General features: G+C 43.3%; 1 protein-coding gene and 1 long non-coding RNA gene across 5 annotated transcripts; one reads left to right on the top strand and one right to left on the bottom strand.

Annotated features, from left to right (window-relative positions):
* Window positions 1-2,447: 2,447 nt before the first annotated feature.
* Window positions 2,448-13,025, top strand: LOC135548925 (cytotoxic and regulatory T-cell molecule-like). Of its 3 annotated transcripts, none has more exons than XM_064979021.1 (10): window positions 2,448-2,531; window positions 5,307-5,444; window positions 5,784-5,939; window positions 6,122-6,241; window positions 8,432-8,587; window positions 9,206-9,394; window positions 11,500-11,574; window positions 11,711-11,863; window positions 12,179-12,280; window positions 12,395-13,025. In XM_064979021.1, the coding sequence occupies exons 1-10, from the start codon at window positions 2,486-2,488 to the stop codon at window positions 12,556-12,558; spliced, it is 1,299 nt and encodes a 432-aa protein (XP_064835093.1). In that variant the 5' UTR covers window positions 2,448-2,485; the 3' UTR covers window positions 12,559-13,025. The 3 variants fall into 3 exon arrangements, with proteins under 3 accessions (XP_064835093.1, XP_064835094.1, XP_064835095.1); XM_064979022.1 differs by having other exon boundaries at window positions 12,194-12,280; XM_064979023.1 differs by having other exon boundaries at window positions 5,838-5,939.
* A 3,195-nt stretch (window positions 13,026-16,220) lies between these two features.
* Window positions 16,221-31,411, bottom strand: LOC135548020 (uncharacterized). Of its 2 annotated transcripts, none has more exons than XR_010456762.1 (4): window positions 31,371-31,411; window positions 30,097-30,188; window positions 29,315-29,400; window positions 16,221-16,822 (listed from the first exon to the last, which is right to left on the bottom strand). It is a non-coding gene; the product is annotated as an uncharacterized LOC135548020 (long non-coding RNA). The 2 variants fall into 2 exon arrangements; XR_010456761.1 differs by lacking the exon at window positions 31,371-31,411 and adding an exon at window positions 31,130-31,364.
* Between the last annotated feature and the right edge of the window lie 19,864 nt (window positions 31,412-51,275).

Here is a 51,275-nt window from a genome sequence, read left to right on the forward strand (position 1 = left end):
GTACCCCTGGCTAGCGTTACATAACCCACTACTCTCCTGACCCAGAGGATTGGGTGAGCTTGCTCTCCGAATAAGTAAGGTCTTTAAAACTTCTTGGTGATTGAGTAGCTTGGATGAATAAGGTGCCCAGAGTAAACTGCCTGCTACTCTGTCCCAGATGCTAATATATGCATATTATTAGTAGTATTGGATAGAAAACACTCTGAAGTTTCTAAAACTGTTTGAATGATGTCTGTGAGTATAACAGAACTCATATGGCAGGCGAAAACCTGAGAGAAATCCAACCCGGAAGTGGGAAATCTGAGGTTTGTAGTTTTTCAACTCTTTGCCATTCCAATATAGAGTGTAAATGGGGACATATTGCACTTCCTAAGGCTTCCACTAGATGTCAACAGTCTTTAGAACTTTGTTTGAGGCTTCTACTGTGAAGTGGGTTGAATGAGAGCTGATTGAGCCAGGTGTCTGGCAGGGTGCCAAAGGCTCTGAGGCACGGTCACGAGAGAGTTAGCTCTCGTTCCATTGCTTTTCTACTGACATTATTGAACAAATCAAACATTTATCGTGGAACTGGGATTCGTGGGAGTGCATTCTGATGAAGATCATCAAAGGTAAGTGAATATTTATAATGCTATTTCTGACTAATGTTGACTATACAATATGACGGATATATTTTTGGCTGCTTTGTTTTCTGAATGCTGTACTCTCATTATTGCATGGTTTACTTTTTCCGTGAAGTTTTTTTGAAATCTGACACAGCGGTTGCATTAAGGAGAAGTATATCTCTAATTCCATGTATAACACTTGTATTTATCAACATTTATGATTAGTATTTCTGTGAATTGATGTGGCTCTCTGCACAATCACCGCATGTTTTAGAACTACTGAACGTAACGGGCCAATGTAAAATTCGATTTTTTGATATAAATATGCATTTTATCGAACAAAACATACATGTATTGTGTAACATGAAGTCCTATGAGTGTCATCCGATGAAGATCATCAAAGGTTAGTGATTCATTTTATCTCTATTTGTGCTTTTTGTGACTCCTCTCTTTGGCTGGAAAAATGGCTGTGTTTTTCTGTGAGTTGGTGGTGACCTAACATAATCGTTTGTGGTGCTTTCACTGTAAAACATTTTTTGAAATCACGCACTGTGGCTGGATTAATGAGAATTTTATCTTTAAAAGTGTATAAAATACTTGTATGCTTGAGGACTTTTAATCATGAGATTTTTGTTGTTTTGAATTTGGTGCCCTGCACTTTCACTGGCTGTTGGCGAGGTGGGACGCTAATCAGGTCAACACTTGTAAGGCTGCGGACCCGAAGGTATTCCATGGAGCGTTCTCAGAGCATGCGCAGAACAGCTGGCAGTAATTTGGACATAAAGTAATTTGGACATAAAGTAATTTGGACATCACTGTAATTTTCAACCTCTCCTTGTCCCAGTCGGTAATCCCCACGTTTTAAGATAACCAACATCAATTCTGTTCCCAAGAACTCTTAAGCATTCATGCCACAATGACTAATGCCCTGTAGCACTTACATCTGTAATCATGAAGTGCTTTGAGAGGCTGGTTATAGCACACAAGTCCATGATCGCAGTCACCCCTAGACCTACTTTTCATACTGCCCCAACAGATCCATAAACGACGCAATCTCAATTGCACTCCATACTGCCCTCACCCACCAAGATAAAAGGAATACCTACATGAGAATGTTGTTTATTGACCACAGCTCAGCTTTCAACACCATTGTCCCCTCCAAGCTCATCACCAAGCTTAGGACCCCAGGATTGAACACCTCCCTCTGTAACTGGATCCTGGACTTCCTGACGGACTGACCCCAGGTGGTGAGTCAAGCCAGGCCATGCAGTCGTGAGTGAACAGGGAGTACAGGAGAGGACTGAGCACGCAATCCTGAGGGGCCCCCGTGTTGAGGATCAGCGTAGCGGCCGTGTTGTTACCCACCCTTACCCCCTGGGGGCGGCCCGTCAGGAAGTCCAGGGCATAGCGGGATTTCTTATAAGCTTCCGGGTTAGAATCCCGCTCCTTGAAAGAGGCAGCTCTACACTTTAGCTCAGTGCAGAATCATTTGTTCTTAACTGCTTGCCTAATTAAATAAAGGTTAAATAAAAGTAAATACAAAATAAAATAATAAACGGTTCCACCAGGCTACAACATTGGTGCATGGTGATGTCTTTCAAGAGAGATGTCATATTGAAAAGGAAATAGACATTCCTAAAATGTGTCAATTCATGATCCAATCAACATTGTATTATTTTTCTTCCCATGATATCAACAACCTATAGATATATGACCCGGGATGCCCTCGAAACTAAATGTATTCAGTGTTGCGTGGAAACCCCATGAATTGTGCTGTGATGTCACGGAAGGCCCCTTACTGTAGCCAGTGTAGTGTATGTAGCATATAAAGACACGAGAGGAAGTGGCTCTGAGAGTCCACATCTGAATCTGACAGAGTCAAGATGGCACTAATGCTGCAGCTTTGCTTCCTAGTCTTGTTTGTAAGGGGTGAGTAGGCTACTTCTCTGAAAGCAATTGTTTCTGAGACAATGAAGTACAAAGTACCCAGGCAGGGTACATGTATACAATACAGCTTGACAGAGTTATATGCCTGATCTGTTTTGATCACAACTTTGAAATTACATTCAATGTTTTCGTTGTTAAATATCACAAATCAATGTTTGCTGTATTCATATTTGTATATATGTTTTACATTTTATACGTTTCCTTACTAATTCTTTACATCTGTGTGTGATATCAATTAGAATGGAACTGCTTTTTTCTTGACGGATGCTGTGATGCATTTACAGTGGGGTCCGAAATGATTGACACCCTTGCTATACTGAGCTATATCGTATGCTCAATGGGTTACAAGTCCGGAGACTGAGATGGCCACTGTAAAATGTTGATTTTGTGGCCAATTAACCATTTCTTTGTGTTTTTTGATGAGTGCTTGGGGGTTATTGTCTTGCTGGAAGATCCACTTTCGGCCAAGTTTCCTCTTCCTGGCAAAGGCAACCAGGTTTTTGGCTAAAATGTCCTGGTACTGGGTAAAGTTCATAAGAATAGCCCTTTGCCGTGGTATATTGACTATATACCACACCCCCTGAGGTCTTATGGCTAAAATAACCATCTTGTAAACAGACTGAAAGTTATGACAACACAAAAATAATAGACATGATCAAATGCTCTGAGGATTGTATCACAGTGAAAATGTGTACTTATTGCTTTGTTGTGGTCTTGTTTAAATATGTTTGGCAGCGGACATTGAAATTATTGTCTTTGAATGACAAGACAAATGCTATCAATTTGAAAACCATCCTATTAGATTAAAAAGTCACCAAATTGTGACTTTTTAATCATATAGGATGGTTTTCAAATTGATAGCAATTGTCTAGTCATTCAGTTTATTCAGAATTGTCAAAAAAGGAAGACTCGGCATACTGCAATACATGCTCTAAGAGTGTTTATTATCACAACGTTTCAACCATTAGGTGGTCATCAGCTCTCATTGGGATTCAAATATCTAATTAAATAATTAACCTTGAATTCAATCATTGCAGACAAGTCTAAAAATCATTATGGTTAATTATAAAATACACTAATTCCATGGACCCCCATAGACCACCCACATGGAATTTATTTTGTTCAGTCAGTGCTATATACAGCATGACCCTATCATAAGGTGATATTCTGCTAGCCCACACAATGTATGAAAACAGTTAACCTTTAAAACATTACAAGCCCACCAACAACATCAGTGTAAATTTGCCCCCACAGTTAATGTTTCCAAATAAAGTAGGCCTATCACTAGTCATCATACCAGTAGCATAGGAAAAAGGAACACATGACGCTCACACAGACAGTGTGAAGAAAACCACAAACCCCTTGCTTTCTCTTTTACACCCCCCATGTTTTCGGTGACTGTCCACATTTGATTTCCTGTCAGTCGCAGTAGAGAAGGTTGACTGCATAATCTGTAGGTGTACGTGCAGCGGAAATGCACCCCCCTCAAGTTGTTGTTTGTCACACCTCCCATTACCTCAAGCCTGACAATGGCAGCTCGACCTCCTTCAGTTTCCCCTGTAGCCCCCAGTGGTAGAGTCTGAGACCAGGGGAAGACCGAGAAGTAGGACAGTGCTGTGAGTGAGAGCTATGAGAAATTAAGGGTCTGACTCAGGTCTTAACCATTTACACTGCCCACTTATTCATCTGTCTTCGACCCCTAAATCTCCTCTTTATGATTGCTTTTCAATACAGTCCATCCATGATCATATTATGTTCATGGCATACTGTGCATGTGTAAGAAAGAGGAAAAGGCTGTTGAAAGGTAAGGTGAACTTGAAATCATGTGTGGTGGTTAATTTTAGTATTATCAAATGAGGAGAGACAAACTTATCACACAAGTCAGAGTTATACTTAAACTAAATCTTTATTCACTTATTTATAAGGAAAGCATGTCACACCACACCCACAAGTGAATGATGTGAGTGCTCTACAATAACGATGGCTGGTCGACGAATCACTGTTAGATGATTCATTGAGAGCCCCGACACAAAGAATACAACAACTTTTTATAGCAAAGATACACCCCCTTAGTCTACATGACAAACAAAAGAAGTGTGGAATGGGTCACAAGGTTGGGATTCCTATGAAAGATAATAATAATTCACAGACAGCATCTGCTGTTAAGACTGTTCTCATTGTGGAGAAACCAGGGCCTGGCTCCCAAAACAAGGTTCCTCTCATAATTATCCATACTGGAGTCATCTCTACCCTGGTACCTCCCAGCACACAAACACCAACTCATGCTATGGAATTGTTTGCTTTGTTAGGTTTATCACCTAACGCATTGTACATATTTGGGGCGTCAGGGTAGCCTAGTGGTTAGAGCGTTGGACTAGTAACCGAAAGGTTGCAAGTTCAAACCCCCGAGCTGACAAGGTACAAATCTGTCGTTCTGCCCCTGAACAGGCAGTTAACCCACTGTTCCTAGGCTGTCATTGAAAATAAGAATTTGTTCTTAACTGACTTGCCTAGTAAAATAAAGGTAAAAATTAAAAAAATCTTCTGTCAGCATTAAGCCCCCAGAGGCCCAAACTCAGTTCACACAGACACAATAGAGTTCTAAGAACCCCCTATTCTGTTGCATAAAACAATCATTTGATGGAATAACAGTATTTATAACATAATCTTGTAATTTTGCTCTCACACATGTTGGAACCTTCCATCATGTCAATCAAAGTATGTCCTATACTAAATCCTTGGTATTTACCATTGCAGGATCCATTGCAGTGCAACATTTGACTGTGATGGAGGGTGAGACACTAACCATGAAGTGTCACATTAGAAATGCAGAAGGGAGCCACGTGGAATGGAAGAATCCTGATGGGCATGTTATGTTTTTTAATAACCAGAAGGGTGAGGATCTTATAATACCACCTATAGATATTTATTAAGATGTATTTTATATACTAAAACAAAGCAGTATCTTAATTTTAAAGTAGACTGGATGCCCAGTAAATTAGACATACAGGATTTTATTTTATTCATGTTGAAAGTTGATTAAAATTAAAATTAAATTGTATTTGTCACAACGGGTGTAGACTTTACCATGCAATGCTGTCTAGAATGATAATAGTTGTACATGATACAAGTAAATATGTTTGTTCCTACTCATATTGTAACATCTTTGTTCGGATCTTAAGTAGTTGAGTTATATTGTGACATGCCTCCTCTCTCCCCCATCTTCACTAACAGCCCTGAAGGACAAGCGCTACAAGATAATAAACTTGTCTGACTCCGTTTTTTCAGTCAGTGTGTCTGATGTCACCTTCAAAGATGGAGGCCTCTACACATGTTTACATTACATTCACAAAGTGCCTGTAGTGAAGTGGGTTAATGTGACAGTTTTGGGTAAGTGTAACATATCATAATAGCACTGTTTTATAGGGATTAAGAAAGCACACAGCCTTCCCCTTAATTTAGTAGAGTATTCATATTGGCACACAGGAGGTAGAGTGCTTGGCTTGTTCCCACTTCCAACAAATTAAGTTGAAACCAAAAATCATAACATCACTCTTTTTGTCATTGTCAAGGTAAGCCAAAATTGGAGATAACAGAACACAATGGAAAGACTGCCATAAAATGTTCTGCAGTGGGAAATAGCCATCCTCCCAAAATCTCATGGCTGTTGGAGAGTGGGTTAGAAATGTATGGTAAGTGTCCTTCATTCTAGATTTATTTCATAGATTTTATGACGCCAAAATTAATGTGAAACGGTGTTGAATGCATGTGCTCCAGGAGACGGCAAACTTAAAGTTCAGGGCCAGCTCTGTCTTGACTCCTTGCTCGGCCAGGCCAAGTGATTTATGTAAACAAAAACGGTGCATGACCAACAAATAATTGTATACACAAAAAACAAAACAAAACATGGCATGCCGAAAACATAAAGACTCAAACCAAAGGTTCACATGGGCACTAAACTCCAGCAGCCTCATGGCTCTGCCAGCTGCCACACCTTCTTCTTTGGTGGAGTTTAACGATAGCTGGCATCCAATATGTTGCATTACCGACTAGAGGTCGACCGATTATGAGTAACAGCTGGTCAACCTGCCACGCAGTCTGAAGTCAAATCACGCAGCCCCAAGTACTTCTCTGCATCTGCCACCACAACATCTATTATCTGTGACTTACGTTCCATCTCTGCGGTACAGTTGATAACCATGGTTATGAACGCTAAGAAGCCAACCTTACTGAAACATAGATCACTCATTGGCCTATCCCTTGTCTTTATCATCACCATGTCTTACAACACCTTCTACCCCTTCCATTTTTTCCTCCAGAACTCAAAACTGGCATCTGGCTCACTGTTTGATCTTGACACAAATCTTCCTCAACATACCCTCTCCCTTGTTATTGCTAGCTTCAACAAATAGAAACCTATCCTCTTGTCACGACTTCCGCCGAAGTTGGCTCCCCTGCCTGTTCGGGCGGTGCTCGGCGGTCGTCGTCACCGTCCTACTAGCCACTAGCGATCCCATTTTCGTTTGTCTGTTGGTTTTGTCTTATTAGTTTCACCTGTGTGTATTTTAGTGTAATTAGCGTCCTTATATATAGGAGGTTGTCCCGCCCCATTGTTTTTTGTTACTCTGTTGTATGGTGGTTTTCGTGTGTTTATTCTCCAGACTATTTTGGTCCTGTGTTTTGGGCTGGTCAGTTGTATGCGCCCTGTGTGTTGGCGTGACCGTTTTTTGTGCGCCGGAGAATAAATTGACAATCTACTGAACCCTGCTCTCTGCGCCTGATTCCACCCACCACTCCTAGTAAAACGTGACACCTCTGCCTCCCTCAGTTTTTTCAACCTCCTCTCTTTCCCTCCAAATCCTCCTCCCTTAACCAATTACCGACTTCTTCTGAAAATATTAAACTTTTCCAATCCGAAACCTCTTTTTAGCTTACTTGAGAGACCTGCTAAACCCTGCACTCCCTCCACTTTAAACTCGAACTATCGCTAGTTCATAAAAAATCTATGCAGCTATCAGATTGTTTAGAATCGATTACTGTGCACACCTGTGCACAACCAACACTTAAGACTTCCTATCAGAGCACACCCCCTGACCAAGTTGCTACTGCCACCTGGGGATGAAGTGTGGAAGGGGTAGTGTAGTGTCTAATTGTGCTCCTAAGAACTAAACTACCTAACCTATTCCATAACAATTAGGAAAAGTGAAGAGTCAAACTGAATTGTGTAGTCCCATATTAATATTGTGGCGATCCTAGCTATATGAGTCACGTTTCCCTACATTGGTGTCAGAAGTGCAATGACGGCTGTGAGGCTATCGTAACACACGGCCGGACGTATGAAGGGTTAGCGGTAGGTTGAAACACAAAGATGTGCCTTTCCGTTCAGAGGGGGCAGAGTAGCAATCCTTGCTATATGAGCCACATTACAATTTTCCCACCAAGTGGATTAACCATATTGGCACAAAGTGTAGGGTGTTTGCCTCTCATGCCACTAACCTGGGTTCGCTTCCCTGCCCTGTCATTCACTACTGTATTTGACAAATTATAACAGCCATTGTTGTGGCTTGTGTGAATTATAAATATAAAACAAGTGAAAAATAGAATAGGAAAAGACTTGGAGTAGGAGACTGAGAATTGTGTGATGAGATATAGAAAATGTAAAAAATGAAATGCCTTAAAATGGTTTAGACTTCCCCTGTGAAACCAAATCCCACACACATTCCCCTTTATCTCTTCCAAAATAAAGAGACGTGAAATGTCTGTATTTTCCCTGTAAAGTGCAGGTCAGCTATTATAAGGATGATGGTTGTTGATGTTCTTTTACATATTCAATTTTTACACTCTCAGTCAAAGGTTAATTGAACCTCTCTGCTGTTATTTAGCTCAGCCTCAGTATCTGTTGGACAAAAACACATATTCCTCCCTGGATATCTTGCATGTTCAGTCCTACAAGAGGAGAGTCACATTGAAATGCATTGTTCGCCATCCAGCCTTACACAATTCATCGCTGATGAATTTTGTGAAAATTGGACCGAATCGTAAGTACTACATTTTTTTTGTTCCCACTTTTGACCTTTTATTTGATTAGTTGTCGAGACGGCATCCACACGATGGGAGGGTGAATTTATAAGGGTACAATCAATGACAATACATAAAGCTCAGATTACCTCTTTGAGAGTAAGGTGGAAATATCCAACAAAGAATAAAAAGCAAGTCTACCTTATTTTTAAATGTAGTTCTGCTTGCAATGGTCTATTTGAGGAACATTGAAAGGAAAGTGTTTACTTTTGTGGTTTCAGTGCACAGTCACACTGTTGGTACTTTCCTCACTTTAAAATATGCCATGAGAACGCCACACTAGGGTATCTTGACAACACAAACATCATGTGATTTACTCTCTCTGTAGGAAGGAATACACTGGCATCCCAAAGTCACATTTCTACAAAAATATTCAGATAGATCGTATTATTCACTTCAAGTTATTTGAACTGCACTATATATATATATATATATATATATATATATATATATATATATATATATATATATATATATATATATATATAATAGCGACCAAAAGTCTTAGCAAGATACAATTGTCATTTGTGAACATGGTTTGAATTGTACAACAACTGAAATTCCCTTTTATCTTACAGCCACTGAGGAATCACACTCCACTACGAGAGCCTCTCATTGGCTCAGTACAGGTCGAACAGAGGTAACAACAGTCTCCCGTTGGCATAGTACACAGGTGTCAACAGAAACACCAACAGCTACAGCCTTAAATTGGCCCAATACAGAAGGATCACCAGCATCAACCCCTGACTTACAACTCAGCACTCACAGTAAGTAAAAAATATTAATATTCATTATTAAAAACAAACTATATGACTTACTGATTGTTTTGACATGACAAGACAGACAATGCATATACGGAAGAACAGAACAGCTATGGTGCCTTGAGGTTGAATCTACACATGTTTTGTGAACACTGGTTAGGTGCAAAGCCACAGCAGTCTGTTTCCTGAAACGGGAGTCAATAGCAATATTAACAATATACAGTCCATTTGGAAAGTATTCAGACTTCTTCCATATTTTGTTATGTTATATCCTTATTCTAAAATTGATTAAATCGCTTTTTTCCCTTATCAATGTACACACAATACCCCATAATGACAAAGCAAAAACAGGTTATAAGAAATTGTTGCTAATTTATACAAAATTAACTGATATTATATTTACATGCAGTACCAGTCAAAATTCCAGGGTTTTTATTTATTTTTACTATTTTCTAAATTGTAGAATAATAGTGAAGACATCAAAACTATGAAATAACACATATGGAATCATGTAGTAACAAAAAAAGGGTTTAACAAATCAAAATATATTTTATATCTTAGATTCTTCAAAGTAGCCACCCTTTGCCTTGATGACAGCTTTGCACACTCTTAGCATTCTATCAACCAGCTTCATGAGGGGCAGCATTGGCAAGGAAAACCCAGTTACCTCTGCTGCAGAGGATAAGTTCATTAGAGTTACCAGCCTCAGATTGCAGCCCAAATAATTGCTTCAAAGTTCAAGTAACAGACACATCTGAACATCAACTGTTCAGAGGAGACTTCATGAATCAGGCTTTCATGGTCAAATTGCTGCAAAGAAACCACTACTAAAGGACACCAATATGAAGAAGAGACTTGCTTGAGCCAAGAAACAAGAGCAATTGACATTAGACGGAGGAAATCTGTCCTTTGGCCTGATGAAGGTTCTCCCATCTCCACAGAGGAACTCTAGAGCTCTGTCAGAGTGACCATCGGGTTCTTGGTGGTTCCAAACTTCTTCCATTTAAGAATGATGGAGGCCACTGTGTTCTTGGGGACATTCAATTCTGCAAAAATTGTTTGGTTCACCTCCCCAGATCTGTGCCTCGACAAAATCCTGTCTCAGAGCTCTACGGACAATTCCTTCGACCTCATGGCTTGGTTTTTGCTCTGACGTGCACTGTCAACTGTAGGACCTTCAACTGTGGGAGCTTATATAGGCAGGTGTGTGCCTTTCCAAATAATGTCCAATCAATTGAATTTACCACAGGTAGACTCCAATCAAGTTGAAGAAACATCTCAAGGATGATCAATGGAACAAGGATGCACCTGAGCTCAATTTCAAGTCTCATAACAAAGGGTCTTATGTATATTACCTTTTACTTATGTAAATAAGATTATTCTGTTTTGACAGGTTTTATACATTTGCAATAATGTATAAAAACCTGTTTTCACTTTGTCATTATGGGGTATTGTGTTCAGATAGATGAGGGGAAAATATTTAAATCAATTTTAGAACAAAACTTTAATGTAACAAAATGTGGAAAAGGTCAAGGGGTCTGAATACTTTCCGAATGCACTGTAGGTCCTCAATAGTGAATCTCAGTAAAAGTTTCAGGCAGAACTTCGGCTTGTGCTTTTATTTGTAGTTAATTTAAGGTTGTTGTTATACATATTGACTTGAATTAGAACATTTTCATCTGTGGTACAATCAGTGAGTGAAAATGAAATACACTGTAATGGGGCGGCATGTAAAATGTACAATAAATATATTTCCTCATTCAGGTCAGCCAGTGTTCAAAGCTACAGGGTACACACTTGCTAATGACAGCAGCGGCAGCAGCAACACTGCTGCTAAGAACAGGACAAATCATAGCTAGCATTGTATGGGAATTAATTTAAGTATCCTCGCCAGCTAGGCTTAATAGTTACTCAGTAGGCTGCTTCTCCACCTAGTGGTGACTCTATCACTACAGATGGGCATCATACCAGCATCCAATAGTATTTTATTAGTTCCAATTCAATTCAATTGAATCACACATTTTATCCACAAATACACTCCATATCCTCCCAAATAAAGTGACTGTACTGTCTAGATCAGCTGCCATTAATTCCCCTGCAATTCCCTGTAGATTGGTTGTCAGTGTCCCAGACAACAGAGAACACACCTCATAATGGCACAGGACACAACTCCAGCAATGCTAAAGGTAAGACAGTCTTACTATTTTTCTAAGTGCATACAGATCCGGTTAAGTGAGTCATGTTCAGGTGCTGTATAAGCCAGACATGGATGTAAGGCTACAGTAGAAGAGGCTAAAGTTGCACTGATGGTCTCATTCACAGGAAGCTTCTTCAATGATACGGAGACGCAGAAAGGAACTGGAGGAAGTGCGCTGTTGCTCATCTTCCTTGTGACAGGCCTCATCCTTGGTCTGCTCGTGGTTGTTTCGCTCTTCGTGATCAAGCTGAGGAGGGCTCACATACTCTGGAAGAAAGGTAACTGGAGACCAGGACACCTCACTGTTTAGGATCTCCTCATGACTTATCATGCTTGGTCATCTTTACCTATCATCTTTGGTTTATGGCAGGTGTGCATAACTCTAGTCCTCAATTGGAATTTTGCTCCTGTTGGTTGTCCTTTCTCCCTGGCACTTGGATCAGTTGATATTAACCAAACACATAGACCTGCTGCCCTCAAGGACTTGAGTTGTGCGCCCCTGATTTATGGTTTATATGTATGCCTGCCACTAAATCTTAAACTTTGAATTATTCTTAATCTTAAACTAAGTAATTATTCTGAATTTATCATAGTTTTGATCATTACAGAAAATGACGACTCGGATCAATCTGTGGAAAGCAACAGATCAAAATCAAGCAATGAAGAGAAACAATCTCGAGGAAGAAGGGGCAACGGTAATAATTTGCATCATACAATGTGTGATTTCTTGGACATGCCTATGTCTAATATGTGCTCAAATGGTAGGACATTGTATATGTTCCACATTGTAAAAATGCCTGTTTTTCTAGGACTGTTTAACATCAGATTCACAAAGTATGTCGTTGAGGAACCCATGGCAACAGAGACGATGACAACAACAAACATCAAAACAGAAGAGGATCCTGAAATTCAAGTCAACCCACAGAAAAATGGAGCAACCCAAAGCCCTCAGATCAAGGAGAGGGAACTGTAACATTTTACAGTGTTATCATATAGAGAATTCACATTGAATTCTAAGTCATCATAAGCACAAAGATGTTCACCATATTTTGGGAAGGAATGTTGTTTTAAAACATGTACTTTGATATGGTGGATTATTATGTATGATTTCATTGTTTTATCAAACTTTATTTTTATACTGAAAAACAATGAAGAATATACAACATAAGGATATGGATTTTTCTCTGGAAATATTGTATAAATGTATTGTATTTACACACTATCTTATCACAAACTGTCTTTGTTTTGGTGATTTCTCTATTGGGCCACATTGCTTTGAATAACAAATACCATGAACTGTCTCCTGCCAGTTGAATGCTCGGCTAGAACAAAACATGCACCCTCCTGGGGGACCCCTAAAAATGAGTTCAAGAGAAATACTGTTGTAAGCTACCGAGGGAAACCGTTTTGTACTTCACAAATAAATTGACTGGAAAAATGGTGCGCTACACTGTGGTGGTATGTGTAACAAATAGTCAACTTGTTGGAACAATAGTCACAGAATGACAACACAAGCTATTTCAACTGTTTGCAACTGATCCATTTCATGCAAAATCAAAGATTGTTGTATTTATTGTATCGATCCCACAATAGTATATGCATTGGTTGAAGCTCAATGTTAAATTCAAATCTCCCTACTATCATAACTAAGTCAATTTGACACCAATGTCGATGAAAATGTGCAAATCAACTTGTCCAGAGGTACACAACACTCCCCTTTCTCTTGTCATGAGCTATCCAGCCGTTACCGGAACCAAATACCAGATTTTTAACAGGGTCGTTAGCATTAGGAAGAAAATACAATTTCTTGCCCCGACCTAGCTCAATATTAAGGATAAAAACAAGACTACAGCGTCCATAAAGTGACCATTAGAATTGCTATCTTTCGAGCTGAATAAGTTTGTAGGGGCAACAGTTTTGATTACATTTATAATTTATAACTCTCACGTGCTCATTCTGTCCATTGAGAACCAATTATGTGCTACCTATTTGTAGCATTTTTGACAATGTTGACATATTTTCAGCTGAATCTTAAGTTCTAAAACAAGAGCCACAGCACTAGTAGCAAGCGAACACCAGTCAGATGAGGCAAGTTACAAGCATATTTTGCTATGGAAAGTTTAGTAACACTTCATTTTAAGGGGTCATTAGTTACAGTAATTATATATGGAATTATAAAATTAATTATAAAACATGTCATATAGCAAATATGTATTGCATTATAGCAACCAATAGACACAATCATATAGCCAGGGCTAAACAATTAATAAGATTGTCATAATTTTTCTACCACAAATGATTGCCACGAAAGAAAAAAGGTGTTGTAGGTCAAAAACATCTGCAAATGAGAGAAAGTAAGATTTAGTCCAATATTGGGCTAGCTAGCCTAGTGTTGGCTAGACAGCTAACTGTAGCTGGCTAGCTAGCAAATGCTACCATCTAGGCTAGCGAGCTAGCTAGTTACTGTCTACAGACTATACTTTCTATGCAATCTGTTTAGCTACCAAGTTTGGTGGCAAACATGCTATGGTTGCTACTCGCTAGCTAACGTTAGCTGGGCTCGATGGTCTTATCTTCCCTGAATCTTGTTCTCAGGGTATCTGTTACCCAAGGGTATTACGTAGGACGCACCCAGCATGTTAACGTGAGCTAGCTAGCTACGAGTGTCAATACACTGAATAACGTAGTTCCTTTTCAATGTAGCTAAACACTTGCTAACTTAGTGTTAACAAGTACTATTAATGCTAGCTGGATAACACAACAACGAGCTACAGATTCCCACAAGGTCTCAGGATGGGAAATGCTTACAAGAAAGAAACATATGAACAAAGTCAGAGTTGTCAATTTCCCTTGTTACTTGTATTGTTAAAAGGGGAAGAAATAGACAATCCCATTTTACTAAATTAGCTATCTAGGCTAGTCCTACTATAGGCTACAGATTAGTCACCACTAGAATAGTTATTTTTGTGTTATTGAGTAGGCCTATATCTTTGTTTAATAAAATTAATGAATCTTAACAATAGAAATCGTTATTATTTTGCAAGAAATGTACTGTATTTTTACATGTTGCATCTTTTGTTTATAGGTATACTATTTCCGCTTGGTAATGGGTAATTATATAGAAATTGCTCATAGGTAACTATAAAGTTATACACTTCACTTTAAATAGCTAAATCCTGTGTAACAACTAGTGACAACTTTATGCAGATATTACAGATATATACTCTGGTGTATTAGTGCATTTATTTTCTCACTTGGATGTGTTGGATCCTGTGTTTTACATTATAGCCATTAGTATATATATGATTAAATATCATCTGATGTTGGTTGTGTGAGGTGTCTGCATTTGTGCACTGGAGCATCATTATGAGATTAAACAATTGCTTGCTACTTGCCTGTTTGTGTGTGACAAGAACTGAGTAACATGGTGAGACCTGGATGTTGCAAAACTGTAGATAACAGCCCAGCAGATGCTTTGTCCTTGTGTTTGTATGTAACAATATTGAGCACATGGTGTGACTTGCTGTATCTTACAAAGTTGTGATAGGGAGGGGTGGTCATCACGAGGTTTAACTGAGATGGAAAAATACTGAACAACACAATAGCAGGAACTGAGCAACTGTTCTAACTAGGCTGCGATACCAGAACAGTAAGGATCTATACATCGAGGAGGGAGAACTCCAAGAAGCGCCAATAGGCGGGGACCAGCCTGAGCGCCTGCAATAGGCTGGGCAAGTTTAAACCACGCCCAGTCTCTACTGTGATAGGCCAACAGACGTGTTGGAACTATGTCTATCACAGTATAAAGAATACTGTTTTACATACGTCTTGTCAGTTCTCTGTTCTGCCCTGCGTGGTATTACAGTGAGCCCGTATATACGAAGTTGCATTTGCCATTTATTACTTAGCTAATAAAAAATACATAGTATAAAATCGGTGACTCATTATTATATTTATCCTGATACCAGATTTGAATTTATGCAACCCCAACAGATGGTACTTTCAGAAGCTGACAATATCTCCCACATTCTTCCACAAAGCACAGCTAGCTAGCTAAGTAAAGTTCATAGTCAACACCAAACTTTGGGAAACGGCTACACTACTAATGTATAATACATGCATTGGGCATAGTTTATCTAACGTTACTCCATAAACTACTCAACCTGCTTAGCAATGTCGCTACCTAATGTTGCATCCCATTGATTCCTGTATAATAATACATATGATTTGTCACATTTGCCAAATTCAACTGGTGAAGACTTTACTGTGAAATGCTAAAATAGTAACACGAGGAATCAAATGAAATACACAAGAATTTAGCTATATACAGGGAGTACCTTTACCAGATCAATGTGCAGAGAGAGGTATGAGGTATTTGAGGTGGATATGTACATGAAGAAGGAGTAAAGTGGCTCGGCATCATCATAGATAATAATAATAACAATAATAAAATAAAGAATAGAGTAGCAGCAGCAAATTATGAGTGTGAAAGTGTGTGTGTAATGTGTATGTACAGTGTGTGTGTCAGGACCCGGTTTCGAACCTGGGTCTCCGGAGTGAGAAACAGTCACTTAACCAACTGAGCCACGAATAGACAGCAGAACCCAGAAGATGAGGCAGACACAGCAGTACTTAAGACGGTGAATTTAATAAAGAAAAACTCCTAAAATAAAAAATGGCAAATCCAAAAGGTGGTAGGTAAAACACAAAAAAAACCTAAAAGAAACTCACTAAAACTAAACAAAAACAAAAAACAGAATACTACAAGAACTTCACCCGGAATCGACAAGAGCACACAGAACACTAGGGCAGGGTGCCAACATACAAACACAGAGCACAGAACTGAGGGAAACAAAGGGTTTAAATACAATCAGGGGAAACGAGACACAGGTGCAAACAATAATGGGGATCAAGGGAAAAACACAGGGACAAAAAGCACAATGGGGACATCTACTGACAAAAACACGGAACAACCCTGGCCAAATCCTGACAGAATCCCCCCTAGGAACGGCTCCTGACGTTCCTACCAGCTCTCTCAGGGTGGAGGACCCTGAACTGACGAATGAGGTCAGGGTCCAGGATGTCTTTGGCAGGAACCCAGGAGCGCTCCTCAGGACCGTAGCCTTCCCAGTCCACCAGATACTGCCAGGACCGCTGCACCCGGCGGGAATCCAGTATCCGGTGGACGGTATAAGCCGGCTGGCCTCCAATGACACGAGGCGGAGGGGGAGGTCTGTCTGCCGGGACAAGGGGAGAAAAAACAACAGGTTTTAACAAAGACACATGAAATGTGGGATTAATCTTAAGGGATCTGGGTAAGTGTAGGCGATAAGAAACTGGGTTAACTCTCCTGGCAACCTTGAAGGGACCGATGTATTTTTGGGACAGCTTGCGAGACTCCACCCGTAGAGGTAAGTCTCTTGTGGAGAGCCAGACTCTCTGGCCGGGGTGCAGGGTAGGCCCGGGACGGCGACGTCTGTTGGCTTGTTGTTGATACCTCTGTGAGGAACGCATCAGATTAAGACGGGTCTTCCTCCACATAAGCCGACAGCGTCTGACGAATCTCAAGGCTGAAGGCACTCTGACTTCTGCCTCCTGGTCCGGGAACAATGGAGGAGCATAGCCAAACTGACACTCGTGCGGGGACATACCAGTGGAGGAGGAGCGCAAGGTGTTGTGCGCGTATTCGGCCCAAACAATAAAGGATGACCATGTGGACGGGTTGTCACGAGTCATACATCGGAGGGTGGTTTCCAGCTCTTGATTCATCCTCTCTGTTTGGCCGTTGGACTCCGGATGGTACCCTGAAGATAGACTGGCAGAAGCCCCCATGAGTTGGCAGAAGGCCTTCCAAAACCTTGAGGCGAACTGGGGACCTCTGTCAGAAACCACATCTTGAGGAATGCCGAAGACTCGGAACACATGATTAATTACCAACTCAGCCGTTTCCTTGGCAGAAGGTAACTTAGTCAGAGGGACGAACCTGGCCGCCTTTGAAAACCTGTCGATTATGACTAGGATAGTAGTATTGCCATGGGATGGAGGAAGTCCAGTAATAAAGTCCAATGATATATGGGACCAGGGTCTGTGGGGAACAGGTAAAGGGTGAAGGAGTCCTTGAGGGCGGAGGTGAGAAGATTTGCCCTGGCAGCACACGGGGCAGGCATTGACGAAAGTGGCAACGTCTTCTCTTATGGTAGGCCACCAGAACTTACGCTGGATGAACTCCAAGGTGCGACCTACGCCCGGATGACAGGTGAGGCGAGAGGAGTGCCCCCACAGAAGGACCTGAGTCCTCACTGCCTTGGGGACAAACAACCGATTGGCAGGACCTCCTTTAGGGTCCGGTTCGCTAGCTTGAGCACGTCTCACGGTATCCTCAACTTGCCACGAGATCGGAGCCACAATCTTAGCAGCAGGAAGGACAGGCATGTCCGTGTCATCTCGAATGGCAGGAGCGTAGACTCGGGACAGGGCATCCGGTTTGAGATTCTTCGACCCGGGCCGATAGGTGAGGATAAACTGGAATCGATTGAAGAAAAGAGACCATCTAGCTTGTCTAGAGTTCAATCGCTTCGCCTGCTGGATATACTCCAGATTCTTGTGGTCCGTAAGCACTTGAAACGGGTGAGAAGCCCCCTCGAGCCAGTGTCTCCATTCCTTCAATGCCATCTTAACCGCTAGGAGTTCACGATCCCCCACATCGTAGTTCCTCTCAGTCGGGGTAAGCCGGTGTGAGAAGAAAGCGCACGGATGAAGCTTCTTGTCTTCACCCCTCTGAGACAGGACAGCTCCAACACCAACCTCTGATGCGTCTACCTCCACCACAAATGGTTCATCCGTAGTCGGTAGTATCAGGATGGGAGCAGAGAGGATGCGCTGCTTGAGTCCTTGGAAGGCCGTCTCAGCTTCTCTTCCCCAAGAAAACCTTGCATTGCCACCTTTGGTTAAAGCTGAGAGAGGAGCTGCCACCAAACTGAAGTTCTTGATGAACTTGCGGTAAAAGTTTGTGAAGCCCAGGAAACGCTGAACATCCTTAACGGATTTGGGGGTGGGCCAATCCGCTACCGCCCCTACCTTCCTAGGGTCCATTTGGATTCGACCGGGTTCCACTACAAATCCCAGGAATTGTACTCGGGATGAATGGAATTCACATTTTTCCGGCTTAACGTACAGATGGCTGTCCAGGAGGCGTTTGAGTACTTGTCTGACATGCTTAGTGTGTTCTTGAAGGGAGCTCGAAAAGATGAGGATGTCATCCAAGTAAACGAACACAAATATGTTAAGCATATCCCTAAGCACATCGTTTATGAGCGCTTGGAACACCGCTGGGGCGTTGGTCAGGCCGAAGGGCATCACCAAGTATTCATAGTGACCAGTAGGCGTGTTGAAAGCGGTCTTCCACTCGTCACCAGGTCTGATCCGCACAAGATGGTATGCGTTCCGCAGGTCAAGCTTAGTGAAAACAACTGCTTCCTGGAGCAGCTCGAAGGCTGTGGCCATAAGGGGTAGCGGGTAACGGTTACGGACGGTTATGTCATTGAGTCCCCGGTAGTCGATGCAAGGACGTAACCCACCGTCTTTCTTGGCCACAAAGAAGAACCCTGCTCCCGCCGGGGAGGTGGATGGACGCATGAGGCCTGCTTCCAGAGAGTCCTTGATATAGGTATCCATAGCAGCTCGTTCGGGTGGAGATAGGGAAAAGATCCGACCCCTGGGGGGGCAAGTGCCCGGAAACAGGTCGATGGGGCAATCGTAAGATCTATGGGGTGGTAGCATGGTGGCCCTCTGTTTGCTAAACACCAGTTTGAGGTCATGGTAACACTCGGGAACTCGGGTCAGATCGATGGATTCTAAAGACTCGGGAGTAGAACTCGGGGAATTCTGGAAAATACAAGTAGCTTGGCACGTAGGACCCCACTGCTTGATAGTGCCCACAGACCAGTCGATGTGAGGGTTATGGCTGTGAAGCCAGGGGTATCCAAGGACGAGAGGGAACTCGGAACAGGAGATCAAATGAAAGTTCATCAATTCCTGGTGTTGTGAAACTGAAAGTCTCAAGGAGGTAGTGACATGAGTGACAAGTCCAGATCCCAAAGGGCTTCCATCCAATGTAGTAACCCTCATGGGGTCACTTAGAGGTTCAGAGGGAACGCCATTCTTCTTCGCCCAGACACCATCCATGAAGTTACCTGCGGCTCCAGAGTCTACCAAGGCTTGAAGGTGAAGCTTGTGGTTGTCCCAGGAGAGGGTGACTGGAATGAGCAGACGGGAGTTGGACGGATGGGAGGAGGTTATGTTTCCCGTTACAGTTCCCCCGGTCTGTACGGGACAGAGCGTTTCCCTGGAGCCTGGGACACGTGGAACGGAAATGGCCCGGTTTGCCGCAATATAGACAGCGTCGCTCCCTCATCCGGCGGTCTCTCTCAGCCTGGGAGATGCGTCCAATCTGCATGGGTTCCGGTGGAGCCAGTGATGATAAAGGTGGGGACTCGGAGCTGGGACTGATAGGGGCTAGAGGTCTACGGTTGAGTTCTCTCTCTCAGACGCTGGTCAATGCGTGAGGCCAACTTGATCAGGGACTCGAGATTGTCCGGTGGTTCCCGAGTGGCCAGTTCATCTTGGATAGTGTCGGAAAGGCCTTTCAGAAAGCACACCGTGAGCGCCTCGTTGTTCCAGCCACTCGCTGCTGCCACCGTGCGGAACTGGATGGCATAGTCCGTCACGCTGCGCCAACCTTGATGGAGAGTCAGGAGCTGTTTGGCTGAGTCAGAACCACTGCTTGGGCCTTGAAACACTCGTTTGAATTCCTCAGCAAAGGCAGAGTAGCTGGCACAGCAGGAACTATGGGCATCCCACACAGCAGTAGCCCAGGCCAGGGCTTTTTCCGACAGCAGGGTGATGATATATGCGATCTTAGACCGGTCGGTGGGAAATGACGAGGGTTGCAGCTCAAAGGAGAGAGAACATTGAGTGAGAAACCCTTTACAAGCACTTGGATCACCTGAGAACCGTTGGGGAGGTGGAAGACGAGGTTCAGCCAGGGGGTTAACTGCCATGGGTACGTGAACTTGAGGTACTGGGACGGGAACTGTTGCCGGGGTAAGTCGATCAGATACTTGCTTAATGGAAGTCAGCATCTCCGACAGAAGATGAGAATGTCTAGCCATTAAGGCCTCTTGCTGAACCAGGGCGGCTTCGTGGCGTTGGACAGTCTCCTGGTGGTGGGACAGCGTGGCAAAAAGGTCCTGGGAACTGGCTGCCTCTGGGTTCATTTTTGGCTCTGTGTTTCTGTCAGGACCCGGTTTCGAACCTGGGTCTCCGGAGTGAGAAACAGTCACTTAACCAACTGAGCCACGAATAGACAGCAGAACCCAGAAGATGAGGCAGACACAGCAGTACTTAAGACGGTGAATTTAATAAAGAAAAACTCCTAAAATAAAAAATGGCAAATCCAAAAGGTGGTAGGTAAAACACAAAAAAAAAACCTAAAAGAAACTCACTAAAACTAAACAAAAACAAAAAACAGAATACTACAAGAACTTCACCCGGAATCGACAAGAGCACACAGAACACTAGGGCAGGGTGCCAACATACAAACACAGAGCACAGAACTGAGGGAAACAAAGGGTTTAAATACAATCAGGGGAAACGAGACACAGGTGCAAACAATAATGGGGATCAAGGGAAAAACACAGGGACAAAAAGCACAATGGGGACATCTACTGACAAAAACACGGAACAACCCTGGCCAAATCCTGACAGTGTGTTTTGTCGATATGCTCGTGTGAGTTATGTGTGTGTGTATGTAGTGTTTTTGTGTGGGAGTGTCAATGTAGAGTGTGTGAGTGAGTGTGCATTGGGTCAGTGAAAGATATTTTTTATGTACATATTTTTATTCATTCCTTTACACTTGTGTATAAGGTAGTTGTTGTGAAATTGTTAGGTTATATTACTGGTTAGATATTACTGCATGGTCGGAACTATAAGCACAAACATTTCGCTACACTCGCATTAACATCTGCTAACCATGTGTATGTGACAAATAACATTTTATTTAGATTTGATTTAGATAGAATCAGTGCAGATAGTTTGGGTACCATAAATTGACTATTTAGCAATTTTATGGCTTGGGGGTATTAGCTGTCTCTGAGCCTGTTTTGCCCGCTTTGAGGACAATACAGTGCCACTGACACGGCCTGCAACGGAAACATGTGGTCTCTCATTCACTGCAGCCGAGGTGAGTAAAACATTTAAACGTGTTAACCCTCGCAAGGCTGCAGGCCCAGACGGCATCCCCAGCCGCGCCCTCAGAGCATGCGCAGACCAGCTGGCTGGTGTGTTTACGGACATATTCAATCAATCCCTATACCAGTCTGCTGTTCCCACATGCTTCAAGAGGGCCACCATTGTTCCTGTTCCCAAGAAAGCTAAGGTAACTGAGCTAAACGACTACCGCCCCGTAGCACTCACTTCCGTCATCATGAAGTGCTTTGAGAGACTAGTCAAGGACCATATCACCTCCACCCTACCTGACACACTAGACCCACTCCAATTTGCTTACCACCCAAATAGGTCCACAGACGATGCAATCTCAACCACACTGCACACTGCCCTAACCCATCTGGACAAGGGGAATACCTATGTGAGAATGCTGTTCATCGACTACAGCTCGGCATTTAACACCATAGTACCCTCCAAGCTCGTCATCAAGCTCGAGACCCTGGGTCTCGACCCCGCCCTGTGCAACTGGGTACTGGACTTCCTGACGGGCCGCCCCCAGGTGGTGAGGGTAGGCAACAACATCTCCACCCCGCTGATCCTCAACACTGGAGCCCCACAAGGGTGCGTTCTGAGCCCTCTCCTGTACTCCCTGTTCACCCACGACTGCGCGGCAACGCACGCCTCCAACTCAATCATCAAGTTTGCAGACGACACAACAGTGGTAGGCTTGATTACCAACAACGACGAGACGGCCTACAGGGAGGAGGTGAGGGCCCTCGGAGTGTGGTGTCAGGACAATAACCTCACACTCAACGTCAACAAAACTAAGGAGATGATTGTGGACTTCAGGAAACAGCAGAGGGAACACCCCCCTATCCACATCGATGGAACAGTAGTGGAGAGGGTAGTAAGTTTTAAGTTCCTCGGCATACACAACACAGACAAACTAAATTGGTCCACTCACACAGAGAGCATCGTGAAGAAGGCGCAGCAGCGCCTCTTCAACCTCAGGAGGCTGAAGAAGTTCGGCTTGTCACCAAAAACACTCACAAACTTCTACAGATGCACAATCGAGAGCATCCTGGCGGGATGTATCACCGCCTGGTACGGCAACTGCTCCGCCCACAACCGTAAGGCTCTCCAGAGGGTAGTGAGGTCTGCACAACGTATCACCGGGGGCAAACTACCTGCCCTCCAGGACACCTACACCACCCGATGTTACAGGAAGGCCATAAAGATCATTAAGGACAACACCCACCTGAGCCACTGCCTGTTCACCCCACTATCATCCAGAAGGCGAGGTCAGTACAGGTGCATCAAAGCTGGGACCGAGAGACTGAAAAACAGCTTCTATCTCAAGGCCATCAGACTGTTAAACAGCAACCACTAACATTGAGTGGCTGCTGCCAACACACTGACTCAACTCCAGCCACTTCAATAATGGGAATTGATAGGAAAGGATGTAAAATATATCACTAGCCACTTTAAACAATGCTACCTAATATAATGTTTACATACCCTACATTATTCATCTCATATGTATACGTACATACTGTACTCTATCATCTACTGCATCCTTATGTAATACATGTATCACTAGCCACTTTAACTATGCCACTTTGTTTACATACTCATCTCATATGTATATACTGTACTCGATATCATCTACTGTATCTTTCCTATGCTGCTCTGCACCATCACTCATTTATATCTTTATGTACATATTCTTTATCCCCTTACACTGTGTATAAGATATTAGTTTTGGAATTGTTAGTTAGATTACTTGTTGGTTATTACTGCATTGTCGGAACTGGAAGCACAAGCATTTCGCTACACTCGCATTAACATCTGCTAACCATGTGTATGTGACAAATAAAATTTGATTTGATTTGATTTCAAGAGCCTATGCTCCGGTACAGTTTGCCAGATGGCAGCAGAGTGAACAATATTTCAGGGCCTTCCTCTGACACCACCTGATATAGAGGTATTGGTTGGCAGAGAGCTCGGCACCAGTGATGTACTGGGCTGTCCGCACCACCCTCTTTATCGCTTTGCGGTGAAGGGCAGTGCATTTGCCATACCAAGCGGTGATGCAGCCAGTCAAGATGGTCTCGATGGTGCAGCTGTATAACGTTTTGAGGATCCAAGCGCCCATGCCAATTATTTTCAGTCTCCTGGGAGGGTAGAGGCGCTGCCGTGACCTCTTCACAACTGTGCGGGTGTGTGTGGACCATGCTATGTCCTTAGTGATGTGGACGTCAAGGAACTTGAAGCCCTCGACCCGCTCCACAACAGCCCCGTTGATGTTGATGGGGGACGTGCTCTCCCCTCTTTCTTCTGTAGTCCACGATCAGCTCCTTGGTCCTCCCTGTAGGCTGACTCATCGCCATCGGTGATTAGGCCTACCACCGTTATGACGTCAACAAACTTGATGATGGTGTTGGAGTTGTGCATGGCTGCCTATCCCACCCGGTGTCCTTCGCTAAAGCCTGCCGAACACCTGCCATCTCCATAGTTATCAGAACTGCGTGAAAACAGTGCCCGACAGGCGGGAGCGAAGGACACTGTCTACTGTTGTCCTAACTATCTAATGGTATCGTCAGCCCCGCCTCTTCTTCTGTGGGGTTTATCGACCATGTGGCAGCAGGTCAGCCACCAGGGGGAGACTCGTCGAGGCCTGATGACAGACGGAGTATACATCATGAGGCGATGGCTCCATCTGCTGGACGTGCCATTTCTCGACGGGCTCTCCGTCCAGGACTAATTGGGCTGATTGGGTGTTGGTGAGTAATCGAGGGCTGATTGCTCACCAGCTGTGCAAGGCCCATAAAGCTGCCAGAAGGGAAGCAGACGGGGAGAGTGGGGAAGATTGCAGAGGTATGAGGATGGAGTTCAGTTTTTGTGCCCAATAGTATACAGCAAAACCTGGAGCCCAGAAGACGGTATCCCGGAGAGGGTCTCATGGAGGAGACCTATACTTTTCTTTTTGATTTATTATTTAAATAAACACCCTTGAAACTGATCTGATCTGTGTAAACGTCTTGAGCAAACCCCCTGGTCTGCCACAACCATTAGCAACATTATGGTGCATTACTGCCCCCTACAGGCTCCCGTCTGTGTACCAGAATCCTAGATGAAAAAAATGTACCAATAGAAGTATAACGAGGGGTTCCTGCTGATGTTGGGAATGCCCATATACTTTCGCACGAATTGCAGGCTGCAATTTAACCCTTCTTAGTCTTGCTACTATGGAGGAGAGAACAGTGGAGACTGGAGAGATCAACGCTCAAGGAATGCCATTGCCCCCTACAGTACATCCCAGGGACACACTGCTTAATGGCAGGGTGGCGGATTGTGTTCCCTAAAATGCATACAGTCGGTGATTGACACCACGCCAGGCCCTCAAAATGTTTATCTTCTGGTACCACTGGAACATCCAGCTTCTCCGTTGCACAATATCAGAAGACCACCGTTGTGGAAGACCACCTCTAAATCCACACTTGTGCAGCACCAGTACCATGCCCTTGGTGTATCCTAAGTTGTTTTCATTGAAGTGGGTGACTAGGATGGAAAGGGGAAAAGTAGTACAGGCCCTCTGTTGTCGCAGAACACAGAGCAGTTTGTGCCACATCATGCCTTGCTCTCCGAGCCACCATATTGGACAGTCAATAATGTATGTAAATAGTTAATGGGTAGGCTACATGTTGACTATTTGTTTATCTCCCAGGAGCTTGCTTGATTGTCTTGTTAAAAGAGACCAGGGATTTTGTCCCCCCAGTTTACACCATATTGGCGTGACAGGGTTTTTTTATTTTTTATTTTTTTTATTTCACCTTTATTTAACCAGGTAGGCTAGTTGAGAACAAGTTCTCATTTACAACTGCGACCTGGCCAAGATAAAGCATAGCAGTGTGAACAGACAACACAGAGTTACACATGGAGTAAACAATTAACAAGTCAATAACACAGTAGAGAAAAAAAAGGGGAGTCTATATACAATGTGTGCAAAAGGCATGAGGAGGTAGGCGAATAATTACAATATTGCAGATTAACACTGGATTGATAAATGATCATGTACAGGTAGAGATATTGGTGTGCAAAAGAGCAGGAAAGTAAATAAATAAAAACTGTGGGGATGAGGTAGGTGAAAATGGGTGGGCTATTTACCAATAGATTATGTACAGCTGCAGCGATCGGTTAGCTGCTCAGATAGCTGATGTTTGAAGTTGGTGAGGGAGATAAAGGTCTCCAACTTCAGCGATTTTTGCAATTCGTTCCAGTCACAGGCAGCAGAGTACTGGAACGAAAGGCGGCCGAATGAGGTGTTGGCTTTAGGGATGATCAGTGAGATACACCTGCTGGAGCGCGTGCTACGGATGGGTGTTGCCATCGTGACCAGTGAACTGAGATAAGGCGGAGTTTTACCTAGCATGGCTTTGTAGACGACCTGGAGCCAGTGGGTCTTGCGACGAATATGTAGCGAGGGCCAGCCGACTAGAGCATACAAGTCGCAGTGGTGGGTAGTATAAGGTGCTTTAGTGACAAAACGGATGGCACTGTGATAAACTGCATCCAGTTTGCTGAGAAGAGTGTTGGAAGCAATTTTGTAGATGACATCGCCGAAGTCGAGGATCAGTAGGATAGTCAGTTTTACTAGGGTAAGCTTGGCAGCATGAGTGAAGGAGGCTTTGTTACAGAATAGAAAGCCAACTCTTGATTTGATTTTCGATTGGAGATGTTTGATATGGGTCTGGAAGGAGAGTTTGCAGTCTAACCAGACACCTAGGTACTTATAGGTGTCCACATATTCAAGGTCGGAACCATCCAGTGTGGTGATGCTAGTCGGGCAAGCGGGTGCAGGCAGCGATCGGTTGAAAAGCATGCATTTGGTTTTACTAGCGTTTAAGAGCAGTTGGAGGCCACGGAAGGAGTGTTGTATGGCATTGAAGCTCGTTTGGAGGTTAGATAGCACAGTGTCCAATGACGGGCCGAAAGTATATAGAATGGTGTCGTCTGCGTAGAGGTGGATCAGGGAATCGCCCGCAGCAAGAGCAACATCATTGATATATACAGAGAAAAGAGTCGGCCCGAGAATTGAACCCTGTGGCACCCCCATAGAGACTGCCAGAGGACCGGACAGCATGCCCTCCGATTTGACACACTGAACTCTGTCTGCAAAGTAATTGGTGAACCAGGCAAGGCAGTCATCCGAAAAACCGAGGCTACTGAGTCTGCCGATAAGAATATGGTGATTGACAGAGTCGAAAGCCTTGGCAAGGTCGATGAAGACGGCTGCACAGTACTGTCTTTTATCGATGGCGGTTATGATGTCGTTTAGTACCTTGAGTGTGGCTGAGGTGCACCCGTGACCGGCTCTGGTTTTTTGCTTCGCTCTGGAAAATCAGCTGTTAATATTAAATAAATACTAACTACATTATTTATGTTGCCATTTGTCATTATTGTGCATTTTTACTTGACTTGTATTGCACTGTTATGCTGTATTATGTTGTATAATAATGGTTAGTTATTATTCCCATTCCAGTGTAAAAACCACAGAAATTATGCATTAGGCTGTTTTGTGAAGGTCTGAATCCTAAACAACCAGAGAGCCAAGGCAGAGCCAAGGGCTGGTGACACGCAATTCACAGGATAGCGACCTGCATTCCATGGCTTCTCTACAGACAAAGGAATACTCCGGTTGAAACTATATTGAAGATTTATGATAAAGATTGACTCTATACTTAGTTTGAAATGTTTCTAAGACCTGTAATATAACTTTTTGAAGTTTTTGTCCAACGTTATGCTGGACCTGCACGAGCGTTTGGATTTGTATACCTAAGCCCTAACAAAAGTAGCTACTTGGACATAAATAATGGACATTATCGAACAAATCAAGCATTAATTGTGGAACTAGGATTCCTGAGAGTGCATTCTGATGAAGATCAAAGGTAAGGGAATATTTATAATGTTATTTCTGATTTCTGTTGACTCCAACATGGCGGATACATTTTTTTTATTTTCTGAGCACCGTCTCAGATTGTTGCAAGGTTAACCTTTTCTGTAAGTTTAAAAAGAATCTGACACAGGGGTTGCATTAAGGAGAGGTATATCTATAATTCCATGTGTATAACTTGTATTTTCATCTACCGTAATTGCTGGACTATTAAAGTGCACCTGAATATAAACCGCACCCACTGAATTATTAAAAAATATGTATTTTGTACATAAATAAGCCGTACATGTCTATAAGCCGCAGGTGCCTACCGGTACATTGAAACAAATTAACTTTACACAGCCTTTAAACGAAACACGGCTTGTAACAAAAATAAATAGGCTTTAACGAAACACGGCTTGTAACAAAAATAAATAGGCTTTAACGAAACACGGCTTGTAACAAAAATTAAAACAGTAGCTTACCAAGAAAGTCATTGGTCACTATCTTCCTCCTCCTGTGCACTGAAACCACTGAAGTCATCTCCTTCGGTGTCGGAGTTGAATAGCCTCAGAATTGCTTCATCCAATGTTGGATTGTTTTCATTGTCGCTCTCGTCACTTTCATCAGGAGGCAAATACCCCGCTGAGCTCATGCTGCCCCTTCAACACGCAGCAGTCCAGCCTTTCGAAACCCGTTGATGATAGTGGATTTTTTGACAATGCTCCACGCTGTCAGGACCCACTGGCAGACTTGACCATAAGATGCTATTCGCCTGCTGCCCGTTTTAGTGAAGGATTTCTCCCCACTTGTCATCCAAGCCTCCCACTGAACAAAGAGCGCCACCTTAAATGCACGATTTACACTGATGTCGAGTGGCTGCAAATACTTTGGGCCATCTGCTTTTCTTCCCTCTGAAAACTTTTGTTGTCTTTTTGCACTGAGTCAGTTCCTCACACTGTTGTTTCCAACGTCTTATCATCGACTCAATAAGGCCAAGCTCCCATGCAGCAGCTCTATTTCATTTTCCACCAGCCAGATCGATCGCCTTCAACTTGAAAGCTGCATCATATGCATTTCTCCGTGTCTTTGCCATGATGAGGGTGACAAAATTACTACCGTAATCAGAATGATGGGAAGTTTGAGCGCGCTCGATTTACGTCACATTATGTGACGGTGCTCAGTTTTTCAGCGGCATGAATCTTGTGAAAGCGGGAAAAATCCATAAATTAGCCACGTCATTGTATAAACTGCGAGGTTCAAAGTGTGGGAATAAAGTAGCGACTCATAGTCCGGAAATTACGGTAATCAATTTTAGAATAAGGCTGTAACATAACAAAATGTGGAAGAAGTCAAGGGGTCTGAATGATTTCCAAAGGCACTGTATGTTATCTGTAAATAGTTCACTAAAGTTATGTTTGTACTGGCCGCCTACTTGTTTAAGTTTTTGTTCTACACAAATACAGTATATTGGATGGGAATTGTGACCAGACTACATTATTGTAAGTTAAACACTTGTGCAACTAGAGAGATAACACATGCATACATTCACTATGTTAACCTTCTGAGCTACCTTTTGTGGAGAGGGTTGAAGGCTCACTTGTCTGTTTCGTTCACTTGGGTATTGAACTTGATCAGGAAGGCCGCAATATGCATGTGCTGTAGAGGAGACACAGAGGAGAGAAGTGACCGAGAAGAGAGGACAGAAAAGACAGGAGAGGAGTGACAGAGAGGAGAAGAGCGAGACACAGAGGACAAGATGTAACATCCTCATGACTTGCCCAAAGACTGATGACATCTATGCTAATACATATGTAGACTTTCAACTAGGTCCCTTTCATCACAGTATGGGTGATGTCAAATTAAATACATTTTTATTGGTCAGATGTTATTGCGGATGTAGCGAAATGCTTGTGTTATTTTATGTAATGGTTTTCTGTAAGGTTTTGTAAACTAAACAATGCATATGTAACAGTATAGCTTCCATCCCTCTCCTCGCCCCAAACTGGGCTTGAACCAGGGACCCTCTGCACACATCAACCACAGTCACTCACAAAGCATCGTTACCCATCGCCCCACAAAAGGCGCGGCCCTTGCAGAGCAAGGGGAACCACTACTTCAAGGTCTCAGAGCGAGTGACGTCACAGATCGAAACGCTATTAGCGTGCACCATCGCTAACTAGCTAGCCATTTCACATCGGTCACACATACAATGTCTTCTAAAGTCTGATGACAGCCAAGCTGTTACATAGGCCACAATGTCACAGCGTATGTTTTGTATGCATTGTCTATGTCAAAACCGTACAGCATGTAAAACGTCTTCAAAGGCCTGATGTAATCTTTGTAATGACTCACCCCGTATGAGGCTGAGTTGTGCAGGGAGATGAGGCCTCATTTTTTCCTGAGCATTGTCATCAGCCCCATGCTCCAAAGAAAGGCCTACATCCCTGGTGACAAATTAAACAGACAGTGCAATGGTTACCACTACAAGTACAGTGTCCCAATAACAAAATAATGACAAGACCGCAATCTGCTAGCGTAAGAGGTCCTTAATTGACAATAAAGGTGATAGCCTATTCTATACCCATTTGAAGAGAACCCCCCCCCCCCACCCCACGTCATTTGTGACCAAGTTTCATCTGATTTGTCTCAAATAACTTTGCTGTCAGGCAAATGGTGTTTACCTAGCCAGCTAAATGATTGTGAACAATAACGATATTTAGCTAATGCAAATTTGAAGCAGGCTACTCCTCAATAACTTGGTTAGCCCACAATCAATGTCAACGTTGGCTGCTGTAGCTACTGTACTGTATATCAAATCACAAGGCAAACGAACAGGAATGTAGCCAAAATCAACTTTATTTTCATGATGAAGTAGCTAGATAGTTATTACACAAAGTCATACATACAAATCGATCGCCAACGTACTTGAACTGTTAATGTAATGACATTATTTGGATCCATTTTCCAATCTCCACCCTATAAAGTCGATATAACCGAGAACAATCAGAAATCACGCGATATGAATCAGAGAGCGAGGCGCCGCATGCCCCGCTAGTTGGTCAGAAGGTTCAAATCAACGTTTCATATCGTAATTTCAGAGTAATCAAAAAGCATCAACCACGGCTGTTATTACACCCCGTATACATTGGTGACGGTAATTACTTTATTGTGCTGTTATTAAAACTAGAAGATGATCTTCTGACGTCCTTTCATTTCGTCAAAGGTACATAATCACATTATTTTTAAACTGTGATTTACAAAGCTAATGTAATGGATTTTTATGACCCATAATAGGGAAGAACATTTCTTGAGTGCAATTCGATCTGAATATATAATACATTTTAAAAGGATTTGCAATTTTGCATTAGCAGTCTTTTCGACTTACATTTCCCGGGAACCATAGCATGGTGATATTTCCTGATTTCGGTGCCAGGCTGCGTCTAATTTATTTGGTTGCGTATCTTGTCTCATTCCTTAAATCTACATATTTTTCCCGAAGTGTGCAATAGTACACTTTCTCGCATGGATTTAAACTCTCTCTAGCCAATGTTTACACCGTTCATATAACCAGGAACCAATATCCAAAGTGGGTACTTAGAAAGGCTAATTTCATATGATATACCTACATTTTAAAATGCATATGAGGGTAGGGTTGCGCCAACTTTCTCACTGCCAAATAAGGGACAAAAGGTGGCGCGCCAGTGCACGGTGCCACGGCGGTGTGGGCGTGTTGTGTGAATGAATATACAGTGTATATTCATATCCTTATTCAATTGGAAAGGCAAAACATTTGTATATTCCATTTAGTCTATAGCTTTACTAAAACGGTATCATTATGTAAACGTATTTGAATAAACCTAAAAAAAGATCAAAGAAATCACCATTTGGACCTTTACAGCAATAATTTAAAAAAATAAACATTTGAAATGCAAAAGAGGAAAAGAGGGGCATGAGTCACTCACCAAGTCTACTTATATTTTGCTGCTCTTGACTGATTCAAGCAGTCCTTTGTCCCTTTGAATAACCAGAGAGAAGTCATTACACGACAAGTCACAGTTCACAGATATTTGAAGTTCATTTTTGATCAGATGAGGACTGAGTACAAATGAGACAATCCTGAACATGTTGGTCAAGTTGGCTTTCCCTAGGATTTGGAAAACTGTCACCTACTTCTCACTGGTGGATTTTGTGGTATCCTGTCTGGCTTTCTGTATTTCCTCCAGGCTAGCACAAAACTCTTCATTAGAGTTGGTCCATACTGACTGTCATTTTGAGGGCAACTACCACCTGCTCCAGGTCAGTGATGGAGAGCTCCTCATAGAGGCCGATCGGTTTCATTTTCTGGTGAAAAATCAAACCACTTGTCAATGTATGTAATGACAGTGTCATAGAACTTCACAAAGTCCTGTTGCTGCTTGGACCGTTGTGCTGACAATTGTTTGTCCATCAGCTGCTTTGTCTGGTATCCCAAAAAGCTCTCCTGTTTCTGCTGAAGTATCTTAATTTTGAACTTTTGGACTTCCTCGTAAACATGTGATGTAGAGCATTGTTTCCTCCAGCTGTTTTACGAGTTAGTCAAAAACACACCCCACGTTGTGGAAAAAGCGCAGATAAATCTCCGTTTTTTTCTTCATACTCAAAAATAGTCTTCCGTGCCACAGGACCAGTGATGCCAATTTAGCAATTGTGTTGCTAGATTTAGCAACTTTTTTTTCAAACAGCACCAAGCAGCAAATTTAGCTACTTTTAAAATGTATTTGGAACTTTTAGCAACTTTTGAAAAGTGACTCAAACGCTAAAATGCACGCATTTTCCCTCTAAATAACACAAAAACGATTTACTCAGTCACAACACATGTGCCTGGCTGCAATAGTGCAATGTGAGTGGTGACGTCAGCAGTAGGCGCTCAGCTCGTGCACAGGCAGCAGCAATTTCAGCAAAATGCAAATCATTGTTGGCTGACTGCAGCAGCAGTAGTACGGGTTCGACAAGACAAACCCAATGAATATAGTTGGTCACGAATGTTTTATCTTACAACATCAATCAACATGTCCCAATCAAAATTGTACAGCCAGAAGTACAGAAAAGAGTGGGAGTCTGTACCTGAACAAATGTGAAATCATATTTTTTGTCGAGATGGCCAGTCAATTTAAGTAATGTTATTGTGTATTCTACTTAATGACGCAGTTTTGCGTTATCACGCAATGACGTCACAGCGTAATTTAGCAACAATTCAACCTGACTAGCAACTTACCCTGAAAATTAGTTGACAATGCTGCACAGGACAGGTCTCCCCAAGGGACCTGAAGTATGAAGTAAGAGTTGGCCAGCTTTGCAGGAGACGATCGACAGCTGGATGAAGAGAGAGTCATCATGTGCAATTATGTTGCAGAATTTCACGCCACTCAATATCAACAAAGGCAAACAATGCACGCAGTTCCTCTCTTTGGGAAGCAGATACTGATAAGTGGCTGTAGATTTTTGAATTAATTGTCTCAGTATACACTGACAGCAGATCGTGGGCGTGCTTGCAGGCATTATGGGCTATGTGAGCTGGGAAATTAGCTTTCAGAATGCGATTGTTGGCACTATTCAATAACTGGTAAATGGGGTGGTGTTTTCCAATTTTGTCAGTTTCCACAGTAGACGTCCTAAAGAATGCACCAGAGGAGTGCCAAGATGGCTGCTTGAACAGACCGAGCTCCGTACCAAACTTCAGAAAGATTGTAAAAAAAAAAAGGTTACTCATTATTATTTTTATTTGTTCAAGATATAAGACCTTTTCTGTGACTGGAAGGATAATTGGATCATTTATTTCAGCATGTCCAGGCAAAGTCGTGACAAAAAAAGAAAGGAAGTTAGCCGTTCTATTGCTAATCAACAAGAGTGAAACGTGCTTATAGACAACTGCCATAACTACGCTTGCCCTGTGGATAATATCATGCTTTCGAATGCTGAAGATGACGAATTCCCCTCTTTACCGGTTACTCCGTGCAAACCTCCACCCTCCAAAAAACCCAACATGAACTCTGACAGCGTGGCTACCCTCTCCTTACTCATCAACTCCAGGTGTGACGCCATTGAGAAAATGGTAGGCGCGAACACCATGGTTATCGAAGGCTTGAAAAAGACTGGAGTTTGCATGTGGTGAAATTAAGGATGTGAAAACGAGAGTGGCAAAAGTTGAAAAAAATGTGGAAAGGGTGGAAAAGAATAACAATGTCTACCATAGACGTCTCACTGATCTGGAACAATACACAAGAAAATGGAACCTGATACTCTACGGCTTTCCAGAGGTGGAGAATTAAAATGTGCGAGGAGAGGCTATCCGTATCTGCCAAGAAGTTTTGCCTGCAGAGAAGAACAAAGTTGGTGATACCATCAACGTTGTGCATCGCCTCGGCAAGAAGCAACAGCAAAACGATTGAAGACCCAGGGGTATCATCATCCTATTCACTACCAGATTCTACAGGGATGCTGTCTGGAAAGCTGCTAGGAAGAACGCCTTCCTTCAGAGCCATGGTATGCATTTCACCGAGCATCTCAGCCCGGAAGACATAGAAAGAAGGAACAAGTTGTGGCCAACGATCAAGATAGCACGAAGTGAGGGGAAGGCTGCTTACTTCGTCGGAGGACAAGGTTTCATCAACGGTTCAGAAATCCATATTCCTCCCTAAAATCTCACCAGAAGGACAGGTTGATGGTTTCAGCAATGGTATTCTCATTTTCCTTAGGTTGTTTACCTAATGAGCATCAGGTCATTATTTTTCAGGAATACTCAGGTATTTCAATTCATTAGTTTGTTCTTGTATGACCAGAAGACCTATTTTGTTTACAAACTTACGAAGAAGATTGAAAGCTGAATTGATGTTTTATGTATACAGTAACTAAGATACTGTTTTAAAGGGCATACAGGTCTGCTCTGACTTTACACGGTTATTGTTCTATTTAGTTATTAATACTTATTTCCAAAAAAGGTCTGAGGAACGGTTATATGTAAAACATTTTTATTCAATTATGTTATGATCAGTTTTCATATCTTCTTAAAATAGTAGGTACCCTTTTATTTAAATTATTATTTGTTGTTTTATTTCTCAGAATAGTTCCTGATTACACTAAATAGGGTTTTTAGTTTCTCTTACTACAAGAACCCTTGGTTTGGTCTTGAACATCATTTCCAGTTGAGTTGAATTTCAAAGCCAGATAACGTCTAGCTCAAAGGTTATGGAATAAGCTATTTTCACTTTAAATTGACTTAAATGGTGCAGATCTCGGTTCCTTATCGTTTACGTTCACTGCTCATACGTCTTTGACTCATCCTACTACAGTTTATACTTTTATATAATCTTTGTTGTTTTGTCTTTGTCTATATTATCTCTTAATGCTTGGGGGTTACGAAACAGTGTGAAGCGCAAGGCCTTATTTTTATTTGCTAAACAATTTCGAACAGATTTTTGCTTTTTTCAAGAGTCTCACTCAATTTTGGCTGATGCCAACTTCTGGAGGTCACAGTGGGGCAACGATATTTGGCTCTCCCATGGATCTGAACACTCCGCCGGTGTCACTACAATGAAAAATACCTTTGGTGGTAATATTCTACACTCGGACTGTGACCCCTTTGGTCACTTTATTTGTCTTGTGATCAGTTACAATGACATTACGCTCATTACTGTAAACTTTTACGGGTACAACACCAAACATGAGAATGATGAGTTGCTTGAATCTATAGAGAAACATATACTTCATTGGTTATCTAAATTTCCCAATTCGTTATTATTGATAGGAGGGGACTTTAACATTACAATAGATAATTCAACTGATAGATGGCCCCCAGGTAGGCCAACCAATCAGAATTTGGGTTTAATACTATTTATGGAAAAGTTTGATCTTACTGATATATGGAGAGAGAGGTTTCCGGCTGACAGATCAGTCAGAGTAACAAAACAGGCTCCAGACAATCCAGAATATATTTTGGGCTCATATCCAAATGTATTGATAGTGAGTGTGTTACTACAAATATTTGTACTACTCCCCTCACAGACCATAGGGCCATTTACATTGATATCAAAATATTTACCCCTGATACGAACCTTGGTAGAGCATCCTACTGGAAGCTAAATAGCTCATTATTAAATAATGATATAGTTACATTTGAGGTTAAAGATCTGCTCTCACACTTTTGGGAAAGAGCTTGTGAAGAAAAATCTTATTGCAAGAACTGGGAGTTCTTTAAATTTGAGGTGTCCAAATATCTTAGAAAATATGGTAGTAATCTTGCTAAGACCAGAAGAGCTGAGGAGGAAAAGGTGATCATTAAGATATCTTCCCTTTCTCAGAGGTCCCCAGCCGACCTCTTGGGGGAGGAGAAGATGGAACTAATTGAGTTACAAAATAAACTGGATAATATGTATAACATTTCTTGGGGGGGCTCAGGGAGAGTGTGGCAGAGTCAGGAGTCAGACCTGAGCCAACTCTCCCTGGTTTTCGTGAGGAGCCAAGGAGGAGACCAGAACCAGAGCCGGTGTTGAAGGTAGGCGAAGCAGAGACTGTGAAGGAGTTAATGGGGAAATTGGAGGAGAGAGAAATGAGGGAGTTGCTGTGTTGGTGCTTTTTGCATGGAATTCGCCCGACAGAGCGTGTCGGGGATTTGATGGCACCTGGGTCAGCGCTCCATACTCGTCCTGAGGTGCGTGTTAGTCAGCTGGTGAAGTTGGTGCCCGTCTCACGCACCAGGCCTCCTGTGCACATCCCTAGCCTTGCACGTCCTGTGCCAGCACTTCTCTCAAGATCTCCAGTACGCCTTCACGGTCTAGCCCATCCTGTGCCACCTCCACACACCAGCCCTCCGGTGGCAGCTCCCCGCACCAGGCTTTCTGTGTGTGTCCTCGCCCCAGTACCACCAGTGCCAGCACCACGCATCAGGCCTAGAGTGCGCCTCGCCTCTCCAGCGCTGCCGGAGCCTTCCTCCTCTTCTGCGCTGCCGGAGTCTCCCGCCTGTTCAGCGCTGCCCGGAGCCTTCCTCCTCTCCTGCGCTGCCGGAGTCTCTCGCCTGTTCAGCGCTGCCCGAGCCTTCCTCCTCTCCTGCGCTGCCGGAGTCTCCTGCCTTTTCAGCGCTGCCAGAGCCTTCCTCCTCTACAGCGCTGCTGGAGTCTACTGCCAGTTCAGCGCAGCCAGAGCTGCCAGCCTGCATGGAGCAGCCAGAGCTGCCAGCCTGCATGGAGCAGCCAGAGCCGCCAGTCTGCATGGAGCAGCCAGAGCCGCCAGTCTGCATGGAGCAGCCAGAGCCGCCAGTCTGCATGGAGCAGCCAGAGCGGCCAGTCAGCATGGAGCAGCCAGAGCCGCCAGTCAGCATGGAGCAGCCAGAGCCGCCAGTCAGCATGGAGCAGCCAGAGCCGCCAGGATCCGCCAGAGCCGCCAGTCAACCAGGATCTGCCGGAACCGCCAGTCAGCCAGGATCTGCCAGAACCACCAGCCAGCCAGGATCTGCCAGAGCCATCTACCTGCCTGAGCTTCCTCTCAGTCCCGAGCTTCCTCTCAGTCCCGAGCTACCCCTCAGTCCCGAGCTACCCCTCAGTCCCGAGCTACCTCAGTCCGGAGCTGCCCCTCAGTCCAGTGGGGCCCTTGGTTAGGGTTACTAGGACAAGGTTGGCGGCGAGGGTCGCATATCTAAGGACGCGTATTAAGTGGACTAAGACTTTGTTGGAGTGGGGTCCACGTCCCGCGCCGGAGCCGCCACCGTGGACAGACCCTCCCCTATGGGTTTAGGTGTGCGGCCAGGAGGGTTTCTGTCACGTCCTGGTCTAAGTATTTTGTGTTTTCTTTATTATTTTGGTCAGGCCAGGGTGTGACATGGGTTATTTATAAGGTGTGTTTTGTCTTGGGGTTTTTGTAGGTTATGGGATTGTGGTGTATGTTCCAATCAAATCAAATGTTATTTCATCTTCCGGCGCCGACAGAGATGGCCGCCTTGCTTCGCGTTCCTAGGAAACTATGCAGTTTTTTGTTTTTTTTACGTGTTATTTCTTACATTATAGTACCCCAGGTCATCTTAGGTTTCATTACATACAGTCGAGAAGAACTACTGAATATAAGAGCAGCATCAACTCACCATCAGTACGACCAAGAATATGACTTTCGCAAAGCGGATCCTGTGTTCTGCCTTTCACCCAGGACAACGGAATGGATCCCAGCCGGCGACCCAAAAAAACGACTCCGTAAAAGAGGGAAACGAGGCGGTCTTTTTGTTAGACTCCGGAGACGGGCACATTACATTTACATTTACATTTAAGTCATTTAGCAGACGCTCTTATCCAGAGCGACTTACAAATTGGTGAGTTCACCTTCTGACATCCAGTGGAACAGCCACTTTACAATAGTGCATCTAAATCATTTAAGGGGGGGGGGGGTGAGAAGGATTACTTATCCTATCCTAGGTATTCCTTGAAGAGGTGGGGTTTCAGGTGTCTCCGGAAGGTGGTGATTGACTCCGCTGTCCTGGCGTCGTGCACCACTCCCTAGCATTCTTCTCGCCAATGTCCAGTCTCTTGACAACAAGGTTGATGAAATCCGAGCAAGGGTAGCATTCCAGAGGGACATCAGAGACTGTAACGTTCTTTGCTTCACGGAAACATGGCTCACTGGAGAGACACTATCGGAGTCTGTGCAGCCAGCGGGTTTCTCCACGCATCGCGCCGACAGAAACAAACATCTTTCTGGTAAGAAGAGGGGCGGGGGCGTATGCCTTATGGCTAACGAGACGTGGTGTGATCACAGAAACATACATAGTTGTCTAGGTAAGTCTATGGTTGCCTAGAGTGGTTCTCAATCAGAGGCAGGTGTTTTTCGTTGTCTCTGATTGGGAACCATATTTAGGCAGCCATATTCTTTAAGTGTTTCGTGGGTGATTGTTCCTGTCTCTGTGTTAGTTTGCACCAGAAAGGGTTGTTTTGGTTTTCACGTTACGTTTTTTGTTTTGTATTGTTCGTGTTTATCTTTTATTAAACATGTATCGAAATAACCACGCTGCATTTTGGTCCGCCTCTCCTTCACCGGAAGAAAACCCTAACAGAAATGTCAGAATAATAGTAGAGAGAATGATTTATTTCAGCTTTTGTTGCTTTCATCACATTCCCAGTTGGTCAGAAGTTTACATACACTCAATTAGTATTTGGTAGCATTGCCTTTAAATTGTTTAACTTGGGTCAAATGTTTCGGGCAGCCTTCCACAAGGTTCCCACAATAAGTTGGGTGAATTTTGGCCCATTCCTCCTGACAGAGCTGGTGTAACTGAGTCAGGTTGGTAGGCCTCCTTGCTCACACACGCCTTTTCAGTTCTGCCCACACATTTTCTATGGGATTGAGGTCAGGGCTTTGTGATGGCCACTAAAATACCTTGACTTTGTTGCCCTTAACCCATTTTAAGCCCCCACAACATGATGCTGCCACCCACATTCTTCACTGTTGGGATGGAGTTCTTTGGCTTGCAAGCCTCCCCTTTTTCCTCCAAACATAATGATGGTCATTATGGCCAAACAGTTCTATTTTTTTCATCAGACCAGAGGACATTTCTCCAAAAAGTACGATCTTTGTTCCCATGTGCAGTTGCAAACTATAGTCTGGCTTTTTTATGGCGGTTTTGGAGTAGTGGCTTCTTCCTTGCTGAGCGGCCTTCAAGTTATGTCGATATATACTTTTGTACCGGTTTCCTCCAGCATCTTCCTTTGCTGTTGTTCTGGGGTTGATTTGCACTTTTCACACCAAAATACGTCAATCTCAAGGAGACAGAACATGTCTCCTTCCAGAGCGGTATGATCCCATGGTGTTTATACTTCCGTACTATTGTTTGTACAGATGGACATGGTACCCTCAGGCGTTTGGAAATTGCTCCCAAGGATGAACCAGACTTGTGGAGGTCTACAAAATTTTTTCTGAGGTCTTGGCTGATTTCTTTAGATTTTCCCATGATGTCAAGCAAAGAGGCACTGAGTTGGAAGGTAGGCCTTGAAATACATCCACAGGTACACCTCCTATTGATTCAAATGTTGTCAATTAGAAGCTTCTAAAGCCATGACGTAATTTTCTGGAATTTTCCAAGCTGTTTAAAGGCACAGTCAACTTAGTGTATGTAAACTGACAAACTGGAATTGTGATACAGTGAATTCTAAGTGAAATAATCTGTCTGTAAACAATTGTTGGAAAAAGTACTTGTGTCATGCTCAAAGTAGATGCCCTAACTGACTTGCCAAAAATATAGTTTGTTATCAATTAATTTGTGGAGTGGTTGAAAAACTCGTTTTAATGACTCCAACCTAAGTGTATGTAAACTTCCGACTTCAACTGTAAATTAGACAAGATTTTCTTCTGAATAACTGGAAAGGGCATAGCCTTTCCATTCAGCTTCAGGCAACTTTGATGTAAAGCTTGTAGTGACATCTTCTTTCCGTCAGGGGTGCGTAACTGGTTGCAGGGAAGTCAGACGCAGGAGAGCAGAACTAGGTAATAGCCGGAGCAGTTTAATATCAACGGCATAAAGAAATAACCAACATGGATACAAAACCTGACGTGCACCAGTCAACATGTGCACAAGCACTTACAACAAACAAGTCAACACAAGGCATGGGGGGGAACAGAGGGTTAAATACACAACAATTAATGAGGGAAATGAAAACCAGGTGTGTAGGAAAACTAGATGAAACAAATGGAAAATGAAAAGTGGATCGACGATGGCTAGAAGACCGTGAAGCCGAACATCGAACGCCGCCGAACAAGGAGAGGAACCGACTTCGGTGGAAGTCGTGACAGTGCATTTACATTACATTTAAGTCATTTAGCAGACGCTCTTATCCAGAGCGACTTACAAATTGGTGAATTCACCTTCTGGCATCCAGTGGAACAGCCACTTACAATAGTGCATCTAAATCATTTAAGGGGGGGGGTGAGAAGGATTACTTATCCTATCCTAGGTATTCCTTGAAGAGGTGGGGTTTCAGGTGTCTCCGGAAGGTGGTGATTGACTCTGCTGTCCTGGCGTCGTGAGGGAGTTTGTTCCACCATTGGGGGGCCAGAGCAGCGAACAGTTTTGACTGGGCTGAGCGGGAACTGTACTTCCTCAGTGGTAGGGAGGCGAGCAGGCCAGAGGTGGATGAACGCAGTGCCCTTGTTTGGGTGTAGGGCCTGATCAGAGCCTGGAGGTACTGCGGTGCCGTTCCCCTCACAGCTCCGTAGGCAAGCACCATGGTCTTGTAGCGGATGCGAGCTTCAACTGGAAGCCAGTGGAGAGAGCGGAGGAGCGGGGTGACGTGAGAGAACTTGGGAAGGTTGAACACCAGACGGGCTGCGGCGTTCTGGATGAGTTGTAGGGGTTTAATGGCACAGGCAGGGAGCCCAGCCAACAGCGAGTTGCAGTAATCCAGACGGGAGATGACAAGTGCCTGGATTAGGACCTGCGCCGCTTCCTGTGTGAGGCAGGGTCGTACTCTGCGGATGTTGTAGAGCATGAACCTACAGGAACGGGCCACCACCATGATGTTGGTTGAGAACGACAGGGTGTTGTCCAGGATCACGCCAAGGTTCTTAGCGCTCTGGGAGGAGGACACAATGGAGTTGTCAACCGTGATGGCGAGATCATGGAACGGGCAGTCCTTCCCCGGGAGGAAGAGCAGCTCCGTCTTGCCGAGGTTCAGCTTGAGGTGGTGATCCGTCATCCACACTGATATGTTTGCCAGACATGCAGAGATGCGATTCGCCACCTGGTCATCAGAAGGGGGAAAGGAGAAGATTAATTGTGTGTCGTCTGCATAGCAATGATAGGAGAGACCATGTGAGGTTATGACAGAGCCAAGTGACTTGGTGTATAGCGAGAATAGGAGAGGGCCTAGAACAGAGCCCTGGGGGACACCAGTGGTGAGAGCGCGTGGTGAGGAGACAGATTCTCGCCACGCCACCTGGTAGGAGCGACCTGTCAGGTAGGACGCAACCCAGTGCAGTTCAGTGTTGCTTATCCAGTTTTCACTAGATATATCAATGTAATTACACCCAACACAACGTGGAATAACATTTTTTATTAAAAAATAATTAATTGTGGCTAAGTAATAATGGAGTTCATTGCAACTGCAAGGATGTCTGGGAGAAAAGAAATACAGAGGCACAATTACAAAGTGATAAATTGTAAGGTATGTTCTTTATAATCGAAGACAAAATACAGGTTGACTTGTTGGCTACATTCACAGTACGTTTCGAAAAAATACCACATATGTACCCAAAATCTAATTCTGAACTGACTCTTTCTATGCCAGCAGAGATTCTGGTCATTGACTACAATTACTCTATAGTTACTCTTTTATCATGCAGTATACATCCAAAACATACATACTGTAACTACATAACATCTAATTACACTGAGTTTACAAAACATTAAGAACAACTTCCTAATATTGAGTTGCTCACCCCCCCGCCCTTTACCCTCAGAACAGCCTCAATTCGTCGGCATGGACTCTACAAGGTGTTGAAAGCGTTCCACAGGGATGCTGGCCTATTGTAACTCCAATGCTTCCCACAGTTGTGTCAAGTTGGCTGGATGTCCTTTGGGTGTTTGACTATTCTTGATACACATGGGAAACATTTGAGCGCGTTGCAGTTCCTGACACAAACCAGTGAGCCGGGAACCTAAAACCATACCCCATTTAAAGGCACTTAAAAAATGTGTCTTGTCCATTCACCCTCTGAATGCCACACATACACAATCTATGTCTCAACTGTCTCAAGGTGTAAAAATCCTTCTTCAACCCGTCTCCTCCCCTTCATTTACGCTCATTGAAGTGGATTAAACAAGTGACATCAATAAGGGATCATAGCTTTCCCCTCGTCAGTCTATGTTGTGGAAAGAGCAGGTGTCCTTAATGTTTTGAATACTCTGCGTACATGTACATTTACATTTACATTTAAGTCATTTAGCAGACGCTCTTATCCAGAGCGACTTACAAATTGGTGAATTCACCTTCTGGCATCAGTGGAACAGCCACTTTACAATAGTGCATCTAAATCATTATTATTACCAACCTCCAGGGAATTAGACACAGGTCCTGGTGCAGTCCAACCTTCAGCTCCAGCCTCAGCCCAACACCCAGTTAAAGGCCCAGGCCCAGCACCAACTACAGGCACTGTTCCAGCTCCACTCCCATCTCAAGGCCCAGGCCCAGCACCAACTACAGGCACTGTTCCAGCTCCACTCCCATCTCAAGGCCCAGCTCCACTCCCATCTCCAGCTCTAGGCCCAGCACCAACTACAGGCACTGTTCCAGCTCCCATCTCAAGGCCCAGCTCCACTCCCATCTCCAGCTCTAGGCCCAGCACCAACTACAGGCACTGTTCCAGCTCCCATCTCAAGGCCCAGCTCCACTCCCATCTCCAGCTCTAGGCCCAGCACCAACTACAGGCACTGTTCCAGCTCCCATCTCAAGGCCCAGCTCCACTCCCATCTCCAGCTCTAGGCCCAGCACCAACTACAGGCACTGTTCCAGCTCCAGGCCCATATCTATCTCCCATCTCAAGGCCCAGCTCCACTCCCATCTCCAGCTCTAGGCCCAGCACCACCGCTAGCTGCAAAAATAAAATAAAATGTTTACTCTATCTTTTCTTAATCAGCAGACACATTGACCCAGAAATAAACAATAACAAGTGGTGGATGGCCATATATAGTAAAGCCCACCGTTGCCCTTTAGTGAGAGCAGTGACCACAGTGGGTATCTGTTCAAAGGAAATGTCCTGATTGTCTAAAGTAATGGACCAAGTCACTGCCTGTACTGTTTATGTCAATGTTGTTCATATCAATGACCAAGACATTACAATTCTGCATTGAAACATTGTAGAGAGCATTCATTACATCTTACTTATTGTGAACTTGATGCCATGGCCTGCCTCCAAAATGGAAGATAGTTGGTCCATGCCATAGTGGGAGGGCTTTTTCATCTCTATCCCAGCTGGCATGCCCTCTATTTCAATGACCACCTGCTTGGCAGCCACAGTCATACATGGAACTCTGCCCTGTCCATCTGCTTCATCTAAACAGAAACCGAAAGAAGGCTTTAGTGAAGGAAGATCAAGTACACACATTATTCCAAGCTTCTACCAGTGATCCAGAAATCTGCTTACTTGAATATCAGCAATGTAAAGCAACAAGGCACAGCTACCACATATGTTTTTACAAATCAAACATCAGCCCTTTTTAGTGGTTTAGTGGAATTTTAGTGGTTACATTTTTTAAGCTTGCTTTAAAGCAGAGCAGGTCCGTTATGAAATTAGATGTAAAAAAAGACAATACCTAAAAATGCTTTTAGAAAAAGAGTTGGCGAAAAAACTGAAATCCTTCTGTAAGACAAATGCCCGTTCCCTCTCTCTAACTATTCAAACACATTACTTTTTTAAAGTAAATGTTTCAAAATGTCATGATTTACTATTGTGACCTTATTGTATACATTCCCACAATTGATTTCAGCCATCTTAAATGATCTTTTACTTTGAATGCCTTCAGGTTCCCCTTCAACTCCTGACCCTAGCCTCTTCACTGTAATGGGCTTTTGTGGCAGGCGGTAATGCCTGCCATTTGCCCTGTGTACCTGCCATAACTCCTGACATACAACAGAAAACATGACAATGTCAGTGACCTTGTTTTATCAATCTATTCTATCAAGGCATTACTACGACAAAACATTTACTTGCTGAAACAAAGTAGAAATATGTGTCAGATGGAGTCAGTTGACTTTAGAATTTGTTGTTAGACCCATAAAGTTCTGAAGAGAAACACCTCTGATCATACATCTAAAAAAGTATAATAATTAACCTACATCAAAGACACACCAATTGAGAAATGCGTGCAGTCCACAATACTTGAATGCTCTCCTTGCTCTTGTAATTGCAAACAGGTAATTCAAGCCAAAAAGGCACAAACCTTTAGCTTTAAGGTGGTCCCTCATAAACAGGTTGTAAGCTGACACATTACTTTTGTAGAGCTTAGTTTTGTGTTGAGAGACAGCTTTACCCTGGGCCAGCTTTACTCTTTCATTCCCTAACCAGTTCTAGAGGAAACAATAGGAAGACAACACAATAGTAAATAATATTGCATCACATTTTCAAATCAGAGTAATTGTACATAATAGTTTGTTAAAATAGTAACCACAAAAATATTGCTCCAGAAACTCAGCTTTTTATCTTGCAGATGATTGAAAAAGGAGCCTGTCCATAGAGAGGCTTTTATTCTCTATTTTGGTTAGGCCAGGGTGTGACTAAGGTGGGCATTCTATGTTCATTTTCTATGTTTTATATTTCTTTGTTGTTTGGCCATGTGGTTCTGAGTCAGAGGCAGCTGTCTTTCGTTGTCTCTGATTGAGAACCATACTTAGGTAGCCTTTTCCCACAGGGTTTTTGTGGGTAGTTGCTTTCTGTTTTTGTGTCTGCACCAGACAGAACTGTTATGGTTGTTCTCTTTGTTGGTTTTCATGTTAGTGTTCAGTTTCGAATAAATAATATGAACACGTACCACGCTGTACATTGGTCCTCACCTTCTTCCTATGAATGCGTTACAGAGTCCTTATATAACATGAATTATCTGCGTTGTGTCACAACCAGAGGGTAAGTGAGGGGTGTTTTGAATCTAGGTTTTACCAGGAAATATGAAACTTGAGGCAAAACATATATGTGCTGGAAAAAGTTTAAAAAACATTAAAATTATTACAACAGCAAAAGATAAGATCCAGGATTTAACCTTTCATTGTTCCATAGCGGAATTTGTTTGGGAATAATGGCAAACGTGTACGATAACACATCACAGAACATTCAACTCTTCACTTAAATACAACATAAAATATCACAGGACATACTTCACAAGACAAGGTCAGACAAACAAATACATAGAGGTATACTGTAGGTGGTGAGTTACGGTTTAGTCTTCCTGGATTTAGGAACCTGATGCTGGTTGATATGAATGACTTGTGTGCCCTGTTTGTTCTACAGTGTGGGGTTTTAAACTTTCGACCTGACAAAAGCTGTTGGTACTGGTCGTATAGTGGGTGTGTCTAAGTAAAATTGTCTGGATTTATGGTTTGTTCTTGATGTTACGTTCCCCAGTTTATGTGTTGTAGTTTGTGTATTTGCATGTGTTTATTTCAGGAAATGGCTTCCTGAAATCCCTCAAGCAGCTGATTGGTCGACTCCATGGCTAATTGGAGAGCTGACCCCGCCCCCTCGTCAAGACGCAGCTGTCTCCAATTACCCATTCATTCTGAAGCTATATAGATGCCAGTGTTCAGTTCAGGAGGGAGAGATTTTGCTGGGCTGAGAGATTTTGCTGGGCTGAGAGATTTTGCTGGGCTGAGAGATTTTGCTGGGCTGAGAGATTTTGCTGGGCTGAGAGATTTTGCTGGGCTGAGAGATTTTGCTGGGCTGAGAGATTTTGCTGGGCTGAGAGATTTTGCTGGGCTGAGAGATTTTGCTGGGCTGAGAGATTTTGCTGGGCTGAGAGATTTTGCTGGGCTGAGAGATTTTGCTGGGCTGAGAGATTTTGCTGGGCTGAGAGATTTTGCTGGGCTGAGAGATTTTGCTGGGCTGAGAGATTTTGCTGGGCTGAGAGATTTTGCTGGGCTGAGAGATTTTGCTGGGCTGAGAGATTTTGCTGGGCTGAGAGTTGGTATGTTTTGTGAGTTTGTTGCTCAGATAGAGCTTATTTGATGTCCTTTGTTTCTTAGTTTGTTTGTGAAATTGTTTAATATTCTGTTTCATTTGTTCCCAGGGGGGAAGGCACCTAGGGAGTGCTTAGGCCCACGGGCATACATATACACGTAGCATATTCGCTGTCTAGGCACACTAGGTAAGACCTGGGCGGACCACCCCCTTGTATTTTGGTTAGGGCACCAGGTGGTGCTAAATTAGGTAAGTAGTGGGTAGGCAGGTAAGATAGGAGAGGGGGGGGGCTTTGAGATTTACTTTCTTTGCTTTGGTTCCGTCCAGCCCCTTTTCCCCATATTACCGTGTGAAGGAATAAAGTCCTGGTAAACGGTACCACATTCTGCCTGTTGTCATTCTTTCTTGCACCTACAGTCCATACCTTTTTCACTTCACGGAGAGTTTAGTTGTAGCAGGGTGTTGTGTTCCCTCTTCATACAGGCGTGCGTAACACTTGATTTGTAGAGTGATGGGATGCTTTGAGACTTGACACTGTCAAACCATACCACCCAAGGAAGCAGAAGGTTAAGATGCTTTCAATTAATGTCGTAAATAAAAGGTGAATCATCAGTAAGGGCATAGGAAGTTTCCTAAGTAATCCTAAACCAAATGTTTTGACCCAGGATCCAGGGAGAAATGACAAAAACAAAACCCTTTCTTATGTTCACAGAATACAGAACATTAATGACCCTCACCTCCACCATACTCTCTGACAGGCCAGTTCTGGTGGATGCCTCTGCCAGCAGAGGCAACTGTCTCCTGGTCATTCCCTGGTCAAAAAAGGCCTTCAATACCTAAGAATTGACCTAAGAATAGAATGACACTTGTTAAGACATATCCTAATCCAGTGCTATATATGGATCAGTATACACTGAAATCACAGATTTCATATGAGAAGTGGGCCATAATCAGCTAAGAAATCAGTAAGGCATAATACAAGGTAAGCCCCATGGCAGATAATACTGACTTCATACAGTGCCTTGCGAAAGTATTCGGCCCCCTTGAACTTTGCGACCCTTTGCCACATTTCAGGCTTCAAACATAAAGATAAAACTATTTTTTTGTGAAGAATCAACAAGTGGGACACAATCATGAAGTGGAACGACATTTATTGGATATTTCAAACTTTTTTAACAAATCAAAAACTGAAAAATTGGGCGTGCAAAATTATTCAGCCCCCTTAAGTTAATACTTTGTAGCGCCACCTTTTGCTGCGATTACAGCTGTAAGTCGCTTGGGGTATGTCTCTCAGTTTTGCACATCGAGAGACTGAATTTTTTTTCCCATTCCTCCTTGCAAAACAGCTTGAGCTCAGTGAGGTTGGATGGAGAGCATTTGTGAACAGCAGTTTTCAGTTCCTTCCACAGATTCTCAATTGGATTCAGGTCTGGACTTTGACTTGGCCATTCTAACACATGGATATGTTTATTTTTGAACCATTCCATTGTAGATTTTGCTTTATGTTTTGGATCATTGTCTTGTTGGAAGACAAATCTCCGTCCCAGTCTCAGGTCTTTTGCAGACTCCATCAGGTTTTCTTCCAGAATGGTCCTGTATTTGGCTCCATCCATCTTCCCATCAATTTTAACCATCTTCCCTGTCCCTGCTGAAGAAAAGCAGGCCCAAACCATGATGCTGCCACCACCATGTTTGACAGTGGGGATGGTGTGGTCAGGGTGATGAGCTGTGTTGCTTTTACGCCAAACATAACGTTTTGCATTGTTGCCAAAAAGTTCAATTTTGGTTTCATCTGACCAGAGCACCTTCTTCCACATGTTTGGTGTGTCTCCCAGGTGGCTTGTGGCAAACTTTAAACAACACTTTTTATGGATATCTTTAAGAAATGGCTTTCTTCTTGCCACTCTTCCATAAAGGCCAGATTTGTGCAATATACGACTGATTGTTGTCCTATGGACAGAGTCTCCCACCTCAGCTGTAGATCTCTGCAGTTCATCCAGAGTGATCATGGGCCTCTTGGCTGCATCTCTGATCAGTCTTCTCCTTGTATGAGCTGAAAGTTTAGAGGGACGGCCAGGTCTTGATAGATTTGCAGTGGTCTGATACTCCTTCCATTTTAATATTATTGCTTGCACAGTGCTCCTTGGGATGTTTAAAGCTTGGGAAATATTTTTGTATCCAAATCCAGCTTTAAACTTCTTCACAACAGTATCTCGGACCTGCCTGGTGTGTTCCTTGTTCTTCATGATGCTCTCTGCGCTTTTAACGGACCTCTGAAACTATCACAATGCAGGTGCATTTACACGGGGACTTGATTACACACAGGTGGATTGTATTTATCATCATTAGTCATTTAGGACAACATTGGATCATTCAGAGATCCTCACTGAACTTCTGGAGAGAGTTTGCTGCACTGAAAGTAAAGGGGCTGAATAATTTTGCATGCCCAATTTTTCAGTTTTTGATTTGTTAAAAAAGTTTGAAATATCCAATAAATGTCGTTCCACTTCATGATTGTGTCCCACTTGTTGATTCTTCACAAAAAAATACAGTTTTATATCTTTATGTTTGAAGCCTGAAATGTGGCAAAAGGTCGCAAAGTTCAAAACGCAAAGTGACCAGTGTTCCATTACGAAAGTGACCAGTGATTCCATGTCTATGTGCATAGGGCAGCAGCCTCTAAGGTGCATGGTTGAGTAAAAGGGTGGTAGCCGACTAGTAAAAGTGACTAAGTTCAGGGCAGGGTGCTGGCTAGTGACAGCTATTTAAAAATCTGATGGCCTTGAGATAGAAGCTGTTTTCCAGTCTCTCGGTCCCTGCTTTGATGCACCTGTACTGAGCTCGCCTTCTGGATGATAGTGGATGAACAGGCCGTGGCTCGGGTGGTTGGTGTCCTTAATGATCTTTTTGGCCTTCCTGTGACTTTGGGTGCTGTAGGTGTCCTGGAGGGCAGGTAGTTTGCCCCCTGTGATGCATTTGGCAGACCGCACCACCCTCTGGAGAGCCCTGCAGTTGCGGGCAGTGCAGTTGCCGTGCCAGGCAGTGATACAGTCCAACAGGATGCTCTCAAGAGGTGGATCTGTAAAAGATTGTGAGGGTCTTAAGGGCTAAGACAAATTTCTTCAGGCTCCTGAGGTTGAAGAGGAGCTGTTGCGCCTCACCACACTGTCTATGAGGGTGGACCATCAGATTGTCAGTGATGTGTATGGCGAGAAACTTGAAGCTTTTCACCTTCTCCACCGCGCTCCCGACGATGTGGATGGGAGCGTGTTCCCTCTGCTGTCTCCAGAAGTCCACAATCAGCTCTTTTGTATTGTTGACGTTGGAGGAGAGGTTTTTTTCCCCTGGCACAGCTGTATAATGTCTGGGATTTTTTTTCATGTATTTTTTGCTGTTCTATATTATTTTGTCTCTTGCCATTTAAGAGTCAATGCAATTCACACTGTGCCTTAAAATGTTGTACTTATCGACTAATACATTCAAATTAAAACCTTGTGAGAATTTTTACCTATCATGCTGTACCAAAAGCAATTACCACCAACTCTGATTGTGTGGCAATAAAGAGTTTTGCTGCGACCAGTGTAACAGACCAATCTAATGTCACTACACACAGATGAAACATGAGACCACGACCAGTCCTTCACCGAATTCCTTTTTATCTTTCCCATGAGCAGAGGCAGTCTTTCTGAATTCATAAAGTAGATTCTGTGTCGGCCATCGGTCAACGACCAAAAACTATAGAAGAGCAAATGATGGGCAGTGTGCCCATAAAAGCCTGGGACTTGATTGGAGGCGGCAGTACAGGGTCGTATTCAATAGGCACCAAACAGAACGAAGATGGACTGAATCTGCCTACCTGAACTTGTCCTATAAGAAACGTTTTTTTTTGTTTTCCATTGAAAAAGGGAATTCTGCTACGGTCCGCACCAATAAATATGACCTAATACTTACATAGGTCACAACAGATCTACCAAACTCTCTTCCTGGAGATCTACAGTCCTGTGGGTATTCAGTCCAACCCTAACCTAACATACCTGATTCAGCTAGTTGAGGGTCATGTTCCAGGCCCTGACCAAAGTTTTATTTTTTTAATTTATTTCACCTTTATTTAACCAGGTAGGCTAGTTGAGAACAAGTTCTCATTTGCAACTGTGACCTGGCCAAGATAAAGCGTAGCAATTCGACACATACAACAACACAGAGTTACACATGGAATAAACAAAACATACAGTCAATAATACAGTAGAATAAAAGAAAACAAAAAGTCTATATACAGTGAGTGCAAATGAGGTAAGTTACGGAAATAAATAGACCATGGTGGCAAAGTAATTACAATATAGCAATTAAACACTGGAATGGTAGATCGGCAGAAGATGAATGTGCAGGTAGAGATACTGGGGTGCAAAGGAGCAAAATAAATAAATACCAGTATGGGGATGAGGTAGGTAGATAGATTAGCTGTTTATAGATAGGCTAAGTACAGGTGCAGTGATCTGTAAACGGCTCTGACAGCTGGTGCTTAAAGCTAGTGAGGGAGATGTGAGTCTCCAGCTTCAGAGAGTTTTGCAATTCGTTCCAGTCATGGGCAGCAGAGAACTGTAAGGAAAGACGAACAAAGGAGGAATTTGCTTTGGGGGTGACCAGTGAGATATACCTGCTGGAGCGAGTGCTACGGGTGGGTGCTGCTATGGTGACCAGTGAGCTGAGATAAGGCGGGGCTTTACCTAGCAGAGAGCCAGTGGGTTTGGCGACGAGTATGAAGCGAGGGCCAACCAACGAGAGCGTACAGGTCGCAATGGTGGGTAGTGTATGGGGCTTTGGTGACAAAACGGATGGCACTGTGATAGACTGCATCCAGT

The sequence above is a fragment of the Oncorhynchus masou genome, chromosome 11 (genome assembly GCF_036934945.1).
Source record: "Oncorhynchus masou masou isolate Uvic2021 chromosome 11, UVic_Omas_1.1, whole genome shotgun sequence".
NCBI lineage: Eukaryota > Metazoa > Chordata > Actinopteri > Salmoniformes > Salmonidae > Oncorhynchus > Oncorhynchus masou.

Excerpts from the sequence above, each read along its gene's own strand:
- LOC135548925 (XM_064979021.1), top strand. The coding sequence starts at position 2,486 with ATGGCACTAATGCTGCAGCTTTGCTTCCTAGTCTTGTTTGTAAGGG. Across the intron at positions 11,575-11,710 it reads CAACTCCAGCAATGCTAAAG|GAAGCTTCTTCAATGATACG; the intron begins GTAAGACAGTCT and ends TCTCATTCACAG. Across the intron at positions 12,281-12,394 it reads TCGAGGAAGAAGGGGCAACG|GACTGTTTAACATCAGATTC; the intron begins GTAATAATTTGC and ends CTGTTTTTCTAG.